The sequence below is a fragment of the Triticum aestivum genome, chromosome 6B (assembly GCF_018294505.1).
Source record: "Triticum aestivum cultivar Chinese Spring chromosome 6B, IWGSC CS RefSeq v2.1, whole genome shotgun sequence".
NCBI lineage: Eukaryota > Viridiplantae > Streptophyta > Magnoliopsida > Poales > Poaceae > Triticum > Triticum aestivum.
The window spans coordinates 438324278-438396366 of NC_057810.1; positions in this window are offsets into that span (position 1 = coordinate 438324278).

A 72089-nucleotide genomic window follows, 5' to 3' on the forward strand; every position below is an offset into this window, starting at 1 on the left:
CGAACTTTGATGCCCAGTGGATGTAATATGCCGTAATTTCTTTATTGTATAGTCTAGGTTTTTTCTTATTCATGATGCTGCAGTTATTTTACTGTATATATATCCTGTCTTCGCAGTAAACCGGCCAAACCGTAAAATTACGGTACATAATCGGGCCGTCATGCAATCACGATGTATGATCCGCATCATGGGCCCCGTCAAACTGGCCCACTAGTAGATTCGGGCCTTTAATAGGCCGAGTAACCCCCGGCCCTCTTTTCGCAAGAAAACTCAATGGGCTTTTAGGAGGCTGAGAAGTAGGCTGGGCCTGAAACGTGCCGAATAGCTCACGGGCCGGCGGCAGCCCGAAATGGACCCCGGCCCATGATTGTGCGAATCAATTCACGGGCTTTTAACAGGCCAAAGTTGTCTCGGTCCTTGTTTGGCCCAATCAGATATCGGCTGCGAGCAGGCCGGATGCAAACCGGGCCGTAGTTAGGCCCAACTATATGACGGGCTTTTAACATGCCGAAATTAATATAGGGCCGAAATGTTAAATGGGCCCTTAACAGGCCGAAACTAATACCAGGCCGAATTACTAAATGGGCCTTTAGCAAGTGGGCCCAAAAGCATAGCGTCCAGTCAACGGGCCGAATCTGATATGGGCCATAATTGAGCCCAAAGCCTCTTAAAGGGCCGGACCTGATTTGGGCCGTGATTTGGCCCAGAAAGTGGGAGGCTTTTAACGGGCCGGTTCTTATATGGGCCATTATTAGGCCCGGAACGTGGCAGGCCATTAATGGACCGGATCAATTATGGGCCGGCATTTGGCCCAAAACATGACAGCCAGTTAATGGGCCGGCCTACTAGGGTCCTCAAAATCTTGTGGGCCTACAGCTGGGCCGGCCCATTAATGTCGACGAAATCTCATGGGCCTTTAGCTGGGCCGGCCCATTATGATCCGCAAGAATTTTGTGGCCCTTTACCTGGGCCGGCTCATTATGGCACACAAAAATCTTGTTGGCCTTTACCTGGGCCGGCCTATTATGGCCCGCGAAATCTTGTGGGCGTTTAGCTGGGCCAGCCCATTATAGTCCACAAAATCTCATGGGCCGTTAACTGGGCTAGCCCATTATGGGCCACAAAATCTTGTGGGCCTTTAGTTGGTCGGCCCATTTAAACTTGATTGGTCGTGCCACGTGTCGACGTACCATAGGCGCCTTCTGTCCAATGAGTGGATGACATCTGTGCCAACGATGAGCCGACACGTGTTTCCTCCAGCCAATGATGATTTTACACATGGAAAATCCCCATTGGTCGGGGCTGTTAACGGGTTATCGGATCTAAAACCCGACCCGATAGCTTAACAGTGTTCCATTACGGTGGATGCCACATGTCGGTCACCCTTGACGAAAGCACTTCTGTGACGCGTGATTTATCATCATGGAAGTGGACACTTCCGTGATGATAATTTTGGTAATGTCATCGAACACTTCTACGACAGCACATGTATGACTATCTTGATTCTGTCATAAATTTGTCATGGATGTACATGCATGACAAAAAACGCGACCTACTATGACAAACATGTATCATCACGGAAGTGTATTTTTTTGTAGTGTTGATCTCAGTGGAACTGCACAAGAGGAGATCTTACTTCCTATCTGTGTTGGCGAATTTGGTTCAGATGTTCCTCTTGTGAGTTGTTTGAATTCCGCATCATGAGAGGTCAGTACTAGACTTCTTTCACACGATTCTGCAGTGTGCTTTCATATGTTGTGCTACTTGTACGGTAATGTTGCTTGATTTTAATGAACTGCACAAATGGAGACAAGACTTCCAATCCGTATGTCCACCGCAATATCCCATTGAGGTAAGATAAGGATATTCCACAACTGTTGGCCTGTATTTTGCCACTTTCATCAAAAAATTAATGTCATTGTTTAGTGCTATACTTGTGCAACCTAATTGACATGCCAAATCTTACATTGAAGGCGAAGCTTGTCTGTTATTGAACCAAGTTATGAAGGGGAAGAACAAGCGGAAGAAAAACAAAAATCAACTCCTGGTGCTATAATGAAGTATTAGAACTGTGATGACACAAGTAATGATATAGTTTTGCACCTTAATTTATTGCTATGGTTGGAACAATCAATTGTTTTGCCACTGATTTGATGCCACTCTTAGTGTAATACGTAATTATCTCTACTTGTGCAAACAGGGATCTTCTTTGACGATACCATATATTTTAGTGGAACTGCACAAGAAGATGTTGGAAACATTAATCTAATCAAGGAGTATATAGTAAGCATGGCCACCACAGTAGATAGCAACACATGGTTCCGGAGAAGTGCTTCATCTGTATGCTCTAGACAATAAGCCTCCTGACAAAGGTTGGTACTCGCCCACTAATTTAATCCATATGATTGAGCTTTGTCATCTCTATTGGTGTTGTGCTACTATTTAGATACTGTCATAAAAAATTGGTATTGTCCTTGAGAAGTGCTTCATCTGTGTTGTTTTAAATATTTCCTTTCCTTTTTTTAGAGCAAACAGGGATGCTAGCATTTAGTTATCCTCTTGTCTTTGCACAGCAGGATCATCCTCATCTGAACAAGAATATGGAGTACGTGAAGTGACTAGTTCCGATTATGCCAGGATGAAGAAGCCCTGTCTATCTTCTCATCAGAAGGAGCAGTTGAAGGATGGTTACATTACCCCCACAAGACCAAACTAACTTCAGCTCAGAAGGACTGACAAATCTCCATTTTCTTGCTGTGATGCGCGAGTACAATGTTGTTCTATGATGCTTTCCGGTGACTTCCATTTTTCGAAAAGTGTGCTCTACATGGACCATGTCGGTGCCTGTTTAAACTTTCAATTCATAGTACAATTTGCTTTATACTAATCACTTTTTTGTATTTGTGCAAACAGGGTGCTCAGCTCGATTTCAATGGGAACTGCACAAAATGTTCATGAATACATCGAATCATTCATTTCCACCACAAGAAAGGAGGTGCCGATAAGTTCAAGGTGTTGCAACATATAAGGGCGAAATCATACAAGCTACGCGCGAATTTGGTTGATTTTGGTGGAACTGCACAAAAATAACAGCTAGTTTATTTAGCACGAAGTGCCATGTCAATATCCGAACTAATGGCAAACCCTGCCCATTCCACAATCGTAGGCATTTGATATTCTGGAATGGGAAAACCTTGTCAAATTTTCCTCATTGATTTTAGCAAGAAGACATGCGTTTGATATTTTCGAATGGGACACCCTTTGCTGTCAGCAGCGTCGATCCATTTTTTCTTTATTCTTTAGTTGTAAAGTAAATATTGGCTCTGACATGTGAATCGCCGAGATGCATAATCATCGATTGTTTTGAATGTTCTCTATGAATTGCCAGGCCTGTGTGTTTGATTGCAATGTACAGGAACGCTAAAAAGCTGCTCAAACTCTTTGTACTCCTTCTGTTCCTTTTTACTTCGCACATTGTGAAAGTGCATACTTTTTTCTATAAGATTGGTCAAAGTAGAGATACTTTGACTGTGGACAAAACTTGTATGCAGACTAGAAAGGGCCGGAGGGAGTACATGTGAAACTGCTGTAAACGAGGTGATCACCCTGGGAATAATGCTAGTATGTATTGTTTTGCATGTTCATCCAATGCTAGTGATACAAGAATTCGAACTAATCGAAATAAATTCATTCGTACATGGTCAGATTTCATATAAATATGCCGGATTTCATTACATTTCATACGTTCTTCAACTAAAAAGGGGTGCTCTAGAGGTATAATTAATTAACCGAAGCTACCCACCTGTGTCCTGCTGAGCCGAACAGAAGCTTCAATGACTTAAGTGCAGGTGCAGTTGCGTAACTGACATGTGGCCCAGATACCTGTTGGGCCCACGTGTCAGTCAGCCAACTGCACTAGCTGTTAAGTAGAAGCAGCGTCCTTCTCCAACATATCTCTCCGACTCCACGTCACTGCCAAGAAGCTAACCGGTCGTCAATGGTCAACCCACCTAGCTTGGCTTCAACCGAGGGTAGCAGAAGTGGCCTTATTAGAACCAAGCTGCGGCGACCTACCGTGTTCTACTCTTCCTCGTTTTCTGTGTGGTGTGGCTTAGCTGGTAGCGGGGCGGGGCCTCGGTGGAGCCAGCGATGTCCTCTGTCTCGTTGCCGGCGGGTGGCGCCTCGGCGGAGCGGGGGAAATCCTCCCCCTCATTGCTGGCAAGGTGGGGCCCCGGCGGAGCCGACGGTGTCCTCTGCCTTGTTCTTGGCTCCGCGGGGCCTCGGCGGAGCAGGGCCTCGTCGACGCCAGCAGAGCGGGGACTCATCGGAGCCGGCATTGTCCTCTGCCTCATCCTCGGTCTCGCCAAACAGCACCTCACCCGCTTCTTTGCCCTCTTTGTAGGCGGCCGCAGCCTCCGCCACCCGCATGCGGTACCGCCAGCACTCAAGGCGGCCCTCGCGGGCGGAGCGGTACAAGTCGAGCAATGCCTCCTGCTCCGCCTACTCCGCGGCGATCTGCTCCTCCGCCTGCAGGTGCTCCCGGAACTGCTCCTCATGCTTCCCAGAACTGCTCCTCATGCTTCTGCCTCACCGTGTCAATATATTGGGCACGGGCCTCGCCGATGGTCATGGTGCAATGCATGGGCGAAGATGGCATGGAGGAGGGGGTTGGCGCCGGATCATCGACTACCATGTTCTCCATTGGGATGTCGTCGTCCTCCGGCTGCCTGCCGGCCAGCCAGTTGGCAGCAATGGCTGCCATGTCCTTGTGGTCCATCGTCCGCCCGTCCCGAAGAGCGATGGAGTGCGAGGAAGCCATGGTGGGCAGTAGTGGTGTGGACAGGAGAATAGGAACGGATGCGGATGACTGCGGCTATGGCCGGTGCAGCAGTTTATATAGCAGTGGTGGGCGGCAAAGGGACGGACGTGTGGTGCCGGAGTAGCCGTCTCGGCAACCGCGTATCATTAATGTGGGCGGCAGAAGGACGGACGGACGACACTTGTGTCGTTTGAAGGCGGAGCAATCGCATGCACCGGGAAGCGGGGCGGGCGGTGCTGACTGTTTCGGGCGGAAAGCGCGCGTCCGAGGGAGGTGGTCTGGGTGGGCCAGGGCAGCCTGGCTCGTGCTTGGCAGCGGGTCGGTCCAGCAGCTGGACATGCTAGCTCGCTAGCTACCTCACCGAGTTGAGCGACGAAAATCAGACAATGGACGTAGCTTCCGACCAGGAGCCGGCGCCACTGTCCAACCCGGTTCATGCCATGTTCACCATAGAGCAGGTGCGGCCGCACTTCAACGCCCTAATGGCGGAAGAGCTACCAACGCAGGAGGACCTGTGCTGCAACCTCCATCTCCTCAACGAGCACCAGTGAATAAGAGAACGACAATGCCGCCGCGGACATGTGGCCCTATGATCCTGGCTTCCCGAATGAGCAGCGGGCGCTGTATCAGACCATTCGTAGGGCCCGCGAGGCCCTCTCCGTCGTCCTTCGAGTTGTTGCGCTCGCCGTGGCGCCGCCGTCCCGCGTTGTTGACATGGTCATCGGACATGAGGATGAGGAGATGACTTTACTTGGAGTGGATGATAGTGGGGACCCACCAAGGCCATAGTTGCACGTACGCAAGTGCCTCCTTATTAGTATATAAAACAATAATTTTTTTGCTACCTCCTGGTTTCCCAACATCAGGGTCCCACACCATTGTCAACCTATGTAGTCAATAAACGAGAGAATTGCATAAGAAGCAGCCGACCACTGGGACCAAGCAGCTCGAGCAGTATTTGTGTTTTTGACGTCTGAGCACTACATAGTTTTTGTTGAGCGATGTTTAGCCTAGATATTAATTTTTCTCCTCTAAACAACAGCGAAAACATCGCTGCAGCTATTAACTGGGCGGCATGTGGCCCGTCTAGCCCAGGTGAGATATCCAGCCCAGATGTTAATTTTTTTCAAGCTGAACATGTAATTACTTTATAAAATATTATTTTTGGATATTGAAAATTTTAATTTCATTAATTGTTGCAAGCGGAATGTTTTGTTGGATTTTTACGTAATATAAATTTATATTGAAGTTGTATTTAATCTGACTAGAAATTTCGGGATAAAAATATTTCGGATCCCATATAAATGTGGGAAAGTTTATTGAATTCTGTTTTGAACGGTTGGTTGAAATGGGCTGTACATTTAACAAACTGTAAATGGGCTATAGTAAATTCCATTAGAATTCAAAAATTGGCTGCACATTCTTACAAATCTCAAATGGGCTATAAGTTCCCTGCCACACACTTTTGGCCTTATTAAGTTGACGCGTCCCCTAAAAAAAGAGAGTTGACGCGTATGCAAGGCTTTGTCAACTTATAGTCAACACACGCTTCTCGCACCAGTGGCCATTGGATGTCCATCCAAAGGATGTCGTGCTTCTTTTTCAATCTCGGATATTCTAGCTTCACCCGACCAAAAAATGATTCCTCCCCCTGACATCTGGGGTGCATCGTTTCAGAAGCTGACCTATGGGCCTACTAAGTTTACGCGTACCAAGGGATTTGTCAACTTAGTCAATATAAACGATTCTAGATGCAGTGAACGTACGATGTCCATCCAATGGCCGTCATGCTTCTTCAACCTTTGGTCCTCTTGCTCCAGCCGCCCAAAGCAGCGCGGTCGTGCCGCCTGCTCCTGCCTCCCGTGGCCGGCTATGCTGCCGCACAGGCCTCACCACCCCCTCCTACTCCCACCGTTGACCAGGGCATCCCTCCACTCACCCACACCCCCTGTTATTCTCAGGCAACGGCAGCCTCACACCGCAGCCGAACCAGTGAACCCTCGTACTCCTCTACGCGTGGGCATCCACTGTCGCGTCTTCCCCGGCTCCATGTCGTCCCCTTCCTAGGCCTCGCCGTTGTCCACTGCCCTGGTGCTCTCGACACGGCGTGGTCAACGCGGTAAAGGAACAACTTCCATCGGAAGAGTACTATACGTGGAGAGGATGACAGCTGGGTCCACGGCAGCCGCAAGGAAGTGCCTCCTTATTATGCGGAAAATAATTATTCATCTACCTGACAGCGGGGACCCACCTGAGGGGCCACCATATTTGGCGAAAAAAACATTTCCCCCTGACTGCTGGGACCCATCAGACGGGCCAACGTATTTCTCAAAAAAAAACGTCCCCCCGCTGTCAGCTTGGACCCACCGGAGGTGCCTCCTTATTACGCACAAAAAATGAATACTCCCCCTACTAGTTGGGACCCACCTTGGTGGGAGGCTGACTTGTCGGCCTACTAAGTTGACGGGGACAGAGTGCTTTGTCAACTTGGTTAATATGAACGATTCTAGCTCTAGTTACCGTACGGTGTCCATCCAACGGTCGTAGTGCTTATTCAACCTCTGGTCTTGTTGCTCCAGCCACCCAAAGCAGCATCGGTCGTGTCGCATGCTTCTGCCTCCCATGGCCGGCTGTGCTGCCCCGGAGGCCTCACCGCTCCCTACTATTCCCACCGCTGGCCAGGCCATCCCTCTACTCACCCACACCCCCTGTTATTCTGCGGCGACGGCAGCCTCACACTGCAGCGAACCAGTGAACCCTCATACTCCTCTACGCATGGGCATCCACTATTGCATCTTCCCCGACTCCGCGTCATCCCCTTCCTAGGCCTCGCCGTCGTCCACCACCCTGGTGCTCTTGGCGCGGCGTGGTCAACGTGGTCAAGGAACGGCTTCCATCGGATGTGGACTATACGTGGAGAGGCTGATAGCTGGGTCCATGGCGGCAGCAAGGAAGTGCCTCCTTATTATGCGCAAAATAATTATTCCTCCACCTGACAGCGGGGACCCACCTGATGGGCCACTGTATTTCACGAAAAAAATGTTTCCACCTGACTGCTGGGACCCACCAGCTACATCTTCGCACGCAAGGAAGTACGTTCGTGCAAAAAAAACAATTCGCCCCCCTGACTGTTGGGACCCACCAGCTACATCTTCGCACGCAAGGAAGTGCCTGACAGTCGGGACCCACCTGGTCGAAGCGTACGTAGCATTGTCATTCTGGTCGCGAACGTGTACGTACATACTGGTCGATGTAGAGGCATGCACGTGTCGTAGTAGAGGCGCTCATGTAGCATGTACATGTACGTACAGCTGCCAGTGTGCAAGAAAGAAAATACGTCCACGTACATACATACGGGCAGGGTCTCGAACACCTACTCGCGCATACGTACGGCCAGGGCTCGTGTACATGGCTGGTTCAGAACGGAGAAACAACATCGTCGTCATGTTCATGGGGAGCCAAACGGCTGGGTCGGAATGGAATGCGTCGTCGTGTTCATCGGGAGGGCTTGGACGGAACAACTGTTGGAAACGAGGCCTACCGCAGAACGGAGGAAACGGCCTTGTGTTCGACCGGCCACGTTCGAAACGGGATCCTGTACATCGGGAGGGGTCTGGCGTACCGCAAAACGGAGGAAACGGACCTCCTACGGTCGAAACAGGGGTCCTGTTGATCGGGAGGGGTGTGGCGTACCACAAAACGGGGGAAACGGACTTGTGTTGGAGCGCTACGGTCAAAACGGGGGTCCTGTTCGTCGGGAGGGGTGTGGCGTACCGCAAAACGGGACTCCACGGGATACTGTTCATCTCCACCGTCGACCCCCTCCAGCCTCCACGGGCTACTGTTCATCCACCATCAACCTCCTCCAGCCTCCACCTGCGACTGTTCATCCACGGGCTCCTGTTCATCCAGCCTCCACCGCGCGCTACTCCACCGGCTACTGTTCAACCAGCCCTCTCCACGGGCTCCTGTTCAACCACCCCTCCACGGGCTACTGTTCATCCTGCCCTCCACCGTCTACTGTTCATCCTGCCCTCCACGGGGTGGTCCTGTTCATCCAGCCCTCCACGGGGTCCTGTTCATCCAGCCCCAACCGGCTCGATCGATCGGGGTACTGTTCATCCAGAGGCAACACCACGAGGTCCTGTTCATCCACTGCCACCGGAACTGTTCATCCAACCCCCCCTGCAACACTCACTCTTCATCCAGAGGCAACATCGATCGGCTTCATTTAGCAGCAGTAGCGAAGGAATTGCTCGATCGGGTTCAGTTAACAGCCATCGATCGATCGCTCGGGTTCAGTAACGCGTAGCCTGCAATGCAATCGCTCGGGTTCAGTTAGATCCCAACGCCTTGCTCGGGTTCAGTTAGAGCCCAACTCCTCGCACCCACACGCGTGCGTCTATGAGAGAAACGCGCATCGCTCGGCCCCGACCACCCACCATAACCGGGAACACCCCGATATTTTCCTCGCCCTCGCTTCTACCACGGTTTTTTCCATCATGGACGGCCCAAAGAATGTCATGCAGCTGCGTCTCCGGCCGCCCAGGACGAAAAGCCCATTTTCTGTCATGATTTTTTGTCATAGAAGTAGGACCCCACCGCATCTATGATGATACCGGGTTTTGTCACAATTGTCCTCATAAAAGTGTCATAAGTATGACAGGAAAAAAATTCGTTCAGCCCAAAATGTCACGGATGTGTCTTTTTTTTGTAGTGATAACCAAACAGAATAGCAGGACATAATTTCACATATATGATGGGTAATGAAATTGGATAGCATGACACAATTTCACATGTATGATGGCTAACTAAACAGGATAGAATGACATACTTTAAAATATGATGACTATGTAAATAGGATGACATGATATAACTATACAATGTGTCTATTAAAGTGGTTGGCATGCCATAAATCACAAACATGCCGTCAATGGAAACATGGTTGCATGATATAATTCATGGATAGAGTGACATAATTCAAAATATGATGGCTATGTAAATAGGATGAGATGATATAACTATATTATGTCTTTGGAAAATGGGTTGGCATGCCATAATTCTGATACATGCTGTCTATGTAAACATCTTGGCATGATATAATTCAAACGTATGATTTATATACTAAGCAAGTGAGCAGTGGGAAATCACATATATGATGTGTCAACTAAGGAGATGGCATTCAATATTGTGTATATGATGTAAAAACTAAGCATTGCAACGCAACATATGCATGATATGAGTAATATAACCCAGCCAAGTTTGAGCATACACCTCAGGGGGATAATAGGACTGGTCATCTGCCTCTGAATCCTCCTCTGAAGAGCTATCTGTAACCAGCAAGATATCTGCTTCAGCAGGTAGCATTGTCTGCTCTTAAGACCTTGTTTTCACTCCAGATTTCCCCATCACCAATTCAAATGCCTGATGCACAGGAAGAGCAGTTGAATATACAAACATTGTCGACAAATGCAACGAGAAATACAAAAAAAGGGCAACATGATATAATTCAAATATATGACGCTTGGCTAAACAGCATGGCATTGCATAATTCACATATATAATGCCTTGCAACAAGATAGGATTGCATAGTTCACATATAATGTCTCGCAATAAGATAGCATCACATAATTCAAATATATGGTAATTAGACACTAAACAGGTGGCATTCACATAAAGCATGTCTAAACTAAGCAAATGACATAGCCATGCAAGATACCATACGCACGATATAAGCAACATAACCCTGCCAAGTTAGAGAATGCACCTCGTGGGGGGGGGAATAGGACTAGTCATCCGTCTCTGAATCCTCCTCTGAGGAGCTATCTGTAACCAGCAAGACATGCGCTTCGTCAGATAGCATTGTCTGCTATGAAGACCTTGTTTCCACTTCAGATTTTTCCATGATCGTGCCGAATGGCTGATGCACAGGAAGAGTAATTGAATGTACTAAAATTGTTGACAAATTTAACATGTAATAAAAAATGATGGCATGATATAATTCACATATAAGATGACTGGCTAACCAGGGTGGCATTGCAAAATTCACATATATGATGCCTGACTAAACAAGATGGCATTGCATGATTCACATATACGATAAAGAAACTAAACAGATGGCATTGACACAAAGCATGTCTAAACTAAGCATATGACATATTTGATGTATACAGTAAGCAATGCAAACGCACCATATGCATGATATTACCAACATCAGCATGCCAAGTTAGAGCAAAGACCTCAGGGGGTAAATAGGACTGGTCTTCTCCTTCTGAATCCCCCTCAGAACAGTTATTTTCCTCTTGATTACGATCCGAAATGGGTGGAGGGGGCTTGCCTTTGCGCCCACCAGGGAGCGATGTCTGCATGAAATTTTATTGCCACGCAAGGCTCGTCTCTTTTGCTCTACATGTTAAGTTCCACTCTGTACAATAACTGACATGCATAGGAATAAAACATAGTGAAATTATGTAGGGAGTGCATGCACAAATCCATAGTGATGGTAGCAAATTGTGGATAGACCCAAAACGAAAGATAGCAGGCAGATAATAGCTTTAGTTTAAAAATACAGATAATGGCTCCTTTAATGTTTGTTTGCACCCAACATGAAACTCATAGTAGACACCCGAGATTAACCAGATAGTAGACAGATAGTACTGATTGCTGCCCCAATATGTACCCCAAAACAATTTAAAAACTCAAGTTTCAGCATTAGTTTGGACCTTACTCAGAGTCTAATAGGTGAACACGATGATAAAGTAGCATGTCATCATATTAAGCGATGCATAACGTAAGCAAACACGAAAGAGTGCGACCTCTCTTGCGGACCCATGTAGTCCTCAAGGCCATCTGCTCAGTTGATGATGGTAATTCAGTTGTCGTGCCTGCTGGCAGCGGGGAAGAAGATCTAAGGCTGCGAAAGACAGTCTGGAGAGCGGATCCTTGCTATGGTGAACCCTTCTGTCGTTGGAGCAGCTGAGCTGGGGTGGAACACAGCGCAGCAGGAGCAGGACAAACCACGCAAGGTTTTCTTTGACACATATCTGTAATAGAAGTAACTGTGTAAGGGCTTGTTTGAATTTGAGGATTCTAACAATGTAGAGATAGGAAATAGACACGAATAGGATAGGAATGCACGTGTAAAATAGAGAATTTAAAAACACAGGATTTCTGCCAATCTGGGTGTTTGATTCACAAGAATTGGAAGATCACAGGATGCAAAGAAAAGCATGGTGAGATTAAGTCAAACCACAAGTGTACAACCTCTTTGGCAAAGCCATGTCGTTCTCAGCGTGATTGGGTTGCTCGGTGAGGATGCTCCGGCTGACTTGGCTGTCGGAGGAGGGGAAGAAGATCTTAGGCGTCTGGAGATGGAGCCCAGGGTACTGCTCTGCTGTGATGGAGGGTTTCATCATTGGAGCAGCTCCGGTGAGTTATACGACGCCGAGGCTGAAGCAGGACAAGAGAGACAATGTTAACCTGAGTGGAATTCTAGTAGCATCTCCAATATATGACGTAAAATACATAACCACAAAGTGCTAGATGTAAAATACATAAGCCGCTCACTCTGAACTTAACTGTCGAAACTGAATTTAACTGTCGCAACTAAACTTAATTGTCGAAACTGAACGCACTAGTAGCGGAAAAGCAGTAGCAGCAGCAGCAGCGCGTGCGAGAGCCAGCTGGTCGTGTAGCAGCATCAGGTGAGGCTACCCCGAGCCTCGAGCCACCACCGGCCAAACAGCCCCCCCCCCCCGCCGCCCGCGGCCGGCGGTGCGCCGCCCTGCCCGTGCCGAAACCACTCCCCACCGCCAGTCCGCTGCCGTCCCGGCCATCCCTCTTGGCCCCCCGTGCCGAGCTTTTTCTTGGGGGATCCCCACGCCACCGCCGGCAACCACCGCCCACACCCTAAACCCTAAGATACATACTAGGGTACCTCTCCGTCGATCCCCCCTCCCCACTGCGACTGACGTGTATCTAAATCAGAGCAGCATCGCAAGCAAGAGCAAGAGCGAGAGCAGCAGCGCGAGCAAGAGCGAGAGCAGCAGCGCGAGCAAGAGCAAGGGCAAGAGCAAGAGCAAGAGCACACCAAGAAGGAGACCAAGAGCAAGAGCAGAGCAGCAGCGCAAGCGAGAGCAAAAGCAGCAGCAGCTCCTACTGATGTGGATGTCACTGTTGTCGGCATTCTGGGAACGGGGGTCCCCAGACTTGCCTGCCTGCGGCCTGCGGCGTGGCTCAAATGGGGCCCAGCACAGCCCATCTTCATCAACACAAGCTCAAGACCCTTGCGAGGGGCCAAGCCTCACGGGGCGGACGACAGGGAGCTTCCTCAAGCACGGCCTCATCAGGCGGGCTCACGAGGAGGCGGAGAGATCAAGGCAGGGTACCTCGCGAGGTGCCCATGACACAAGCCATGATGACCAAGGGCGCCAGTCGGGCGCCAGCCCGCGCAGTGTCCTGCTTTCCTCTTTGGTGCAAAGGGAGCAAGCGCAGGCGAGAGCATCAAGCAAAGGCATCCGTTTCGGTGCAACAAGACCAAGACCAGCCCAACGGCGGGGAGGAAGTCATTGTGGAGCCCAAGCAGGCGTCGCCACCAGAGCCTTTGGCAGGCGAGGACCAACTTTAGTCAGGATAGGTGTACCCGTTGTTCCCCTTCAAAATGGCCAATTGTTGGCGCCCTTCCCGCTCAATATTTGGGGAGAGGCCTTGGGCCTTTGCCTATAAATAGGACTAGCCACCCCCAGGGTAGAGGCATCTGGATCCTCACCAAGAAACCAGTATATAGAGTGACTGAACTCCTCCTAGCAGTTCATCGCACCAGCCAAGAACAGACCCTCGCGAGGCTGTTCCTCCTAGTATTGTTCATCATCAGCCCAAGAGGCAATCCACCACACCACACACTGGAGTAGGGTATTACACCACAATGGTGGCCTGAACCAGTATAAACCCCGTGTCTCTTGTTGTTTCTCTCGTAGTTTAGATACTAGCGATTCAGCGAGGAGCAGGTAGATAGAGGGCGAAATCTCCGCATGCACCCCAGTGTTCGAATCTCAAGGGTCTGCCGGAACCCCAAATCCGACATTTGGTGCGCCGGGTAGGGGGTGCGCCGGGATGCACCTTCTGCCATTTCGCGTCCCGTCGCATCATCATCACCATGTCCGGCGACCAGGCAGGCAACCCCGATCCCTGGGCGGCTTGGCCCGCCCGCGCGGAGCCGCTCGCCCCGGGCGACCCCATGCCCCAGGCAGCTCGCGGTCCCCAGGGCGCTGCGGGCCGTGGGCGGCACAGACAAGCCCCGACAGCTCTCACACCGCGGCAGACGCGGTCGGCAGCAAGGGCCTCCAACCACGCCGCGGCCACGACGCCGTACACCCGCCAGGAACAGGAGAACTCAAGGGCCGCGCTCACGGTGGCCCGAGAGTTGCTGCAGTGTAGGCTGATGGAAGGCGGCCGCGACATGCTGCTAGAGCGGGTAGCAGAGCTCCTGGGCTTCACCGCCTCGGGGGCTCACCCCTTCTGCACTCAGCTCCTGCCTCAGGCCCAGGGCGGCCCGCGCGGGGGCACCACGTGCACCCGCGGGCTCCAAGGCTACTCCAACACCAGTGAAGCTGTCAGCACCGGGCTGGCGGCAGCACTGACTCCGCTCCCCGCCAGCGAAGAAGGACTCATCACGACCCACGGCCCCAGCGGGCCGCCGCGCTACCACCCCCAGGTAGGCACATCAAGCAGAGCTGCATGGCACGCGGAGCCCTATGGCATGGCCTTCGGGATGACAGCCCCAGAAGAGTACGTGCCCCACATGATGGATCAAGGGCACCCACGTGAAGGCGAACAAGGCTCACTCCTCAGCCCAAGCTGGGGGGACGAGGCGCCAGAAGCTAAGCTCTTGCAGGAACCCAGGGACGGCCCCACCGGCCACGCTAGAAGCGACGATTATCGGGTACCACTAATCCCTCAGGAGCAGGCATACACTAATCATGGGTCGCAGGAGGTGCAGGCCGCCACGGCGAGCAGCTGCCCCGCTCCTGCGGCCTCTTACCCCTCAGGAGGAGGGCGTCGGGGGCTGCATGAGAGGGGCCGAGATCCGACATCACCACCGCGGTGTTCGGAGCAAGGCGTTCCCAGGAGGTAGGCCCTCCGCTGGGGAGGTGCCTTAGGGCCTGCCCCTGGCAGAGGACCCGTGGTCGTCGGGGGAACCGCTGGCGACCGCTCTACCCCATTGGCGGCGTCCTGGTTTCCGGTCGTTGTTGATGGCACTAGAGTGTGGCGCAAGGCGGGGCCCTCGTCAGGCGATATGAAGCAAGGCCGGTACCTGTGAAGAAGGCCCAGTGCCTGTGAAGCTCGCCGCCCCGTGACACTCTCACGTAATAATGAGTGGGGTTGTACACGCCCCGGAGTCTCAGGGGTGCCGGCCTCAGGCCCTAGGGCTCCCTCCCACGCCCAGTGGCAGCACTTAGCTCCGCACTGGTGAGAAGACGTCCAAGATCAGACTAGGTGCCGGACGCGGCCTTTTGTTTGCTTTCATTGATTTTCCCTTGGTTGTTGCTTTTCCCCACTGGATTTAAGTTGGACTCGAATTTGAGATTTGCGTGTGTTTGGGGAAGGGGTGCTTAGTCTCGTTCGAGCAATCTCTCGTGTTTCGGTTACAACCTCTCCTCAGCTGCCTCCCCTCGTGAGCCCCTTGCGAGCCGGGTCTGGCCTAGCTGGCGTGCAGCCCAGACTGCCGCCGTCATGTCCTCTCAAGAGGTTTTTCACTGCAGATCCTACGGATTTGATCAGGAGGCATTCGAGGCACCACAGCCTCCCACAAGTTATCTCAGGACCCGTGCGGTACAAAGGTAAACTAGCCAGCCAGCTCGTCACCTCGCCGACCACTTGGCATGGGCATATGAGTGATGTAGCATTGACTAGTACGCTGAACATTGGTTTTACACGAGGGGCACCCCCTCCCAAAAATGCTCTTACAACCATCAGGACAAAAGCCTGAGTTCTATTCATGCAGGGTAAGGAAATAGGAGCAATGCGCTGTCAGTCGGATAAATCCCCCAATGCATCCTCAGGAACGCTGCCCGAACTGTCGCTGGTGTCGCTGGCCTCGCCATCGCCCTCTGCGTTGTCGTTGGCGGCGTCAGGGCCGTTCACCACGCCGCCCTCGTTGGTGGCCACGATTGCGTCATCATCATCTGAAGCGAAGGCCCTGACAAGAGCGTCCACGTTGTCTTCCACCCAGTACGTCAGGTCGTCCCGAACGGCCTGGGGGACTGGGGCGATGGCGGCGTCGAAGTCGAAGTGAGGATCCATGTTCCGGAGATGGCTGAAGACGCGGAAAAAGGCCCGCCCGAGAAGGGCTCGGCTCCTATCCTCCACCAACCTGTTGGCCCTGACCGACCACGCCTCCAGCTGCGTCACGATGTCGGTGAAGAACTGAAGGATGCCGGCGTAGTTAACAGCGTGCGGCTCGCCAACGGCCGCCTCGCAGATGTTATCCAAGGCCGTGTTGGCTCTCTCCCAAAGCATGCTGAGCATGGGGGCGTGCTCATGTTCCAGGAGCCGCCGCTGACGTATCTTGTCCGCATTCTGGCGCGCGACGGCCTCAGCCTCATCCACCCGTTGGCGAAGAAGAAGCGCCTCGGCATGGGAAGTAGTTGACTCCCCTTGCGCCACCTCAAGTGTGGCCGGCAAAGCATCAACCCGCCGCGTCGCTTCCTCCAGCTTGGTCCTCAGGACGGTGGTCCTACCTTCGGCCTCAGTCCGGATCAACTCCAGCCTCTCCTCGAACTCGCGCTTGAGGTTCAGGCGCGCCGTCGCCACCCGATGCCCGACCTCCTCCGAGACACGGGTTTCCCGCGCAGCGACATTGTCCTCCGCCTGTGTGACCAAGCGCTCCCTCATCTCCAGGCGCTCGTACTCGCGTGCGCGTTCGGCGGCTTCCAGCGTCAGCGCCTCCTCACGCTTCTGGAGCTCCGCTGGGTCACCGGAGACCACCTTCATCGATGCAAGGGCCGCCTCATGCAGCTCCACCTGCTCCTCCAATGAGCGGCACCGGGCCAGGAGTTCTCGTGCCCGCTCCTCCATGGCCTCTCACCGCCGGTTAGCTTCCCGGGCTTCTTCGATGGCCCGGGAACGGACCTCCCGAGAGGCCGCCAGCAACGCCTTGGCCTCCTCATCGTCGAGACCGCGCTGACGACGCGCGAGGGCGACAGCCGCCTCCAGCTCGCGCCTCTCTGCAACGAGGCACAAGCCCTCGGCCTCAAGGCGCGCGTCCTCATCAGCGAGCTCTTCACCAAGCAGGCTCACCGCGTCAGCCGCCATCCGGAGAAACCCTTGGCGAAGAGCGTGACGCTCCCGGGCGCGCTTGAGTACGTCTTCCACACCATCATCCGCCCCAAGCGAGCGCCATGGGGCACGGATCAGCACTCCCCTTCCGGGCAGGGGGCTGGGGGCTGGCGCCCTGGAGGCGACCGGGCACGCACTGCCAGAAGCCCGACCTGGAGACGGTCCATCTCCAAGTGAAGAGCGCAGGGAGTACCCCAGCAGATCACGGTCCACCACCAGACGAGAAGCCCACGGCAGGCTGGCTATGCCACGAGAGGGCTCGCGAAGGAAGGCCGCGGGGAGCGCAGGGCCGCGTTGCGCCTTGGGATGGTTCGTCTCACCAACCGGCCTCACCATAAGGGCCCTGCTGCTCGGAACGATCGAAGACGGTGGAGAGGGCGAAGGCGAGGGGGATGGCTCCTCAGCCATCTCCATGAGCTCGGAAGGAAGGGCCCTGCGGAGCAAGGATCAGGAAAGGCAACAGAAGAATCAGGAGCTGGGAAGGGAGAAGGCTTACTCATCGATGGCGAAGTACTTCCTACGCTTCAGCAGGCGACAAGGGTAATCATTGCCCAGGGCCTCCCTTCTCTTCCGGAGGGCCTCAAAGTCCATGCGGAAGTGACCCAAGAGTTGAGCGCAGGGGTCAGCTTGTGACGAGGAGGAAGCACCAAGGGGACCTGCGTCAGGGGCATCTACCTGATGCGCGCCGCCGGTCGCCCCACCAAGAAGAGCAGCTAGGGCCTCGGGGGCCTCAGCTGCAGGCACTGCAGGCGGCTGCTCGCCACCTTCAGCCATGGCAGCACGGGCCTCAGGGGCTGCTCCCTCATGAGTGCCGCCCAGCGTTGTCGCCTCGACAGGGGCACCCTCGGCCTTCGGAAGCCCATGCCTCCCTGCTCCGCCGCTTGAGGAAGAGTTGCCCTGGCCGGTTGCGAGGGAGACCACCACCACTGGGTTCTCGCGAGGCCCCTGGAGGCCAGCAGGGCGTGGCCCCCATTCGTCGAAGATGGGCATCTGACTCACGAAGTCACCTCTATTCGAGCAGAGGTACAACAAGGCCCCCCTTGCCGGATGCTGCCGGGGGAAGGATCCCCAGTCAAGACCAAGAGCACCTTCCTCAGTGCTTCAGGCGTCAGGTCCTCTTCCTGGAGCCGCATACGATCCCCACGACCGCTGAAGGCCCACATCCGATGAGAATGGCATTGGAGAGGGGCAACACGGCGTAGCAAGAACTCTTTCACCACCTTGGGCGACGTCACGCCGAGCTCCCTCAAGAACTCAAAGCGGCGCCAGACAAAGGCGAGCCGGGGGCTCGTGAGCATCTCCTGGTCCCAGCCTGAGTTGGGGATAGCATGTGAAGATGGCTCCGTCAGCAGGGGGCTGGGCACCCCTACATCCACATACAGCCACCGCTCGCGAAACCCAGGCGCGGGCGGAGGAAGACTGAAGTCATTCCCTGAAGCCGCTGTCTCATGTGCAGCGACGAAGCTCACGCACCCCGAACATTGGGTGGGGTCGACAAGGCGCAGAGAGAAGAAGTGGTGCAGCAAGGTAACCGAAGGAAGGATGCCCATCATTGCCTCACAAACGAAAGTGAATACCGCGAGAAGAGTGATGGATTCAGGACCCAGATGCATCATATGGATCTGATAATGGGAAAACACGGCGTTGAAGAAATCAGAAAAGGGGGGAACCAGTCCCGCCCACAAGGCGTCGGCGAAGTATCGGACCTCAGTGGCAATCCTGTCAATGGAGAAGTGGGACGCGGGCCAGGCCATCGTCCTCCCGCATTCATTGAAGATGGTGGCCAGGGCCGAGCTAACCTTGCCCAAGCCCTCTTGATTGATTATGATTGGCTGATCGACGGCGGGGGCCGTCGACGATGATGAGCGAGGTGGCGGCATGGGCTTCTTCCCTCTTCCCTTCCTCGGCGGAGCCATGATGGCAAAGAAGGGGGGGAAGGTTTGAGATTGGATTGGATGCGAAAACTGCAGTTCGAGAGGAGAAAGGACAGAGAGCGCTCAACCAGCGAAAAGGGGAGCGGCTGTGTGCGGCTATGAGTCCGCCTAGCATTGCATAAAATAAGGAAGCGTGGGGGAACAGTGTCGCCCGCGTCCAATCAACCGCCACACGGCGCCCAAGGCCGCAGGCTGTTAGGGACCGCGACGCTTCGCACTTGCCCTTTCGCCTCTCTGCTCGGCCAAGTCCGGGCGCGCCGTGGGCCTGGGGCCTACTGTCGGCATTTTGGGAATGGGGGTCCCCAGACTTGCCTGCCTGCGGCCTGCGGCGTGGCTCAAAGGGGCCCCAGCACAACCCATCTTCATCAACACAAGCTCAAGACCCTCGCGAGGGGCCAAGCCTCGCGGGGCGGACGAAAGGGAGCTTCCTCGGGCACAGCCTCATCAGGCGGGCTCACGAGGAGGCGGAGAGTTCAAGGCAGGGTACCTCGCGAGGTGCCCATGACGCAAGCCATGACGACCAAGGGCGCCAGTCGAGCGCCAGCCCACGCAGTGTCCTCCTTTCCTCTTTGGTGCAAAGGGAGCAAGCGCAGGCGAGAGCATCAAGCAAAGGCATCCGTTTCGGTACAACAAGACCAAGACCAGCCCAACGGCAGGGAGGAAGTCATTGTGGAGCCCAAGCAGGCGTCACCACCAGAGCCTTTGGCAGGCGAGGACCAACTTTAGTCAGGATAGAGGTACCCGCTGTTCCCCTTCAAAATGGCCAATTGTTGGCGCCCTTCCCGCTCAATATTTGGGGAGAGGCCCAGGGCCTTTGCCTATAAATAGGACTAGCCACCCCTAGGGTAGAGGCATCTGGATCCTCACCAAGAAACCAGTAGATAGAGCGACTGAACTCCTCCTAGCAGTTCGTCGCACCAGCCAAGAACAGACCCTCGCGAGGTTGTTCCTCCTTGTATTGTTCATCATCAGCCCAAGAGGCAATCCACCACACCACACACTGGAGTAGGGTATTACACCACACTGGTGGCCTGAACCAGTATAAACCCCGTGTCTCTTGTGTTGTTTCTCTCGTAGTTTAGATCCTAGCGATTCAGCGAGGAGCAGGTAGATAGAGGGCGAAATCTCCGCGCGCACCCCTGTGTTCGAATCTCAAGGGTCTGCCGGAACCCCAAATTTGACAGCCGCCGAGGGAGCGACACCATGGAGGAAGTGGCCGGCGATGCCGCTATGGATGGAGTCGCGCGCGTCGGCTCGGGACTGAGCGCCGACAACACCGTGAGATCGAATCAAGAAGATAATACGACAAGTAGTGTACAACCTCTTTGGTGGCGTCGATTAGGCCTCAGCTTCATCCGAGGAAATGGTGATGATGATTCTCTTCAGGTGGTGCAGGTGAAGACGGTTGTGTGGGAATGGAGGTGGCGCGAAAGATGAGGGAACATCGGGGAAGCTCCTTGGAGGTGGAGGACGGGATGGCTGAACCGGCAGGACGACGAGATCGACGACGGATCCTCATCCGGTATGGTGGATGAGGGACATCAAGGTGTTGCTGTGGGCGACATCGTCGGGGAAGAGGCTCCGGCTGGGTGGCGAACGGAGGAGGGTGTGGGGCTTCGCTGGTTTTCGCGGCCTCGGTGTACGAATGGGTGGGCGGATGGGATGGGAGTGGGAACCATGGCTTAGGGGTGCGTTTGTCTGAAATGTGGGGTAAGTTACGAAAGTACCCCCATCGATTTGAGCTAGGCGGTTCTTTCAGTTCAGGGGTATCACGGGCATTTCGCATGTCGGGGTTTCACAGGAGGTGGGAGATTTCGCACGCGTTGTAATTTTGGAATAGCAAGGCACGGGTTGACATGGATGGAGTTGTCGGAGCACAATGAGACAAAGATATATTTTAAATATTTCGTGAAAACAAGACGCAGGTTGAAATTTCCGGACAAGCCTAACGTGTATTGTACCAAATCAATTCGCACTTCCGTCGATAAAAAAACAAAAAGAAATCAGTTCGCAACACACAAGAGAATCTAGTCCCATGTACTGTACCAAATCAATCCGCACTACAAATGTCATTCATAACTTTGAATTCATGTTATGTTCAATTAAAATATTTCCCTATGTGTATAATGCATGAACGTTTTAGTGAATTCCAAATATATATACTACCGCTTCAATATGAACTAAATTTGAATTTGTTTCTCTATTTGAATAAGATCTACAATAATGATTGTTGTGAAGTCAAACCATTTGAATTCGTTTCTCTATTTTAATAAGATCTACAATCATCATTATTGTCAAGTTAAACCATCGTTTGTGTATTATCTTCACAGCACACCACATGATTACTCTCGAGTTAGATATGAACTATTTGTACTATATGAACTCGAACTCGATTTTTTTAATCCACTTTATGTTGTTTTCAAATCATAGTACATTTCAAGCTCTAGCTAGATCTTCATAATCTAAACCATGTCTCATATGTATAATGTGTTTATCACATAATGTATGGTGCCCTGCCCCCTACGCCTAAGTATTTAGATGTGAGTTGCAAACACCACACATTACCACAAATTCAAATAAAATGTGAGATTGTTCGATATATAATATTGTTTAGATTGTTCGATATTTAGTTTTAAGTTGCAAACGCCACACATTATCACAAATTCAATTAAAATGTGAGATTGTTCGATGTATAGTATGGTTTAGATTGTTTGACATTTAGCTGTGAGTTGCAAACGCCATGCATTATCACAGTATGATATAACATGTGCAAAACCACAGCACACATATCACCGCTATATAAATGCATGCATATATGTTTATAACACTATGATCTCCTATTCAAATATATGAATCCACTTTTATATCAAATTATGATCTTTGTTAGTCTCTTACACCCACACAATTGTCTAACCTTTGTAGTTAGCACTAACTTTCTCTCATGCACGCGCACGCCATCCTCGCCCTCCCCCTCCCTCAGCATTATATCCGTCGCGCACATTCATTTTTTTCCTTTAGGTCGTTCTCCCACAGTCTCCACAACTCCTTTCTGAAACACACTGATCGATAAACCTCTCTAGCGTTGTCTGCCTACAACATACACACACACCTTCCATCTCCTCCTTTCTGTGTCCATGCCTCGTGTCTCTCATATGGTCCCACACACATGTAAACTCTCGCCCTTCTTTTCGTCGATCTCACAACCACACACTCCTCCCCCTATCTAGATAGTAGCTCGGCCTCTCGCACCACCTCCTATAGCTCCATTCTCTCTGTCTATCCGTCCCGCTGGGCCTTATTTGCCTCTAACAAATGGATGTACACCGACCGATCTCCCGCTATACATATAGATAGCTAGGTCCTTATAACTCGTTTTTTCCCATGCTCGATCGATCTACCTCATTAGTTATGTATCTCCCTTCCTCCGACAAACAACAATTGATCTACCGATCTAGTTAGGTTTGCTTACCAAACACATGGTTCCCCTTCATCATCCATGCATGCGTCCCGATAGATCTATCACGCATAGTCACACACAGAAACACATTGCCACTCTTATTGATAATATTGCAATTCTACCCTCAGTTTGTCTAGTTGGCCTCTCCCACCATCTTCGAGAAGCAACTCCATCACCCATCTAGAACTCTACCTCTCTCCCTCTCTCTCTATCTATCTATCTATCTATCTCTCTCTCTCTATCTATCTATCTATCTATCTATCTATCTCTCTATCTCTATCTCTATCTCTCTCTCTCTCTCTCTCTCTCTCTCCCTCTCTCTCTCTCTCTCTCTCTCTCTCTCTGTAACGCCCCGGATGCAACTTTCCATATCCGTAACTCCAACTCTTGCCTTTTCCGGAGATGTGATATGTTATTTCCTTCGTGGTTGGGTTTTTGACTTTTGTTTTGCATTTTGTTCATGGCGTGCATCTCATCTCATAGCATCATGTGCATCGCATCCATATGTTTTCATAAAACCCGTATCCGCTCGTAGTTGCCGCGTCACTCTTTGCTTTCGTTGACTGTTCCGAGACCAACCGTGTTTTCGTTTCCCTCTTGTCCAACCACCTCACCTCTCTTGCCAGCTCGCAGCCCCCTCGCGCGCGTGTCCGAAACTTCCCCTAACCCGGATCGGGCAGTCATGACCGTTGAGTCCGGATCATCCCCAAACATCTATAAAATATCTCCGTTTTCTTATTTGGACTCCCATAGCATTTTATCTTGACCGTCCAATTTCGATCAGATGATCCAACTCCCTTCTTTCCGTATATATAGAGCAGCCCCTGACCTAATCTAGTCCAACCCTAAATTTTAGGCAGGCTGTCCCATCCTTCTCATCGCCGCCGCCACCCCACCAAGCTCCACTCGGCTTTCCGTGCCCGGCCAATCCAGAGCGTAGCTCCTCCCTACCTCGATCTGGATCGAGGAGCCCGAGCCCCTGCAGCCGCCCGAGGCCTCCGCGACCTGCTCCTCCCGCCTCCTCGCCGGACTCCTCCCGCAGCAGTACCACATCAAACCTCGTGTCGCGGCCTCCTCTGTTTCTCCTCGAGCCCACAGCAACAGCAACCCCGAGCACCCCAGCGCCAGCAGTAGTCGACCCCGCGCCGGAGTCCCTCGTGCCCGGGCGTCTCCGTCGACCCTACCGTCGGCCAGCGACCTCGTCAGCCGAAGCTCGCCTTCGCCGGCAGTAGCAGCAGCAGGTCACCGCGCCTCTTTCCCTTCCCTCTCTCTCGCTCTGCGCCTGATGCTCCTGACCCCGCCGTCTCTTGTCCAGGAGGTCGATCCCAGAGCCCGTCCTCGAGGCCGTCGCCCCAGCTGGTGACCAGGCGCCTCCTCCCGAGCCTCCTCACGCCGGCGCCAAGTCCAGCTGCCGTTGCCTCTGCTTCGATCCCTGCCGCCCGCTGCCTCCTCTGTATCGCCGAGCCTCACCCATTCCAGCGCCGCTCCACGTTGACCGGTCCAGCGCCAGCGTGGACGAGCGCCACTTGCCTGCGCGAGGCCACCTCTGCTCCCGCAGCAGCCCAGCTCCCTCTGCCGCCAAGGCCTAGCGGTGCCTCCCCTTGGCCCGTCACCGCGATCCCCAAGGCCCAGTTCCCTGTAGCCCAATGTGAGCAACTCCCCTCAGCCCAGTACAGCCAGATTTGGCCCGTATCATGTTTTTTCCCTGTTCTGCGAATTTGCTATTTATCCAGAGACTGCAGTTTAATAGAAAACCCTTGCACTTCATGCATATAAAAACTCAACAATCATGCATCATATTAATATGACTTAAATATGAAAAATGCTTAAAAATTTATCTAGTTTCATAATATCCATCTCTCATCCATGTTTAAAATGTTTAAATGTGATGTTTGAGATAATTTGCATAAATAGCATGCTAAAATGCTTTATTTCATAACTAATTAACCGTAGCTCCATTTTAAATAAACTTTATATGTAAATGGGGTGGAAAAATGCCTAGTTTAACATGGTGCACTTTAGTTTCCTATTTAACAACAATAAAATATGTTTTAGGGCAGAACAGTAGCAAATTAATAAATTGCATATGAGGATTTTCCGGAATTGTTGTTTGTTGTTCCGGCCTCATTTAAACTTGCCTAGATAGGTAGTTTTCTTATGCTTCACCCCTTGCCATGTTTAACAACATTTAACATTGTTGTGTACATAACCGAGATCAAACTAAATAATTGATGTGGTGTTCCGTCAATATGCAACTTGTTGCATATTGAGCTCCACTTAAATTGTAGTGTTGTTTGCTTTACCTTGCCATGCCATGCCTCATTAATCCGGTCATGCATCATATTTGTTTGTGCATCATGCCATGATTATGCTTGTGTGTTTACTATGTTGTTTGCTTCTTTCCGGGTTGCCTTCGGTTTCGTTCCGGAGTTGTGAGGATTCGTTCGACTACTTCCGTTCGTCTTCTTCATGGACTCGTTCTTCTTCCTAGCGGGATTTCAGGCAAGATGACCGCTACCCTGGATCTCACTACTATCATTGCTGTGCTAGTTGCTTCGTTCTATCGCTTTGCTGCGCTACCTATCATCTGTTTGTCGAGCCATCCCATGTTGCCATGAACCTCTGACCTTTGACACCTTTCCTATGCAAACCGTTGTTTGGCTATGTCACCGCTTTTGCTCAGCCCCTCTTATAGCGTTGCTAGTTGCAGGTGAAGTTGAAGATTTCTCCATGGTGGACAGGATTTTGGTTGTGATATCACAATATCTCTTATTTTATTAATGCATCTATATACTTGGTAAAGGGCAAGTTGGTATCAGAGCCTCGACCGACCATAGGAGCCCCCTTGATTGTTGGCCGTTGTTGAGTCTAGAAGAAAACTATTTTGAGTCTTAGGATTAAGGAATTCTTTTTACTCCTCAGCCCCCTTCATCGCTCTGGTGAGGACTCCTGACGTAGATGTTTTGTCTTTTCTCTCCTCAAATTTCACTAAATTTTTTTTTAGGATCATGCGGGTATCTTGGAATCGTTCCGATATTCTTATGACGAGAACATTGTTCTTGGTGCCTCCTGACATTTAGGGGTTGTGGCAGTGTCCCGGGGAGTTGAGCTCCGAGGTGTTGTCGTCATAATTTTATCATTGCAGTTCTGGAATACCTGAGTTTTGCCGACATCGAAAATCTCTTTTATGCAGTTGTTGGTGAGATAACCCCGATAACCCAGTACTGGGGCGAGCTCGGGAGTATTGCCATAACTCGTATAACGGATGCTTTTCGAAGGTTGAGGTACATGATTTCCGAAGGTTTCTTGGTTATGTGTTGACGGACGGATACAGCTTGGATGTAGGTATTGTTAGTTTGGGTGAGATATATTGCTTCCCCTGTATCCCCAACACCAGATTGCATAACTAGAAAGTTTCGGGAATTTTATAGGTGGGAATTCCAGTAGCTCCTAGAATATCTTTCCGACAGATGCATGATATGGGATTGGGTAAATCTCTATCATATGTATTTGTTCCGGCTTATTCTGCAAGCCAATCCTTTGTTTTGTTTTGAGTTGTGGTATACGAGTTGCTTCTATGTCAAATGTTGAATCCATACCTTTCTTAAACGGTGTTCTCATATTTCTATGGGAGTACTAATCCTTCTTGATCATCGAGATTATCATGTTAATTCTTTTCCAACCGGTGTGCTTCTTTTCAAGTGGATCCGATCATTTCAACATTCGCAAGATCATCTCTCAGTTTCCCAATGTTGTTCGTTTCATCCGTACCCAAGTTGCCTTTGTTTTCCCGCCCTCCCACCCTTTTTCTTCAAGGACTCAGATTTTTAATCAAGTATCCATTTATTCATGTGAAGTCACTTCACTCTTCTCAATCAATGTTCTAATCCGGTGATCCCTCATGAAGATGCTCACGAGCTTCAAGTTCAAAATCCTTCATTCTTTTTCTTCTCTGGTGGATCCAATTCAAGCTTTCGGTGTTGATCATATTCTTTTCCTCGTTTCAAATGTTTCTCCATGTCGGTGCACCTCTTAATTGTTCACCTCCCTCTATTCTTGTCCGGTGTGCTCAAGATATCTCAGAAGAATCATGTTTCCTTTCTTAATCCGTTCGAGTTACTTCAAGTTTTTCTCTCATTCAAGCTATTTAATTCAACCGGTGCAATCTCTCTTCAAAATCGTTCAACGATGTTTTCTTTTCAGTGGGCCCTAACCCATAGGTCTTTTCCCAGTATCTTACCTGACTCTTCTAATTCTCCCGGAGTTATTCTCAAATTCATTGCAAAGTTTGACGTAAGAATGAATTATCATCAGTCAAATGTCTTTCTCCAAGATTGCTTTCAAATTCGTTTTCATTGTTGGCTCAACATCTTTGCTTTTCATTCTCCCGGAGTATCTCAGTAATTTTGGTGGTGTTTCTCGTCGTCAGTTGAAGATCGAAGAAGGATTTCTCCTAAATCTTGGTCCATTCTCTTGAAGATTCATGGTTCTAGCCTCATGCTATCCTCATAATCGTTTTGATTGTGAGATTTATTTTCTTACCATCCGGAGCATTTCATGAGTTGTTTCCATTTCTTTCCTCCGAAGGCCATCATGTCACAATTCTTCATTCTCAGCATGTAGCTATCGTTCTCCAAATCTTACCAGTGCATCGTTCAAATACCCTCTAATCAGTTCATGATTTCTTTGTTCTCATGTATTTAAATTCCCTCAAGTATCTTCATTCGTTCTCTAATTCTTACCGGTGATTCACCCCTTTACTTCGTTCGTTTTCAATTCTTACGGTGGTTCGTTCAAGATTTCACTTCCTTCGTTATCATATCAATTCATTCATTGTTAACAAATCCAACCGGTGGTTCCATCAATACCTTCTCAAGTTGACGCTATATCCCTCTTAATCCTTTCTATGAGAATAAGTAGTATGCCAAATCCATTGCTTGTCATCAATTTAATTTGGTGAAGGATACGCATGACATAATTCTTATTCTTGTTTCATCCAAGTGATTAATTCCTCCTTCCGGAGATTGTTCATGATGAAGTAATTTCTCGGTTCGAGGTGCTTCATCTTTTCTTTCCGGAGTTCCAAGTTTTCTCGGTTATATCGTCGCTCCATTTAAATCATTGCAAGGCTTCACCTTGTGTTTTCAACTTCTCTTTCGTTTGATCATTCTTTTATTACCGGAGTTCTTCATGGAGTCTCTACATGGTGGTTCGTCAAGGATTCTTTCATTCTTCAATTGTTCCTCAAGTTTTCTCTCGAAGCTATGATCCGTTAAGCTATACTCAAAAATAAACATGGTGCTCAACACATGTTTTTGTTTTGAGGCGTTCAAGCATTCTTCATCTTGCAATCCAAAGTGCAATTCCTTCGGCAATATCTCTTGAGGTGGTGTTATGTCACTCTTGACAATTTCCTTCATGTTTCATGATCCATATGTTGTCAAGAAGGAGGTATTTTAAATCCATCATTTTCTCTTTGTTCAAGAGATCTTTTCGACCAATCAACTTCTTCTTTGGAGTTATCTTGGTATAGATTTCACCTAAAGCCTTCCCTAAGGAATGTTGCTATTGTGGTGCTTATCAATGATCCAAGCTTTCTCCATATCCTTCTCGGTGAAAGAGGTTTTTCATCTCTTCATTGTTCTCAAGCAAGCAATTGTTTCCATTAGTGGCGGGTTGTCACCTCATAGTCTCGAGATGTTTTCCATAAGCCCACAACAAGCTTGTGCTTCTCGTTGTTGATTTTCCAACAACTCCGTTCAATCCTTCTTTGCAAGGATGCTTTCCAAATTCAATTGTGGTAGGAGTTGTCATTTCCTCCTCCGTCCCTTTATCCCAACAATCTAACTTCTATTCTTTCGTTCCGGAGGCATTGTGATGTTCTGCTCTTCACTCATCATCTCGAATTGTGAGGATCATGTTATTTTCGTGATTATCCATTTAACCGGAGAGTTCTGTTCTCATTCAAGTTCTTTCATCTTATCAAGTTTTGCCTCTCTTTTCAACCCGAGTGCTGTCTAAAATCCTTCTCACCCATTATGCCATTCTTTCAATAGTTCCGGAGGCGGTGTGTTGTTGATTTCATCAAGTATCTTCCCATCTTCTCAAGTTCATGTTATATTCCTTCCATGTTCAACCGGAGTGCTGCCCAAATTATATCAATCTTATTCCTTCTCCATCTAGTTTTAACCAGAGTGGTTCCAATTCCTTCTTGTCCATTGTACTCGTCATTCATAGAATTGCAACCTCCAAGGTTCACATGGTGTTCCTTCTTTCTATTCTCGACCACAGTGCTCTCAATGGTGTTCAACTCCGTTGTGTTCTCTCTTTCAACTTTTCAACCTCTCAAAGTTCTTTGGTTTCACTTATTTGTCTAAGAAGCAACTTAGTTTTACCGCTTATCTTCCTCTTCCTTTTCCCTACGGTGCCATCCTAGATCTCGGGACGAGATCCTCTCGTAGTGGTGGAGTGTTGTAACGCCCCGGATGCAACTTTCCATATCCGTAACTCCAACTCTTGCCTTTTCCGAAGATGTGATATGTTATTTCCTTCGTGGTTGGGTTTTTGACTTTTGTTTTGCATTTTGTTCATGGCGTGCATCTCATCTCATAGCATCATGTGCATCGCATCCATATGTTTTCATAAAACCCGTATCCGCTCGTAGTTGCCGCATCACTCTTTGCTTTCATTGACTGTTCCGAGACCAACCGTGTTTTCATTTCCCTCTTGTCCAACCACCTCACCTCTCTTGCCAGCTCGCAGCCCCTCGCGCGCGTGTCCGAAACTTCCCCTAACCCGGCTCGGGCAGTCATGACCGTTGAGTCCGGATCATCCCCAAACATCTATAAAATATCTCCGTTTTCTTATTCGGACTCCCATAGCATTTTATCTTGACCGTCCAATTTCGATCAGATGATCCAACTCCCTTCTTTTCGTATATATAGAGAGCCCCTGACCTAATCTAGTCCAACCCTAAATTTTAGGCAGGCTGTCCCATCCTTCTCATCGCCGCCGCCACCCCACCAAACTCCACTCGGCATTCCGTGCCCGGCCAATCCAGAGCATAGCTCCTCCCTGCCTCGATCTGTATCGAGGAGCCCGAGCCCCTGCAGCCGCCCGAGGCCTCCGCGACCTGCTCCTCCCGCCTCCTCGCCGGACTCCTCCCGCAGCAGTACCACACCAAACCTCGTGTCGCGGCCTCCTCTATTTCTCCTCGAGCCCACAGCAACAGCAACCCCGAGCACCCCAGCGCCAGCAGTAGTCGACCCCACGCTGGAGTCCCTCGTGCCCGGGCGTCTCCGTCGACCCTGCCGTCGGCCAGCGACCTCGTCAGCCGGAGCTCGCCTTCGCCGGCAGTAGCAGCAGCAGGTCACCGCGCCTCTTTCCCTTCCCTCTCTCTCGCTCTGCGCCTGATGCTCCTGACCCCGCCGTCTCTTGTCCAGGAGGTCGATCCCAGAGCCCGTCCTCGAGGCCGTCGCCCCAGCTGGTGACCAGGCGCCTCCTCCCGAGCCTCCTCACGCCGGCGCCAAGTCCCGCTGTCGTTGCCTCTGCTTCGATCCCTGCCGCCCGCTGCCTCCTCTGTATCGCCGAGCCTCGCCCGTTCCAGCGCCGCTCCGCGTTGACCGGTCCAGCGCCAGCATGGACGAGCGCCACTCGCCTGCGCGAGGCCACCTCTGCTCCCGCGGCAACCCAGCTCCCTCTGCCGCCAAGGCCTAGCGGTGCCTCCCATTGGCCCGTCACCGTGATCCCCAAGGCCCTGTTCCCTGTAGCCCAATGTGAGCAACTCCCCTCAGCCCAGTACAGCCAGATTTGGCCCGTATCATGTTTTTTCCCTGTTCTGTGAATTTGCTATTTATCCAGAGACTGCAGTTTAATAGAAAACCCTTGCACTTCATGCATATAAAAACTCAACAATCGTGCATCATATTAAGATGACTTAAATATGAAAAATGCTTAAAAATTCATCTAGTTTCATAATATCCATCTCTCATCCATGTTTAAAATGTTTAAATGTGATGTTTGAGATAATTTGCATAAATAGCATGCTAAAATGCTTTATTTCATAACTAATTAACCGTAGCTCCATTTTAAATAAACTTTATATGTAAATGGGGGTGGATAAATGCCTAGTATAACATGGTGCACTTTATTTTCCTGTTTAACAACAATAAAATATGTTTTAGGGCAGAACAGTAGCAAATTCATAAATTGCATATGAGGATTTTCCGGAATTGTTGTTTGTTGTTCCGATCTCATTTAAACTTGCCTAGATAGGTAGTTTTCTTATGCTTCACCCCTTGCCATGTTTAACAACATTTAACATTGTTGTGTACATAACCGAGATCAAACTAAATAACTGATGTGGTGTTCCGTCAATATGCAACTTGTTGCATATTGAGATCCACTTAAATTGTAGTGTTGTTTGCTTTACCTTGCCATGCCATGCCTCATTAATCTGGTCATGCATCATATTTGTTTGTGCATCATGCCATGATTATGCTTGTGTGTTTACTATGTTGTTTGCTTCTTTCCGGGTTGCCTTCAGTTTTGTTCCGGAGTTGTGAGGATTCGTTCGACTACTTCCGTTCGTCTTCTTCATGGACTCGTTCTTCGTCCTAGCAGGATTTCAGGCAAGATGACCGCTACCCTGGATCTCACTACTATCATTGCTATGCTAGTTGCTTCGTTCTATCGCTTTGCCGCGCTACCTATCATCTGTTTGTCGAGCCATCCCATGTTGCCATGAACCTCTGACCTTTGACACCTTTCCTATGCAAACCGTTGTTTGGCTATGTCACCGCTTTTGCTCAGCCCCTCTTATAGCGTTGCTAGTTGCAGGTGAAGTTGAAGATTTCTCCATGGTGGACAGGATTTTGGTTGTGATATCACAATATCCCTTATTTTATTAATGCATCTATATACTTGGTAAAGGGTGGAAGACTCGGCCTTATGCCTGGTGTTTTGTTCCACTCTTGCCGCCCTAGTTTCCGACATACCAGTGTTATGTTTCCGGATTTTGCATTCCTTACGCGGTCGGGTGATTTATGGGACCCCCTTGACAGTTTGCTTTGAATAAAACTCCTCTAGCAAGGCCCAACCTTGGTTTTACCATTTGCCTCACCACCACCTACCCTTTCCCTCGGGTTGGCCAACCCAAGGGTCATCTTTATTATAGCCCCCCCCCCGGGCCAGTGCTTGTCTAAGTGTTGGTCCGAACTAGAGCCCTTTGCAGCGCCCCCTCAGGGAAACTTGAGGTTTGGTTTTAGTTGTACGGATTGCTCATCCGGTGTTGCCCTGAGAACGAGATATGTGCAGCTCCTATCGGGATGTCGGCGCATCGGGCGGTCTTGCTGGTCTTGTTTTACCATTGTTGAAATGTCTTGTAAACCGGGATTCCAAGTCTGATCGGGTCTTCCTGGGAGAAGGTCTATTCCTTCGTTGATCGCGAGAGCTTGTCATGGGCTAAGTTGGGACACCCCTGCAGGGTATAATCTTTCGAAAGCCGTGCCTGTGGTTATTGGCAGATGATAAATTTGTTAATGTGCGGTTGTAGATAACTTGACACCAGATCTGAATTAAAACGCATCAACCTCGTGTGTAGCCGTGATGGTCTCTTTTCGGCGGAGTCCGGGAAGTGAACACGGTTTCTGGGTTATGTTTGACGTAAGTAGGTGTTCAGGATCACCTCTTGATCATTACTAGTTGACGACCGTTCCTTCTTCTCTCTTCTCGCTCTTATTTGCGTATGTTAGCCACCATACTTGCTTTGACGCTGCTGCAACCTCACCATTTTACCCCTTCCTTTCCCATTAAGCTTTGCTAGTCTTGATACCCATGGTAATGGGATTGCTGAGTCCTCGTGGCTCACAGATTACTACAACAACAGTTGCAGGTACAGGTTTATCCGATGATCATTACGCGAGAGCGATGCTTGCTTGTGTTGAGTTCCTTTTCTGCTTCTTCGATCAGGGGATAGGTTCCAGGTCGGCAGCCTGGGCTAGCAGGGTGGATATTGTTTGAGTTTCTGTTTATGTTTCATCCGTAGTCGGATGTTGTTCTTGTATGTTGTATTGTTATATTCATGTGACATTGTATGTATCGGATGTATCCCCATCTATTATGTAATGTTGATGTAATGATATCCACCTTGTAAAAGCGTTTCAATATGCGGTTCTATCCTTGGCGGGACCTTCGAGTCTCTTTAGGATAGTATCGCATATTGGGCGTGACACTCTCTCTCTCCCTCCCTCTCTCTCTCTCTGTGTGTGTGTGTGTGTGTGTGTGTCTCGTTTCTCTCTCTCTCTGTCCCAACCTATTTCTCGTCCGTCAGTTATGCATGGATGTCGACCGATATTCCTCAAGACATAGCTGGGTCTCTCCTTCTCAACACATATACGAGTCTTTCTACCTCTCTAGTTAGGCATGTTCCTCCCCCCTCCCCCCCCCCACACATCGATACATCGAGTGCTCTAGTCATGTCTCCCTGCCACACACAAACTTGCCTTGTGCCCTCTGACATTCCGGTAGGCCAGTCGCCCTATATCTTTGACTTGCACACACACAATTTCTATGGCTCTCTTCATCGATCTTCGCACCCACCCATTTGATCCTCTCTTCGACTCTATCGAGATATATGACCTCTCCCTCTCTTCTCATGGATCGCCCCCTCTATATATGATATGGATAGGCCTCTATTTCACACACATTGCATGCAAAATTTTGTTTGAGATGTCATCGACACATATTCCCATAGATACATTCACGAAATCACCCCCCCCCAAAACAAAAAACACTCATGAACGCACACGCCATCTTTCTAGGTTTGTATCTCTCACACACACGCACGTAGGTGCTGGACGTGCACGAAGAGAAGAGGTGCATGCACGGCGCACGTACTCCCATCTATTTCCCAACCACACCCACACGGGTACACGGTGGAGCTCATTTCTGTACGAAAAGGCAGCCCATGTGGTAATTTGACACGTGTACTGGTTGTACAGTTGATGGAGGATCGTCTACCACTGGTGGACAAACAAATTGCGACTTGAAGCGTTATGTTAAAAAAGAGGAAAACCATGTGGGGCCTACCTTAGAGGCAAGGTTCTATACACTCGAGATGCTCTATACGTATTACTTTTGATGTTTCCCGTCAACTCGCAGAACGAGGAGAAGCTTGCTTTACTACGCCGTCTCCCCCGCCCACGGGCGGGGTGGCTCGCAGGATGAGGTGAAGCTTGCTTACTACTACTCATTGTGTATTGGTTTATTGGTCCCCATTGTATATTGTGTCAAGTTTTGACTATATATTTAACTAACAAAACGTTCGTGCATGTTACCAAAAATTATATCATTGAAAACTATGTTGAACTAATCCAATGATATAATTTTGGTTGACATGCATTAACATTTTGTTAGCTAAACATTTGGTAAAAATTTGGCATGAACTACAAAGGTGACCTATAAACCAGGACGGAGGTAGTAGTACTACGCCTTATGCCCGCTCCCTCGCCCACGCGCGCGGTAGCTCGCAGGATGAGGAGAAAATTTTACTACTCCCTCCGTTTACTCCTCGTCCCTACCTTGGTTAGAAAGATAATCATATTTTTTGGAATATATGTCCTTAGATTTCAATATGAACTACTAGTACATACTCCAAACACTGATGTATATAGACGTATTTTAGAGTGTAGATTCACTCATTTTGTTCCGTATGTAGTCCATATTGAAACAGGCATAATAGTACGCACTCTCCCTCGCCCCTCGACCCTCGCCCACATGGTGGACGTGCAACAATTCATTCGGTATCATATAGCCAGAACGATATTTACCGCAATACTATTATTGCTCGACTTCCCGAAGAAGCGAAGAGCCAATCGCAAGGTTAATGTTTTGGAGATGCCAAGCGCAAGGTTTATAGGAGAACGAGTAGTAGGTGTCGCGTCATTTATAAATAAAGTTTTTTTTCTTCAGTGGCACGTATGCAATATAAATAGGTTCATATGGAGAGAAAAGGAAACCACTCTCCTATATACATAGGCAGGACGAGCCTACACGGTTGCTTGCTGGGCTTGCTCTCTTCACACTCTCTTGCACGAAACGACTGTGGCCACATCTATAACATCCCGGCAGGCATGGTGGATGCTTAGTGTAGATGCGGTCGCCATCACCGATGGTGAAAACCCACTATCGGCATGTCCCAATCAGGGGTCCCCACCGTTCTCTCTCACAAAGCCGGTGAGGTTTTCTTCGTCCCTTGCTCACTGCCACGACGTTGGCAATTGCCGCCTCCCACCGCCCTCCTCTAGGTTGAGCTACGTCCCGACATCTGTCAGGTACAACTCCCTTTACAGTCGGCTTGCACCAGTGCTCCAGCTACCCACATAACTCCATCTGGATATTTCTCTACTTCTTTGCCCCGCACATACCTCTACTGGCTTCTACATACTGTATTTGTGATGAGTTTATGTCTCATCAACTAGCCCGAGTAATCTTATTATAATCACGCTTCTTCAATTTCTTTGCCATAGGGATGCTCATCTCGATTTTGATGAAACTGTACAAAATGATCCGATGGTCAAAGGGTTGCAAACTTCATTTCTTCGGAAGCTCGAACGTTGCCAGCAAATTAAAGCCTAGTTAGGGTTTACGATTCAAGGGATAGGGACTGCATGGATCATTTTTTTTCTTTAGTTGTCTCTGTACCAGAATAAGTGTCAACTTTAGTAGTAGTACAACTTTGTACTAAAGTTTCCATAAAGTTGAGACACTTATTTTGGAACGGAGGGAGTACATATTGGCTATGATCTGTCAATCATTGAGATGCAATAGCATGCATGTTAGTCTCCTTTGTATTTGATGAAATGTTGCAACGGGCAACCTTCGACGCAAGATACATGAAACAGAAGCTGGAAGCTACATAGCATTGTACAAATTAGTCTCACTGATAAATTACAATACGTACTATACTAGTAGTACTATGTAAAGAGTTAGGTGTCGCACGGGGTCCAGAAAATATGGGAATAATGTGAGGTGGGCTATGTAATCACCGAGCCTGCGTGTTTTCACTGCTCTCGCACTCCTCCGCTGTAAGAATGGAGACAATTGTAATCTAGTAGTACCTCCTTTCGCTGAAAGCGTGGGACATCCACCAGTCCTACCACCATAGTAATAATGACCAATGAGCCGTCGAATCACATAGACCTAGCAGTAAGTTGGACGGACGAAACAACCATCACTCTTGAATCCGCTTCTCTCTTCAACGCATGCGCCAGTGAGAGGTCGCGTCCGCTCTTCCCGGGCATGAATGAGGCACCGATTCTTGTGAGAGGCGCTGACCATTTCGGGCGGGAAGCACGTGCGGGCGATGGAGGGGCTTTGGGTCGGCCAGGCTGGTCAGAAGAGGGCGTGGCAGCGGTCCGCTTGTCCCGACCAGACGCCTGGAAGAGGAAGCACTAACTCTCGCGGCTAAATCATACACTACACACCATCTCTCTGTAGTAGGTCGACGTGTCACTGTCTCTAACACACACATGCTGTTAATCACACACGCACACGCACACACAGGTTCATAGAATAGGAATATCGTGCATGTTACTAGTCCAAGTTACTCACCACTATGACCAGCCTAAGTAATGTAACCAAACGCTCCTTACTCTGCCTTGTTATCTCCCCCAGAAACCCAATGCATGGAGCGCAACTACGCGTTAATCAGTCAAGAAATCAAAGTCGGCTTGCATGCGAGTTAATACGTGGCCTTGCATGGTAGCTAAAACGGCATCTCTTAGTTGTTGGGATTAATTGTTGCGTTTAGAGACAGAAATAGGGTCTTTGATTGGAGGAAGGACCGGTCAAGTTTCTCCTTCTCCTCCAATCTGCTTGCACCTTGGTCCCGCTGCACCTTCTAACGTGACTTATTACACCTAGATGGAGGGAGTAGTCCGAGATACGGTGGCACACTGACTTAGGTCGAATACAAGTGCCCAAAATTGTGTGCATGTCATAATAAGGAATCACTTAACATAGTACATGAGCGAACAAAGGGATCAATTGGACAGTGTTCACGAGCAGTAGTGAGATGTTGAGGTAAGATACACCGCTGGCGCTTTTAGTTTTTCTTATTAACTACAAAGAGGCCCATGTGTTGCACGGGACATCAAGATGCATTTATACGATCTGTTCATCTCGTGGGAGACAAAGATGAACGAGGGAATGCCTTATCTGCAAATATGGAGAGGGGTGCGGGTATCTTTTTACAAAATTGCCATAGTTTGCTTTCTGTCCATCAGATATATATCTGACGGTCTATATTGCAGGATGGCAAGCACACCATCATCACCAACTCGGTTTTTTATAACTTTTCTTATTAATTTCTTTGTTTCACCCTCTGACTGGTGTGACCCAACGTACAACGTGGAGAGAGGTAAAGTGACTAAGGATGCATTATTTCTGTACTACCAACACTGATTTAAATCCCAAAAGACCTTACCACCAAAGCCACATGACACGATTATGATTTAAATCCCAATGACTCGCACGCAAAAAAGACACGCCATGCTTGTCACACGAATGCAGGAATGTATAAAAGGTTATTTTCCTCTCGTTGAACATAACGGGAGGGTGGTGTAGCTGGTTAGCCTATTTGCTCATCAAACTTGAGGGCTCGGGTTGGATAACTACACTTGAGCATAATTTTGTTTTTGTTCGACTTCCTTCTTCCACCCAATGACAGGTAGGCCCCGCATGACAGAGAGAGAAAGTGATCTGGGGCGGTGCCAGGAGGATTCTTTGACTGGTCAAAATGGATGGATACGGAGCTATATGGTCTCGTAGTAACCATATAATCACCTCATCATGTATACGCTGCAACCTCGGCGCTTGTTTTCTAGAGTTTGCACTCTTCACACTCTCTCTAGTATATATATACACATTGGAGCCTCAACGCTTGTAGTTGCTCTGTTCACACTCTCTCACCCTCTCCAGCTCTAAACAAGACTTCATTGGCCTCTCTCTCTCCCCTCATTGCTGGTCAAAGAGCCGGCAGGATCCGTCCGCCGGGAAGGGAAGGAGGCTTAACATTGTCGCCGTCGGCAAGGGAGGGAATCCACCACTGGCGCAGCTGTTCTCATTCACCCAGCGGTGGCGCGGGAGGGCCTCCGACCCCTTCTTCCTCGCTGCCATACGTAGTGTGGGCCGAAAAGCCTCCGGTCACACACCGAACCACACCCCAAGAACCTCAAGGCATAATTTACTTATTCCACATGCATTGCTCTAGCTGCATGTGGGCTTTTTCCGCTTCTACACTCGAATCTAGGTGTTGGATCAAACAGGAAAGTAGTGGGGAAAGTTGTATAGCATGAATCTAGGACGTTGTTCAAAGAGGAAAGGAATGGGGGAATGTAGTGGGGAAAGTTGTATAGCATGAATCTTGGACGTGGTTCAAAAAGGAAAGGAAGGGGGGAAAGTTGTATAGCATGAATCTAAGACGTGGTTCAAAGAGGAAAGGAATGGGGGAACATAGTGGGGAAAGTTGTATATCATGAATCTAGGACGTGGTTCAAAGAGGAAAGGAAGGGGGAAAGTACTAGTACGGACTGGCTATCCAGCACCTATGTTGGTCGAAAAGGGAAAACAATGACAAACACAGTACGCACATCTGTAACGAACTAATATTTTTGTTTCAGGGGACAAGGCTATAGAGTTTGAGCATGACTAGATTTGCTGCGCTCACATAGGGAAAGGAGTATAAAGAAAACAAAACTGGGACCAACACAAATATGCTCCTTGGTTGTTTGTTATTTGTTGCAACAAAATGTGCATCACCCCTTGATACATCGGTAGATGCACATGGTGCTGGTGCGTCCACTGTCCCGTGCAACTCTTTAGCTATTGTTAATCTAAGGCCATGTTTGGTTAAAAATTCCTAGTCCCTACCTGCTTGGTTCTAGGGACTAAACATGGACTAGAGGTTATTAAATAACATGCTAAAAGACCATGTTACCGCTAGTAATAAACTAATAGAGACAAGGTGCGATGCGGGGAAGGGGAAACTATTGGAAAAAGTCCCCAAAATACTCTCCCTCGGGGTCTTCTTTCTTTAGTCCCAAATGCCCACTTTTAGTCCCTAAAAGTCCCTCATGTTTAGTTTAGATGGGACTGACACGGAATTTTTTTACTCCCTACACCAAAAAGTCCCTGTAAACAGACACCCTCTAATAATGCCGCTGGAAAATTGATGCAATGCCACAGTTAAAAGCAAATTACTCAATAATCTCCCTGGTTGTCTCCCCAACAACCATTGTAAAGACTTTGTGATCCACTATTTTAATGAAAAAGATCTACAGTAAGGCTTTTGCCTTACTGTTTTATGGTAAAAAAAATACATTTTAACGAATTTTATTGTTAATATAATCTCTGTGTTAATATTAATCAATGCCGCCGTTTGAGAAATGCTACTGTCTTCCTTTCTTTCCATTTAGATAAGTTAGATGCTTCTTTTTGTTGGCTTGTGTGTCATCCATCGTTATTGACCACTAGTTGTTTCCTTTGCACCTAAACAGGGTTATTACTTCACCTCGTTGCTATTCTGACCTTTTGTTGCACTGCAAAAAACACTTTTGTTTTAAGAGTTTTTTGTGCAGTTCAACCAAAATTTCACACCGACTATGTTGCTTGATTGCTTGAACTTAGTGGAGCTGCAGAAGAGGAGATCTTACTTCCTATCCATGTTGGCAAATTTGGTTCAGATCTTCTTCTTGTGAGTTGTTTGAATTCCGCGTCATGAGAGGTCAGTACTAGCTTTCTTTCACATGATTGTGCGGTGTGCTTTCATATGTTGTGCTACTTGTACGGTAATGTTGCTTTGTTTGAGTGAACTGCACAAATGGAGAAAAGACTTCCAATCTGTATGTGCACCGTAATATCCCATTGAGGTAAGATACGGATATCTCACAATTGTTGGCCTGTATTTTGCCACTTTCATCAGAAAATTAATGTCGTTGTATGGTGTTATACGTGTGCTCCCTAATTAACATGCCAAATCTTTCATTGAAGGCGAAGCTTCTCTGTTATTGAACCAAGTGATGAAGGGGAAGAACAAGCGGAAGAAAAACAAAAATCAACTCCCGGTGCTGTAATGAAGCACTTGAACTGTGATGACACAAGTAATGATATAGTTTTGCATCTTAATTTATTGCTATGGCTAGAACGAGCAATTGTTTTGCCACTGATTTGATGCCACTCTTAATGTAATATGTAATTATCTCTACTTGTGCAAACAGGGATATTATTTGAAGGTACCATATATTTTAGTGGAACTTCACAGGAAGATGTTGGAAACATTAAACTAATCGAGGAGTATATAGTAAGCATGGCAAACACAGTAGATAACAATAGATGGTTCTGGAGAAGTGCTTTATCTGTATGCTCTACACAATAAGCCTCCTGACAAAGGTTGGTACTCGCCAACGGATTTCATCCATATGATTGAGATTTGTCATCCCTATTGCTGTTGTGCTACTGTTTAGATATTGTCATGAGAAAGTGGTATTGTCCTTGAGAAGTGCTTCATATGTGCTATTTTAAATATCTCCTTTCCTTTTTTTCCGAGCAAACAGAGATGCTAGCATTTAGTTGTCCTCTTGCCTTTGCACAACAGGATCATCTTCCTCTGAAGAAGAATACAGAGTACGTGAAGTGACTAGTTCCGATTATGCCAGGATGAAGAAGCCCTGTTTATCTTCTCATCAGAAGGAGCAGTTGAAGGATGGTTACAGTACTCCCCACAAGACCAAACTAACTTCAGCTCAGAAGGACTGACATATCTCCATCTTTTTGCTGTGATGCACAAGTACAATGTTGTTCTTAGATTCTCTTTGGTGAGTTCCATTTTTTGAAAAGTGTGCTCTACATGGACCATGTAGGTGCCTGTTTAAACAGTGAATTCATAGTATAGTTTGCTTTATACTAATCACTTTTTTGTATTTGCGCAAACAAGGGTGCTCAGCTTGATTTCAATGGGAACTACACAAAATGTTTATGAATACATCGAATCATTCATTTCCACCACAAGAAAGGATGTGCCGGTATGTTCAAGCCATTGCAACATATAAGGGCGAAATCATACAAGCTACGTGCGAATTTGGTTGATTTTGGTGGAACTGCACAAAAAGAACACTTGGTTTATAGCACGAGGTGCCATGTCAATGTCCGAACTGATGGCAAACCCTGCCCATTCCACAAACGGAGGCATTTGATATTTTGGAATGGGAAAACCTTGTCAAAGTTTGCTCATTGATGCACAAAAACAACAAGCATTTGGCATTTTGGAATGGGACAACCTTGTCAAATTTTGCTCCTTGATGTTAGCAAGAAGACATGCGTTTGATATTTTCTAATGGGACGCCCTTTGCTGTCAGCAGCGTCGATATATTTTTCTTTATTCTTTAGTTGTGAAGTAAATATTGGCTCTGACATGTGAATTGCTGAGATGCATAATCATCGATTGTTTTGAATATTCTCTATGAATTTCCAGGCATGTGTGTTTGATTGCAATGTACAGGAACGCTAAAAAGCAGCTCAAACTCTTTGTACTCCCTCTGTTCCTTTTTACTTCGCATATTAGATTTATTTCAAGTCAGTTGATTTTACATTGTGAATGTTCATACTTTTTTCTAAAAGATTGGTCAAAGTAGAGATACTTTGACTGGAGACAAAACTTGTATGCAGACTAAAAAGGACTGGATGGAGTACATGTGAAACTGCTGCAAACGAGGTGATCACCGTGGAAATAATCCTAGTACATATTGTTTTGCATGTTCATCCAATGCCACTGATACAAGAATTCAAACTAATCGAACTAAATTCATTCATACAGGGTCAGATTTCATATAAACTTCCCGGATTTCATTACATTTCATACATTCTTTAACTAAAAAGGGGTGCGCTGGAGGTATTATTAATTAACCGAATCTACCCACCTGTGTCCGGCTGAGCCGAACAGAAGCTTATTCTCTAGCAGACTAAGCTTCAGTGACTTAACTGCAGGTGCAGTTGCCTAACTGACATGTGGCCCAGATGCCTGTTGGCCCCACGTGTCAGTGACCCAACTACACCAGCAGCTAAGTAACTGAAGCAGCATCCTTCTCCAACATAGCTCTCCGACTCCATGTCATCGCCAAGAAGCTAATCGGCCATCAATGGTCAACCCGCCTAGCTTGGCTTCAACCGGAGGGTAGAAGCGGTGGCCTTACTTGGACCCGAGCGGCGGCGACCTACCGTGTTCTACTCTTCCTCATTTCCTGTGTGGCGCGGCCTCGTTGGCAGCTGGGCGGGGCCTCAACGGGCCCAGCAATGTCCTCTGTCTCGTTGTCAGCGGGGCGGCGCCTCGACGGAGCGAGGGGAATCCTCCCCCTCGTTGCCCGCAGGGTGGGGCCTCGGCTGAGCTAGCTATGTCCTCTGCCTCATTGTTGGCGCCGCGGGCCTTCGGCGGAGCAGGGCCTTGTCCACGCCAGCAGAGCGGGAACTCGTCAGAACCGGCATTTTCCTCTGCCTCATTGTTGGCGGGGCAGGGTCTCGGCGGAGTAGGGCCTTGGCGGAGCCTGCGATGTCCTCTGCCTCGTTGTTGGCAGGGTGGGGCCTCGGCGGAGCCAACGATGTCCTCCGCCTCATTGTTGGCATCGCGGGGCCTCGGCGCACCAGGGCCTCGTCAACACGCGCGGAGCGGGGATTCGTCAGACCCGGCATTGTCCTATGCCTCATCCTCGGTCTCGCCAAATAGCGCCTTGCTCACTTCATCGCCCTCCTTGTAGTCGGCTGCAGCCTCTGCCACCCGCATGCGGTACCACTAGTGCTCGAGGCGGCCCTCGTGGGCGGAGCAGTATGAGTCGAGCAGCGCCTCCTGCTCCACCCGCTCCGCGGTGATGTGCTCCTCCGCCAGCAGGTGCTCCTGGAGGAGATGGTGGTTGTAGGCTGCATCGGCCTGCGCCTCCCAGAACTGCTCCTGAGGCTTCTGCCTCATCGTGTCCATGTATTGGGCATGGGCCTCTCCGATGGTCATGGTGCAATGCACCGGTGAGGATGGCGCGGAGGAGGGGGTTGGCGCCGGATCGTCGACTACCATGTTCTCCATTGGGACGTCGTCGTCCTTCGGCTGCCTGCCGTCCAGGCAGTCGGCAGCAATGGGTGCCATCCCCTTTTGGTCCGTCGTCCGCCCGTCCCGAAGACTGCTGGAGCGCGAGGAAGCCATGGTGGGCAGTAGTGGTGTGGACAGGAGAAAGGGAACAGAGGCGGATGACTGCGGCTATGGCCGGCGTAGCAGTTTATATAGCAATGGTGGGCGGCCGTGGAACGGACCTGTTGCGCCGGAGTAGCCGTCTCGGCAATCGTGTATCATTAATGTGGGCGGCAGACGCATGGACAGACGGCATTTTTATCGTTGGAAGGCGGAGCAATCACCTGCACCGGGAAGCGGGTCCGGTGGTGCTGATTGTTTCGGGCGGAAAGCGCACGAGGTCGAGGGAGGCGGTCTGGATTGGCCAGGGTAGTCAGACTTGTGCTTAGAAGTGGGTTGGTCCAGCAGCCGGACATGCTGGCTCGCCAGCGAGCTCGCCGAGCTGAGCAACGACAATCAGACAATGGACATAGCTTCCGACCATGAGCCGACGCCACTTTCCAAGCCGGTTCATGCCGTGTTCACCATAGAGCAGGTGCGGCCGCACTTCGATGCCCTAATGGCGGAAGAGCTACCAGTGCAGGAGGACCTATGTTGCAACCTCCGTCTCGTCAACAAGCACTAGTGAACAAGCGAACGCCAATGCCATCGTGGACATGTGGCCCTATGATCCTGGCTTCCCGAATGAGCAGCGGGCGCTGTATCAGACCATCCGTAGGGCCCGCGAGGCCCTCTTCGTCGTCCGTTGAGTTGTTGCGCTCGTCGTGGCGCCACCATCTCGTGTTGTCAACATGGTCAACATACATGAGGAATGAGGAGATGACTTTACTTGGAGAGGATGACAGTGAGGACCCACCAGGGCCATAGCCGCACGTCCGCAAGTGCCTCCTTATTTTATACTACAACTGTAAAAAAAATTGCTTCCTCCTGGTTTCCTGACATCATAGTCCCACACCATTGTCAACCTATGTAGTCAATAAATGAGATAATTGCGCAGGGAGCGGCCAACAGCTGGGACCAAGCAGCTTGAGCAGTTTTTGTGTTTTTTAGGTGTGAGCACTGCAGAGTTTTTCTTGAGCAATGTTTCTGTTTTTTAGACAAGAGCGATGCTTTAGTTGTTGTTCAGATGAGAGCAGGGTATTAACTGGGCGGGCTGTGGCCTGTCTAGCCCAGGCCAGATATCCAACCCAAATATTAATTCTTTTTCAAGCTGAAAATGGCTAGCCCAGCTATACTTTTTTTTGAGGAATACCGAGGCAAGGTCAACTTGTTATTCTCCGCCCCGCTGGGCTGCAAATCTTTCCTCGAGAGATGCATTAGGCTTAACAAGAAAATGGGCTTTAAAAATAATAAATGGGATGAATTATAAAAACTGGGTTGTAACTATAAAAAATGCACCAAACAATTAATTATTTTATAAAATATTATTTTTGGATTTTGAAAATTTTAACTTCATTAATTGTTGTGCGCGCAATGTTTCGTTGGATTTTTACGTAAGACAAATTTATATTGAAATTGTATTTAATCTGACTAGAAATTTAGGGATAAAAATATTTCGGATCCCATCAAAATGTGGGAAGGTTGGTTGAAATTATTAATCATTGTCCTAGCTAGAAAATGGGTTGTACTATTAACAAATTGTAAATGGGATGTAGTAAAATGCATTAGAATTCAAAAATGGGATGCTCATTGTTACAAATCTAAAATGGGTTATAAGTTCTCTGCCACACACTTGTGGGCCTACTAATTTGAGCGTCCCCTAAAAAAATAATTTGACGCATATGCAAGGCTTTATCAACTTATAGTCAACACACAGTTCTAGCAATAGTGGCCGTTGGGTGTCCATCCAACGGATGTCGTGCTTCTTCTTCAATCTCAGATATTCTAGCTTCACCCGCCCAAAAAATGATTCCTCCCCTGACATCTAGGCCGCACCATTTCGGAGGCTGATCTGTGGGCCTACTAAGTTGAGCGTACCAAGGGCTTTGTCAACTTAGTCAATATAAATGATTCTAGCTGCAGTGACCGTACGATGTCCATCCAACGACCATCATGCTTCTTCAACCTCTGGTGTTCTTGCTCCAGCCACCCAAAGCAGCGCTAATCGTGCCGCCTGCTCCTGCCTCCCGTGACCGGTTGTGCTGCCGCAGAGGCCTCATAGCCCCCTACTACATCCACCACTGGCCAGGCCCTATGGCGATGGCAGCCTCACACCGCAACCGAACCCGTGAACCCTTGTACTCCTCTCCGCATGAGCATCCACTACCGCGTCTTCCCTGGCTCCGCGTCGTTCCCTTCCTAGGCCTCGTCGTCGTCCATCGCCTTGGTGCTCTCAGCGCGGCGTGGCCAATGTGGTCAATGAATGACTTCCATCGGAAGAGTACGGTACGTGGAGAGGCTGACAGCTGGGTCCATGACCGCAGCAAGGAAGTGCCTCCTTATTACATGGAAAATAATGATTCCTCCACCTGACAGCAGGGACCCACCCGACGGGCCACCGTATTTCGCGAAAAAAGGTTTCCCCCTAACTCCTGGGAACCACCGGCTATATCTTCGCACGCAAGGAAGTGCGTCCATATTACGGGCAAAAAACATTTATTGGCCCCCTGACTGCTGGGACCCACCTGCTACATCTTCGCATGGAAGGAAGTGCGTGATAGTTAGGACCCACCTGGTCGAAGCGTACGTAGCATTGTCATTCTGGTCGCGAACATGTATGTACATACGATCGGTCTGTCTGCAGGCTGAAGCGATGAACCGTGACCGTGTAAGGAAGGGCACGTGTCGTAGTAGAGGCGCACACGTAGCATGTACACGTACGTACAACGACCAGGGTGCAAGAAAGAAAATACGGCCACGTACGTACATACGGGAGGGGTCTCAAATGCCTACTCGCGCATACATATTGCCAGGGCTCATGTACATGGCTGAGTCGGAACAGAGAAGTTGCACCGTCGTCGTGTTCATGGGGAGGCAACCGGCTGGGTCGGAACGGAATGCGTCATCGTGTTCATCAGGAGCCAAGCGGCTTGGACGGAACAACCGATGGAAATGAGGCCTAGCGTACCGCAGAACGGAGAAACGGCCTTGTGTTCGACCGGCCATGGTCGAAACGGGATCCTGTTCATCGAGAGGGGTCTGGCGTACTGCAAAACGGAGGGAACGGACCTCGTACGGTCGAAACGGGGTCCTATTGATCAGTTTGGGTGTGGCGTACTGCAAAACATGGTAAACGGACTTGTGTTGGAGTGCTATGGTCAAAACAGGGGTCTTGTTCATCGGAAGGGGTGTGGCGTACCGCAAAACGGGACCGACGGGATACTGTTCATCTCCACCGTCGACCTCCTCCAGCCTCCACCTGCGACTATTCATCCACGGGCTCCTGTTCATCCAACCTCCACCGCGCGCTCCTCCACCGGCTACTGTACAACCAGCCCTCTCCACGGGGTCCTGTTCAACCACCCCTCCACGGGCTACAGTTCATCCAGCCCTCCACTGGCTACTGTTCATCCAGCCCTCCACGGGGTCATCCTGTTCATCCAGCCCTCCACGGGGTCGTCTTGTTCATCCAGCCCTCCACAGGGTCATATTCATCCAGCCCTCCACGGGGTCATGTTCATCCACCGGCTCGATCGATTGGGCTACTGTTCATCCAGCGGCAACGGCCTCTACTATCACGGGATCCTATTCATCCAACCGCCCCCCGGGAACTGTTCATCCAAAGCCCCTCAACAACGCTCACTGTTCATGTAGGGAAGGAGGCAGAAGTGTTCGATCGGCTTCAGTTAGTAGCAGCAGTGAAGGAATCACTCGGGTTCAATTAACAGCAAGGGATCGATCGATCGCTTGGGTTCAGTAATGCGTAGCCTGCAGTGCAATCGCTCGAGTTCAGTAACGCGTAGCCTGCAGTGCAATCGCTCAGGTACAGTTAGAGCCCAATGCCTCGCTCGGGGTCAGTTAGAGCCCAATGCATCACACACACGCATATACGTACGAGAGAAACGCGCATCGCTCGGCCCCCGACCAACCACCGTAACCGGGAACTCCCTGATATTTTCCTCGCCCTCGCTTCTACCACAATTTTTTCCGTCATGGATGGCCCAAAGAATGTCATGCAGCTGCAACTCTATCCCGCCCAGGATGAAAAGCCCATTTTCTGTCATGATTTTTTGTCATAGAAGTAGGAGCCCACCACATCTATGATGATACTGGGTTTTGTCACAATTATCGCCATAGAAGTGTCATAAGTTTGACAGAAAAAAAATTGTTCGGTCCAAAATGTCACGGATATGTCTTTTTTGTAGTGAGGATATGCATAAGGTGCTTTTAGCGTCCACAATTTCACTTCAACAAGCTTTGATTATGATAAGCGTAAATGGGAATCTAACTCAAAACAAGAAAAAAAATCTCCCATGCATGTTCCTCTACAACTTATACAACAATTTTTTAGAAGCTTCAAGAGGGCAGCAAAACCCGGTTTGATTTGGCATATCAACCCATATAGACACATATCATGTTGAATAAGTAAATCATGTATCATACACTAATCCTAATCAATGTGCAGTAGCACATTCTCATAATAATGGAACAAAAAGATAGAATTCTGCTAAGACCCACAAAAAATTGCAAGGAAGTGGCTTTGTGTACCCCCATCACAAATGCAGGCTAACCCATGCATAGGCAGACCATCATAAACAAGACTAGCATGTCGTAGTAGCATGATTCCCTGTTGTAACTCACCCTCATTAGAATTTAGACTACTTTACCAATTAGTACAAGATTTACATATGAAGTCTGTCAAGTGAATTAGTACAAGATTTACAGGACCAACATGCACTCTTAACAATAGTAGTCAATACATAAAGAAGCACACGCTCTTAACAACAATTGAAATCATGCATAGCCAGGACCCCATGAACCCCATGAAACCCTAACACCATGAATCCCATGAAACTCTAACCCCATGAAACCCTAACAAGAGGGAGATCATCCCCATGAATCCACATTGATCCTTCTCCATGAACAAGAAAACTAGGAGATCCATCAATCCTAACCCTAACCATCTCCATGAACAAGAAAAACTTGTACCCCATGAACCCTAACCCTAACCATCTCAATCCCCATCGATCCATCCCGATGAACCCTAGAAGAACCCATGAGGGTGATCTACCGAACCCTAGAAGATCTACACACGAATATCGAAGGGAGATGGATCGAGGGGAGAAGTACCTAGGGGCAGATGATGTTGATGATGTAGCGGTGGTCGTCGTCGTTGTTGATGATGTAGCCACCATTGTCGATGTAGCCGCCGTCATCGTTGATGTAGTCGATGTAGTCGGTCGTAGTCAATGTAGCCATCGAGGGGAGGTGATTCGTCATCGGAGAGGGTGGTGTGACGCAGCGGGGCAGAGCGGCTTAGTGGCGCGGCAGGGCAGAGCAGGGGAGGGAGAGAAGGGGAGGGGTGGCGGGGCAGCGCGGAGCGGGGTGGCGTGGAGCAGGAGAGGGGCGGTGCAGAGCAAGGTTCGTCGGGGCGGGGAGGTGGGGAATGGAGGGGCGGAGCAGAGCAGGGGCGGCTGGGCGACGCGGAGCAGGGGAGGGAGTGGTTGTCGGCGGGGCGGCGCGGGGAGGGAGAAGCTAGGGTTCGTCAGGGAGAGGGGAGGGGAATGGGGATATTTTGGGGAGAGGGGAATGGATCCCATGTGCTTAGTGGGAGAGGCATGGTGATTCCCGCATGGTAGTGGGAGAGGAGTGGTGGGAAATTTTGGTGGGGTGGGAGGGAAATTTTGGTGCTAAGAGGGAAATTTTGGTGGGGTGGGAGGGAAAGTTTCACCAGTTTTTAGAGATTTGGAGGCAGAAAAATTTAGGAGTTTATTTCAACTTCGTAGAAATCATGGTTAAAATCATAGTAAATAGCTCAAGCAAACATCGGTATTCCAAGTTTAGTATTTTTGCTAGTTGGTAGGCCACATTTGATGATGTGTCGCAGAGGTCTCCCATTTTTTGAATTTTTTACGGTGTTTTCAAAAACCGGCCGATTTCGTCATGGTGGCCGTCCGTGGATAGGGTTTGAATCATGCAAATCTGTTGTTGATTCTTTGATGAAATGCCTACCTGTGAAGCTAAAATGTTTTTTAGCAAAAATAACGGGCAAGCTATGGAGGACCTGCAGTTCAAATTCCAGCCGGTTCCAGCTGAATCGGCCGAAGGTAGTTTGAATGGCCGGGAGTAGCTACGAGGGTCAGAAATGCATGATTTTTGGGGAACGTCCATAAAATAGGGTCTACTTTGAGATAGACATGGAATGGCGCCGTTTGGGATGACCCTCCCTGTAGGAGCTTCACGAGAAACACATGTTTTTAGCATTCAAAAAATGAAAAACGGTTTTTTTGTGAAACAAGTTGGAACCTCGCTTTGGCAACATTGTCTGCGATCACAAGATGGAGGCATGTGCCAAATTTGGGCATATTATCACTAACAATTCAACGAATGCGGCCATATCGTTGCTCGTTTGGCTTGAAAGCCATGAATCTTCGTTCATGGTAGGTCTTTTTTTTATAACACATTTTCAAGAAAACATCGGTATTCCAAGTTTAGTATTTTTTTTCTACTTGGTAGGCCACACTTGATGATGTGACACAGAGGTCTCCCATTATTTTGAATTATTTTGAATTTTTACGGTGTTTTAAAAACCGACCGATTTCATCGCGGTGGCCGTCCGTGGCTAGGGTTTGAATCCTGCAAATTTGTTGTTGATTCTTTGATGAAATGCCTACATGTGAAGCAAAAGATGATTTTTAGCAAAAATAACGGGCAAGCTATGGAGGACCCGTAGTTCAAATTCCAACCAGTTCCAGCTGAATCGGATGAAGGTTGTCAGAATGGACAGGAGTAGCTACGAGGGTCGAAAATGCATGATTATTGGCAACCGTCCGTAAAGTAGGGTCTACTTTGAGTTAGACATGGAATGGCGCCGTTTGGGATGACCCTCCTTGTAGTCGCTTCACGAAAAAACATGTTTTTAGCATTCAAAAAATGAAAAATAGTTTTTTTGTGAAACAAGTTGAACATCGCTTTGGCAACATTATTTGCCATCACAAGACGGAGGCATGCGCCAAATTTCGGCATATTATCACAAACTATTCAACAAATGGGCCCATATCATTGCTCGTTTGGCTTGAGAGCCATGAATCTTCATTCATGGTAGGTCATTTTTGAGAACACCTTTTCAAGAAAACATCGGTACTCCAAGTTTAGAATTTTTGCTAGTTGGTAGGCCACATTTGATGATGTGACGCGGAGGTCTCCCATTTTCTTATTTTTTTATTTTTTTATGGTGTTTTCAAAAACAGGCAGATTTCGTCGCGGCGACCATCCGTGGCTAGGGTTTGAATCATGCAAATTTGTTGTTGATTCTTTGATGAAATGCCTACCTGTGAAGCTAAAAATGACTTTTAGCAAAAATGACGGGCAAGATATGGAGGACCCGCAGTTCAAATTCTAGCCGATTCCTGCTGAATCGGCCGAAGGTTGTCTGAATGGCCGGGAGTAGCTATGAGGGTCGGAAATGCATGATTTTTGGAGATAGTCCATAAAATAGGTTCTACTTTGAGATAGAAATGGAATGGCGCCATTTGGGATGAACCTCCTTGTAGCCGCTTCATGAAAAACACATGTTTTTGCTCATTGTCTGACAGAGCCGCGTGTGAGATCAGACGGCTGTCTGATGGAGGGCGCCCGTAGTGCAAAATCCAGTTAAAGAAACTTCAGGATCTTTGAAAATAGTATGAGAAACAGCTCTGAAAACAACTTCTGAAAAATATTTTGCAATCTTCATGAACAATATTTTGCAATCTTCAAGCATTACAAGACAACATTTTGCTCCTATAATCTTTATCACATCACAACCAAAAACAACAGTTCTGACGAAAACTAAGAAAACGCCACCAAAACTACATCATATCTGCATTGTATCTTCATCACATCATTTTGCACCAAAACATCATTTGGCATTGTATCTTCACCATCTGCTACAACCATAAGTCTCATGCATTTTGTCAACAGATGTCAGGACCCCGATTCTATGCCACACCGATCTAGCATGTAACACCTCATATCACTTTGCGGCCTCACACACGGTATTCCCATGGGTGTCGCCTTACCATGCCCGGGACCGTTTGCGCCTTTTGGCACACGTATATGATAGTGTCGCTAGCATCCATATGACAAAGAACCCAGGCTGACATGGCTAGTCGTGAACCCAAAGTGGCACTAACTTATAGGGACAGGCATACATGACCCAGCATCGAACGTGTCGGTCATCAGCGAGTGAATCCGGGCTGTAGCAACTGGGCTAGCAGGACTCCGATAAACCGGGCTGTAGCAGGCTAATAGGACTCCGGTAGACACCGCGTGACATTTCCCCGAAGGGACAGACACAGGAACGAAGGACGCATGCCGGCCAGCCTAAGTGTTCCGGAGCAGTAGCAAGCTACCAGGGCTCGGTGGAAGCACTAGGAGACATTTCCCGGTAAGAGAGGCTACTAAGGATAAACAACTAGATAGTCAGATCCCACACATAGCAATACACATTACACGTACACATAACATGCAAGTATGTGCTGTACAACATGGCATCACAACATAACTCAACAACTCATATAAATAAGGCTCAAAGAGCCAACATAGCATTTATTGCAAACAGGGGTCACAGGACCCATCATACAGAGCATACAAGCAACAAGCGGAAGCATTACATGTCTGGGTACAGACATCTACAAATGAAAAAGGCTGAAGAGCCTGACTAACTACAATATCCGATCAAGATCGTAGCTGAGGTACAAGCTACTTATCGAAGTCCACGAGAACACTAGTAAGACCGAAGTCCCCGCTGCAAAAACATAAATAAAGCAACATGAGTACAAAGGTACTCAGCAAGACTTACATCAGATCCTATCATACATGCATTTGTATCAAGATGGTAATGTGGGGTTTAGTTGCAGCAAGCCAGCTTTGACTCTGTGGCTATCCTGTTCTACGACTACCAGAACTTCTTTGAGGTGATATGGCGCACACGAGTCCACTAGTCACCACACAATACACTACTATGGATTCATTCCCGTTGCCCTACGAGAAGGCCATCCATAGCACTCACACTTGTCTTGAGCATTTTAGAGTATCCACTTCAAGTTGTCTATGTACCATGTAAGCATCCAAGAAGTCCATAACCGCGGACCCGGCTATTCGAATAGATCATGTTAACCCTGCAGGGGTGTACTTCTTCACACATGCTCTCGCCACTTACCACCATGTACACGTCATGTATCTCGGCAACCTTCAAGCGGAAGCCTGGCGAGGGTGTCGGCCATGACCTGACTAACCACACGAGACTCTAGTCCAGGTTTATCGCCTATTCGGGTTCCATCCGCAAGGAGATCCGACCGGGGTGTCGCTCACGGCCCCAAACGATGTGAGCAGGGTTCCCAAGCCCACCATCCGGGTGCCACTTGGTACACCGTGCCACTGTGCCTAGTCTGTCCCAAGCCCACCTGGTCGGGTGCCACTTGGTAGACTACTAACACTACCTACAAACACCAGAAACTAGTTGCGACTCCTGGACAGAGACCAAGTTGGTTAATAAGTCAAGAGGGGCACTTAAGCATTCCAATGTGTGGTAGTAGCTGGTCATTGGACAACATACACAGAACTCAGTGCTTAAGGACGGTTCCAGTGAGACAACCCACCATGTACTCCTACATGGCCTCTCACCGCTACCTTTACCAAATCGTGTTCACACACTTCACTCTCAGCATCAGAACATATCGTAACCCTCCAATACATTCCCAATGAATCAGACCTGACACAACTCTAAGCAATAGCAGGCATAGCATGGTAGGAACACAACATGGCTTAATCAACTCCTACACATGCTAGTGGGTTTCAACTACTTACTGTGGCAATGACAGGTCATGCAGAGGAATGGGTTCAACTACCGCAACACAAAGTAGCAATTGAATCGTTGTTTTCCTAATGCACTAACTGAGAGCAGAAGCGAGAGAGTAGGATTGTATCGGAATGAACAAGGGGGTTTGCTTGCCTGGTAGATCAACAAGGAAGGCACTGCTCCTCGGACAGGTACTCTGGAACACTCTCCGGAGCAGGACCTATCGAGAAGGAACGATGTCGACAATCAAAACACAAGCATATGCAACAATATGATGCATGATCATGGCATGTAGATGTGATGCTGTTTGAGCTAATGCAGCTAGCAATCATTTGGGTGAAATCCATTTGAACCAAAGATTCAAATGCATCTCCAAAATAAGCTCTTTATATAAGCCATTTTTAGTGTTTCACTTATACCATCGGTATAAGTTGGTTTGTCATGCATGAAACTAGTACAGATGGAAAGATTGCATTTTTGTCATAATTTTCATATATAAATTATTTCAATCTGAGCTACGGTTGAATTTCTATGAATTTTTGAAGTTTTACCAATTTTCTGGAATTACTGAATTAAAATAATTCCAGAAATCATTATTGCGTCAGCATTGAGTAAGCATGACGTTAGCAGGTCAACTGCGGATGACTAGGGTCAAACCTGACGTGTGGGGGCCACACGTCAGTGACACGGGTTAGACAAGGGGGTTAGTTTAGCTTAATTAAAGATTAGGGGGCACTGGGGCCCACATGTCAGCGTCAGGGGTTAGGTTAGTTGGTGATTAGGCTAATCACCTGACAGCGGGGTCCACCTGTCAGGCCGGCGAGGTCAAAGCGGTCAAACCCGCCGGCGTTTAGCCGCCGGCGAGGTCCGAAACGGCGGACCGCCGCGGAAACGGGCTACGGTGCCCCGTTCGCAGCGTGGCTGGGCTCGTTCAAGAGCCCAGACCAGCGCGCGTCAGGCGGTGGTGCCAGTTGGGCCTGGGGTGGCCGGATGCGACAGCGAGGAGCTCGGCCGCGGCGGCCGGAGTTCGGCCGAGGGAGGGCACAGCGTTGCGGTGCACGGGGGCGGCGGCTAAGAGCACCGGGGCATAGCCCAGGCTCTCGCGCATCTGGTGGGGCAGGTGGGAGGAGCTGGGGGGGCGGAGCTCGCCGGAGCAAAGCTCACGGCGGTGGCCGGAGCACGGGCTCCGAGCGGGAGCGGGCTGTGGGGCACGGGGAGGCCACTCGAGGGGCTCTGCGGCACCCTCGTGGCACCAGGAGCACGGTGACGAGCTCGGTTGCGGGCTGCGGTGGCCAGGGCGACGGCAGCGACATGGACGGCTGCGAGAGGCTTCGGCCATGGTGGGGAAAAGGGGCTACGGCATGCGGGCGGCTAAACAGAGAGAGGGGAACGGGGTAGGACCTCACTGTGGTTCCGGTGGCGTCTTCAGCGGGCTCGGGGGAGGTCGGACGGCAGCGTGGCGGCGAGGACGATCTCCGGCGGCCGAAGATGAAGACGACGGCGCCGAGGAAGAAGCAGAGCTCTCCCGGGTTGCTTGGCTCGGTGAGGAGGGAGAGGGGGTCGCGGCGGAGCTGTCGAGCGCGTCGGGGAGGTGCGGCTGTGGTCGAGGGCGCGGCAGCAGTGGCCGGTGGCGGCGGTGGCGCTCGGCCGTGAGAGAGAGAGAGCGAGGGAGAGGAGAGGAGAGGACCGGGGGAGAGTGAGAGGGTCCGGGGGCGCGTGGCGACGTGTGGGTCATCCAGAGCGATAGGGGGGAGGACAGGCAGGCAGGGAGGGGGTGGTGGCGCGGCTACGGCATGCCGGCCACGCAGCTGCTCCTACTAGCAGGAGCTTGAAGAAGCTCCTGTCAGTTGGGCTGGGCCGCTGCTGGGCTGGCCACTTGGGCCGCCAGGTGGCTGCACAGGGAAGTAAGCCCAGGTAAGCTCCCTTTTTCCTATTTTCTTTTTCTTTTCTATTTTTCTGACATATGTTTGGATTTAAAAAAATACTAAATCATTTTATTTCTTATGCCAATTTCTGCAGGTGCTAGTGGTATTATTCCAGAGCTCCTCATTAACTAACATAATTTTTGGACAATATTGTATATATATATAACAATATATATCCAAAGCAAATATTTACTGCATTAATTCCAAATGCCCAAAATAAATACTTATGAGCTCCTAAAAATATTGGTTTGATTTTTATCTCTGTCCAATATTTTCAGAGAGCAACATGAACATTTTCTTGGACCTTTTTGGAGCAACTTTTATCTAGGTCATTTCCAGAGATCATGCTGAGGGTTTCACAAATCCTCATTTCAAAATTAAATGAAATTTAAACATGATGCACACATGACTAGCTAGCCTTGAGCATACCAGAACTAGGGATGTGATAACATACCTAATTCAGTGAAGAAATTTTTGTCATTTTTGCCCAGATATCATAACAATAAGCATCCAAAATGCACCAGCATCATAAGAATCACAACAAGTGTTTTGCATCCAAAATGTTGATGCTTACAAAATACTACAACCATCAGGATCACATCAAATTCTTACAAAAGGAAATCAAATGTTTTGCAGTTGGAAACAAATACTACAACCAACATTTTGTCACAGGATCACACCACTATAGCCATCAGGATCTTTAGGCATTTTGCTACCAGGAGATAATTGTAGTACATTAGGATCACCATGCATATGCACAAGAAGGAAAACTACAGAGAATTGCAAGGAAAACTACAGAGAGTTAGAAGGATCACCAAGGAGACACAATTTACCTTCATGTCCATTTGCTACTCATCATCGTCGATACCAAAACAAGGAACTCTATGCCCACTCATGTTTTCCTCATCATCACTACAATATTGCAGCATAATACGATTAGTCCTGTTTTCCACATCCTCGCTCTCATGTCCAGCCGCTACCACCTTTCTTATTTTCTTGATGCCTTCAACTATTGCAGCATCAGTCAGCACACATTCCCGGTCCCTTCGCACTCTGCTTTGCAACGGAACTTCCATAGAGTCATCATCAGCTTGCAATGGAACTTCCGTAGAGTCATCATCCTAGTATGTTAGTCCACTACCACCGGGGCCCTTTTCCACTTCAGTTTCAGTCACACTCCACAAGTGTTTGTGCTCAAAGTTTTGCACAACTCGTCATTTTCCGTGCAAAAGAGTGTCTGGCAGATAAAACACCACTATTGCTTGTGTTGTTAGAATAAAGGGATCACTCTTATACCGGCACCTAGCAGTGTTGATGCTTTTGAAGTGGCCATCATATTTGCAAAAGAGTCTCTCTTTTTCTTACTACCAAGCTCAAACCAGTCACAGTGGAATAAGACAACCGAGCGATGGATGCCTCCACTAGAGTTGTACTACAACTCTACGATGCTTCTCAGCTGACCATAGAAGTCAATGTTCTAACGATCATGTGACCCCTCAGTGACTATTCCACTATTCTATGTCATCCTTTTTTCCTCACAGTCAACAGTGTGGTACCGGACACCGTTAGCAATGCATGCTGAATACACTCTCACTCGCTTATTCGGTAAGCATGCCAAAGCAAATAGATCACCACTGACCTTCTTCTCCTCATGCAACTTTCCAATCTGCACAAATAAACCATGTGGCAACAATGGTATTTAGCAGTTGGTGAATAACACAGAAAAGATAAAACATGTGGCTAAAGATCTCACATGATTCATAAACCATTTAGCAAATCCCTTGGCAACCCATTTTTATCAACACGGATGTCGGTGTACAAAAGTAGGGGCTGTCCTTTTAACCCCTTTACTTGTGCACGGGCAGTCAGAGCCGCGCCCGCGACCACACTTAACAAGGCAGAGGAGGGAAACCGGAGGAAAACCGAAGCACAAGACAAACAAGGCGACGCCGAGACCAAAAGCATATAAGAGCAAAGGGGCGAGGTGGACTCCCCTGGCAAGACCCTTGCCTCTGCGGCCCCGGCAAGAGCCTTGTTGGGGCAGCTTTCCCAACACCAGCAGAGTGAGCCACCCTTGAGCCCAAGGGTTCCAAACACCATTGGACCCAGGGCTCAGGAGGCACCTCTGTGGTGGCATGAAGATCTTTGTCAAGATCATGAATACATGAGATCAGATGAGAACCAGAGGACGACGACCCTCGGTGGGATCCTAGCCGAGGAAATCCACAAGACCCCCGGCAAGGTCCTTGCCGGGGACGACCACGGGGCCCCGGCAAGAACCTTGCCGAGGACACTAGCAGGCCCGCAGCCAGGCCCACATCTTCTAAGATGCCACCACTGTCCCCATGCAGCTGCTAGCTCAACCAGCTGGGCAGGCACCTGCGTGGCTACGAGCGGCCTCTACACCGACCCAGCAAGCACATGCGTGGTGGCATGCAGATCTTGGTTAAGACTCCACCACCGCGCCTACCCAGCAGCCAGCCAACGTGGCACCATGATGCCTCGTCAGCTTGGACGCATGTCAAAGCCAGGCAGGGCGGCGACAGCTGGGACATGCTTCCTTGCCGTCCCCGATAAAGTGAGAGGGGCACGTCGGCAGTGCATTAAATACGTTTGTCCGACGGTGCCAGAGGATAGACTCATCCACTGTAGACCTTTCCACCTCCTATGTGCCACTATGGCAATCCCTTTTCCTATAAAAGGAGGCCCGAGGTGACCAGGAGAAGGATTCGGATGTTTTGGGCAAGTTACACCCCGTAGCTAGTTCGAGAACACAAGAACACTCAAATACATCCACCAAGCAGGACTAGGGTATTACGCATCTAAGCGGCCCGAACATGGGTAAACGATCTTTGTGCTAGCTCCTAAACCTGCTCTTCTCACAACCCCGCGCCCGCCAACCGTAGAAGGGATTCAAGTGATCCCATAGGTGTCGTTTGCCTGACATCTTTGCCACGCCAGGTAGGGGGTGCAGTTGTGATAATGTGGTTTAGTGGCTGGCTTAGCAATTCCTCGTGGCCATGGCTTCTAAACAAGAAGATGGCCAAGAGAACGATGCTGCCTGCAAGCGCGAAGGGCGCCAGTACGGCGACAGGAAAGCTAAGTCATGCCGAACTTTAAATATTTACTTTTTATATAAGGTTATTCCCTTAGAGATCTCTTTCTTTGTATGGAAAACCTGCACGCAATGGGGCCATTCCACTATTTGCAACGCCCTTACTCTGTTTCGAGTCTGCTCAACAGCTTAAGCGGCCGCGTCGAGAACGACATGGTAGCCTTCCGCAATTGTTAACGTTCTCGATTCTGACTCGAGTCAAGCTCGATAGTTCGAGCGGTCGCGTTGAGAGTGGTAAGGTGGTTTGCCTGGCAGCAAGCACACCCGGCAGGCTATCGAGGATCCGTCCTCAAGGCGCCGCGGCTTGGATTTATGCGCCGGCCAGCCTACCCAAAGAAACGTAGGGTGGAATACAGAGAGAGAGATTGAACAGGAAAATAATATGTGTCAATTTAAAAGTACCGCAGAGTTATATTACATCACTTGTTGTCGCAGTTCTAACTAGAGATAAAAATTTGTCTTGGTAGTGAACTTGCAGCAGCGATAAGAAACGGGGTGCCTAGTCCCGGCGCTGGCCCTCTACCCTCTGGACTCCATCGATGCGGCTGATGACCGCCTCGATACGCTCCTTGAGCGGCGCGAGGTCCACATCCTCCGGAAGGCTCTCTAGCGCAGCATTGAAGTCGAGGTTGGGATTCCAGTATGCCACCTTGGTGAGAACCTTGGTCATGGCACCCCGGCAAAGCCTTCGGCCCTCATTGGCCAGGAAAGTCGCCCTGGTGGAGCGGAAATGCAAGGGCTCCGAGAACACCCTCGAAGAACAGGGTCAGCTTGGCATTGGGGCTCGCGTTGTGCTCCGGGGTGTACTTCACATTTGGCATCCCCATGGTGGCCAGATGCATGGTGATCCTGCCGGTGACGTCTTCGAGGCGGCCGATCCAGCGGTTCTCGCCCTCCACAAAATCCTTGTGGTTGGTGGCTTCGTTCTTCCACAGCTGCTTCTCGGCCTCCAGATCCTTGGCCAGGGTCCCCTCCCAGGCCTTGGCCTCCGAGAGCATCCTCTCAAGGCCCTCCATCTTCAGCTTTAGATCTTTGATGGAGTCGTTGGCCTTGGAGAGCTGCTCAGCCTTGCCAAGGACTGCGCCCTGCGCCTTCACCAGGGCACCGTTGAGCGTGTCCTTCTCTTTGGCCAGCTTCACGGCCTGATCCTTCAGCCCGTCCCGCTCCACCTCCAGCTCTTTTACCTTATCGGTGTGAGCCAGAGCTTGGGCATCGAGTGCCTCCTTGTGCCTCTGCTCTAGCTCCTAGGTCCGCTACATGACAAGCTTCTCCACCTCCTCATCCTTGCCAGGGAGCATTGCGGTGAGCCTCTCCTTGCGCGCGGCAAGGTCCTCCTCCTGGGAGTTTAGCGCAGCCTGCTGCTGGTGCCGAGCGGCCTCGGCCTGAGCGGCCTCCTGCTTCGCCAGTTCCTGGGCCTTCTCGATGTCGTCTTGCTTCATGACGAGCGCCGGGTCATGCTCAGCCAGCGTGTCCTGGGCGGCCTTCAGGTCCTTGTGGACCTGACGGTACCAAGCTTGCGCCTTGGCGACACGCCCCTCGAGGTCCGCCTCTGCCTTGTCCACCACCGCCATCCTGGACTTGGCCTTGTCCAGGCAGGCACGGTGAAGCGCGTGGAGCTTCTGGAAGTTGGCACTCATGGCCCAGAGGAGCCGCTCTTCCTGGGAACCGCCGCCACTAGTGCTCGGCTCGTCAACAACCTCAAGCCTGGCTGCGGCAAGCACTTCGTCGTCAAACACCTCCCCCTCAACAGGCGCCCTGGTGCTCGCCGTCCCAGGGAGGTGGACGAACAGGTCATTGCTCACCTTTAGATACCTGCCGGAGCCAGAGGCAGCAGAGGAGGAGGGTTGGTCGTTAACCACCTCCTCCTCAGCAACAGCCTTGCCGGCCTCCTCGGCGGCAGCCTTGCCGAGTTCCTCGGTAGACCCCTTGGCGGCGCCCTCAGCAGCATCCTTGGTGGCCTCCTCGGTGGCAATCTTCTCGGCCTTCGCTGCTGTATCTTTGGCAACGTCCTTGATGACTGTGTCTATGCCTTCCCGGTCCATCGAGGGAGGATATTAATACCGAGAAGGGGATGAGGCGAAGCCAAGACCAAGATTCAGAAAGAACATAAAAAGAACAGGGACGGAAAGCAAGTGACTTACCCGTGCCGGGCTAGGAAAAAGAGGCCCCTTCCCCGCCAACATCTGGCGCTGAGGTGAAGCCACCAGCGCCTGAGTTTGCCTCCTCCGCCTCTGTGTGCATGGGCTTGGTGCCTGGCGCCCTTGCCAGGGACGCCCCTCGGGGCGGCGTGGTCGATGGGGGCAGCGTGTTGGGGTAGCCCTCGGTGGCTCCTCCTTCTACTACCCTCCTCCTACAACCATGGCAGGGTGAGCGCTAAAGGATCGTACCCCCAACACACGTCGACGAGGGGTGAGTGATGAGCTTACGCTGGGGGCTACGCCGGGGGCTGCTGTCCGGGCTGCTCAACACCACCAGCGGTGTACCAGAAGTACCTGCAAGGGGCTGGCCGCTTGCCGAAGCCCTGGCCCTCTTCACCCTCTGGGCCAGTGTCTCCGTGTCCCTGCAATGAAAGAAACAAATCAAGATAAGCGGCACGGTTTGAGGAGGCAGAGATGGCAAGAAAAAAGGGAACAAGATACTTACTCGTCCTCCACCTCCTCCTCTGTTGCCTTCCTCTTCCTCCTCGGGCTGAGCGACCCAAAACCAAAGACAACTTCCGCGTCATCATCTGCTGGAGGAGGGGAAGCAGATGGGGTCCCTGGACGCTTGGACGAAGCAGAGGCAGTTGCCTTCTTCTTCGCCACAGCGGCTTTCACCACTTTCCTCGCTGCTGCGGCCCTCGTCTAGCGCATGGACGCCCCATGGGTTTGCTGCGGCTGCACGGCCATGCCAGGCCAGACCGGCTCGCCAGAGCTGGCCCACCACAGGACTCGCCCTCTCCCTGTTGTCGGGGGGTCGACAGTCTCGACCTCCTCCTTCGACAGCTCGTCGACCACATCTTCGATGAGAGGGGCCCCAGTGCTGGCACTGCTGGGCACCCCACTGGGCGAGCTCCTTTTCCTCCACCTCCACTGTTGCCTTGTCCTCCATGCCGCCGGCGCTCCCGACCTCCCTGGCGAGCTCCGCCTCCACCGCCCTGGCGGCGATGTAGTCCAGCTCCGCCTGGGTGGTGTCCTAGACGAGCCGCGGCTCGGCACTGACATACTTCTCCTCCAAGGTGTCAAAAAACTCTTGCACTTGATCTTCCGGCGGCTTGGCCCAAGTTGAGACGAGGCCGTGTGCGTTGAACTCCGGCATCATGGCCATGGTGCCGTTTCGGCGTGAGTTCTTCCTCAGCAGGACCACCCCCACCAGCAACCCGAACAAGGGCCCCTTGGCAACCTTGCCAGTTTTGGCAGCGTTGCTGGACCGCTCGACCTTGCCCTCGCGGTTCACGTCAAGCTGGAAGAGCCGTAGGTAGAAGTGGGCGTGCCCCATCACCATGAAGTTGTGGTCGAGGCCGGAGCGAAGCCTCATGATGTTGGCCGCATTCGTAAAGAGCCAGGCCGGCCTCCCCTTGTTATGCAGCAGAGCGATTCAGCGACGGATGAAATCCGCCCTGATCATCTCAAGGGTGAGCCCGGCCTCGGTGAGGCGGAGAATCCTGGTGGTGGAAACTGTGAGCTTCGCGTCATCGGCGTCGACATTGCTCCAGTCATTTCAACGAACCGGCGGCGCCTGGCGAACCCGGCAGAAATCTTGTGGATCATCTTCCTCAATCCAGCACCACCGGCCCCGCCACTCCTCCCACCTCTCCTTCTGAGCACCTTCCGGGTATGTCCCCTTGGACCTTGTGATCCAGGCTACGCAACCGTAAATGGCGACCCCCTTTTGGATCCGAGGGAATAAGTAGTGGCGGAAGAGCGCCGTGTTGGGATGCACCCCGGTGAAACCCTGGCAGAGGTGTGCAAAGAGAGCCAAGCATGCCACGGCATTTGGAGTAAAATCCAGAAGGAGGAAGCCGTAGGTGTGCATGATGTCATTGAAGAAATCAGAGAAGGGGGCAGAGGCCGCAGGAGAAGTAATCAACGAAGAATGGGTCCCGATTTGGGCCGGCTTCGGCGAAAGTGGCGGGGACGACATGCATGGCCGGATGCCCTATCGTCTCGCCCCCTGTCTTGCACCCCCACAGGTGTTTGAAGTAGTCCCAGAGTTCGATCGGGTCGACCATCGATGGAAAGTAGGTGTGTTGCGTCCGCCGCACCACCAACTCGCTCTCCGGCGGCTACTTCTCCCTGGCATCCTTGGTCGCCCCCTTGCCTCTGTTGGTTTTGGGCGCCATGGCGGTTGAAGAAGACAAAGGCGCGACGGAGGTGAGAGGAGGCAAAAGCTCGAGAGGGAGGAAGAAGGGGACGGCGGTTCTAAGATTGGAGAAGGCGCAGGGGGTAAATGAGCAGCGCACCTGCGGTTATTCCTTTTTACGGGGAAGGCGCGGGCCGCCTCTTTTCCCATTAACTGCGATGTGATGCATGCATGCGGGGACCGCCCCACGCATGACCCCCACGTCACGCACGACCCTCCATGTCGCGTGTTTAACGCGGGTCATGGGGAAGCGCAGCAAACAAAAAGTTACTGCGGTAAAATCCGCCCACCTGCCCGCGCACCGTTCTGGGCCTAGCCCAACAACGCGTCGCGCTTATGTGTGGCCCAAGCCTGGGGGCTCCTGTCAGTGTACAAAATTAGGGGCTCCCCTTTTAACCCCTTTACTTGTGGACGGGTAGTCAGAGCTGCGCCCGCGGCCACACTTAACAAGGAAGAGGATGGAAGCCGGAAGGAAATAGAAGCACAAGACAAACAAGGCGACGCCAAGACCAGAAGCATAAAAGAGCAAAGGGGCAAGTGGACTCCCTCGGCAAGACTTGTCGAGGCAGCTTGCCCAACACCAGCAGAGCGAGCCACCCTTGATCCCAAGGGTTCCAAACGCCGCCAACAACTACATTGGACCCAAGGTTCGGGAGGCACCTCTGTGGTGGCATGCAGATCTTTGTCAAGATCATGAATACATGAGATCAGATGAGAACCAGAAGACGACCCCTCGGCGGGATACTTAGCCAAGGAAATCCAGAAGGCCCCCGGCAAGATCCTTGCCGGGGACGACCACAGCGCCACGGCAAGACCCATGTCGGGTGATACGTCTCCAATGTATCTATAATTTTTTATTGTTCCATGCTATTATATTACCCCTTTTGGATGTTTATGGGCTTTATTTTACACATTTATATCATTTTTGGGACTAACCTACTAATCGGAGGCCCAGCTCATATTGCAGTTTTTTTTGCCTATTCCAGTATTTTGAAGAAAAGGAATATCAAACAGAGTCCAAACGGAATGAAACCTTTGGGAGCGTTATTTTTGGAACAAATCTGATTCTGAGTGCAAGTCAAGAAGCCTCCGAGGGCCCCACAAGATAGGAGGGCGCCCCCCTTGTAGGGCGCGCCCCCTGTCTCGTGGGCCCCTCGGGCGGCCACCGACGTACTTCTTCCTGCTATATATACCTACATACCCCGAAAACATCCAGGAGCACCACGAAACACAATTTCCACCACCGTAACCTTCTGTATCCGCGAGATCCCATCTTGGAGCCCTTGCCAGCACTCTGCCGGAGGGCGAAGCAACCACGGAGGGCCTCTACATCAACATCCTTGCCCCTCCGATGAGTTGTGAGTAGTTTACCACAGACCTACGGGTCCATAGTTCTTAGCTAGATGGCTTCTTCTCTCTTTTTGGATCTCAATACAATGTTCTCCCCGTCTCTTGTGGAGATCTATTCGATGTAATCTCATTTCGCGGTGTGTTTGTCGAGATCCGATGAATTGTGGGTTTATGATCAAGTTTATCTATGAATAATATTTGAATCTTCTCTGAATTATTTTATGTATGATTGAGTTATCTTTGCAAGTCTCTCCGAATTATCAGTTTGGTTTGGCCTACTAGATTGGTCTTTCTTGCCATGGGAGAAGTGCTTAGCTTTGGGTTCAATCTTGCGGTGTTCTTACCCAGTGACAGAAAGGGTTGCAAGACACGTATTGTATTGTTGCCATCGAGGATAACAAGATGCGGTTTATATCATATTGCATGTGTTTATCCCTCTACATCATGTCATCTTGCTTAATGCGTTACTCTGTTCTTATGAACTTAATACTCTAGATGCATGCTGGATAGCGGTCGATGTGTGGAGTAATAGTAGTAGATGCAGGCAGGAGTTGGTCTACTTGTTATGGACGTGATGCCTATACATGATCATGCCTAGATAATCTCATAACTATGCACTTTTCTATCAATTTCTCGACAATAATTTGTTCACCGACCGTTATACTTATGCTATCTTGAGAGAAGCCTCTAGTGAAACCTATGGCCCCCAGGTCTATCTCTTATCATATTTGCTTTTGATCTACCTTTATTTTGCATCTTTAGTTTTTGCATCTATATTACAAAATACCAAAAATATATTTATATTATCATACTATCTTTATTAGATCTCACTTTCGCAAGTGGCCGTGAAGGGATTGACAACCCCTTTATTGTGTTGGTTGCGAATTCTCGAATTGTTTGTGTAGGTGCGTGGGACTTTTGAGGAGCCTCCTACTGGATTGATACCTTGGTTCTCAAAACTGAGGGAAATACTTACGCTACACTTTGCTGCATCACCCTCTCCTCTTCGAGGAAAACCAACGTAAGCTCAAGACGTAGCACCGGGGCCCCAGCAAGACCCTTGCCGAGGACACCAGCAGGGCCGCAGCCATGCCCATGTCTTCCAAGATGCCACCGCTGTCCCCATACAGCTGCTAGCTCAACCAGCTGGGCAGGCACCTGCGTGGCGACGAGCGGCCTCTACACCGACCCAGCAAGCACCTGCGTGATGTCATGCAGATCTTTGTGAAGACTCCACCACCGCGCTAGCCCAGTAGATAGCCAACGTGGCGCCACGATGCCTCGTCAGCTCGGATGCGTGTCGAAGCCAGGCAGGGCGGCGACAGCTGGGACGTGCTTCCTTGCCGTCACCGATAAAGAGAGAGGGGCACGTCGGCAGCGCATTAAATACATTTGTCCGATGGTGCGAGAGGATAGACTCATCCACTGTAGACCTTTCCACCTCCTGTGTGCCACTGTGGCAACCCCTTTTTCCTATAAAAGGAGGCCTGAGGCGACCAGGAGAAGGATTCAGATCTTTTGGGCAAGTTACACCCCGTAGCTAGTTCGAGAACACAAGAACACTCAAATACATGAACCAAAGTAGGACTAGGGTATTACGCATCTTCGCGGCCTGAACCTTGGTAAATGATCTTTGTGCTAGCTCCTAAACCTGCTCTTCTCACAACTCCGCGCCCGCCAACCGTAGAAGGGATTCCAATGATCCCATAAGTGTCGTTTCCCTGACAACGGATCTGGCTTTCTTCCTAATTTAACTCTTCCTTGCATTTCCTGCAATGCCAACAAAACATGTGAATTAAAACATTAGGGTGGTGCCAACCCAAGCAAAAATATATATAATGAGTGCACAAGATATAACATACTCGATATATGGTAGAACCTCGGCGCAATTGCTATGCACATACCAAACCATCTTGCCATACTCATCACCAGCCTCCAAGTATTGTGAGGCTCCAAGAAAGTTCACACCATGGTTGAAAACAGAGACATCACCACTTTGCGAATCAGACTGCTCTCTATTTCTGCCCGGCCAGTTCCATCTTGTTTCCACATCGCCAAAGTATCTAGAGCAAAAACTCAACACTCGTCAATGACATATGCTTCAGCAATCGAACCTTCAGGTCTTGCCGAGTTTCGCACATAACGCTTACAAGTAAGCAGCCTTCTTTCGATTGGGTACATCCAACCGTATTGCACAGGGCCTCTAAACATTGCCTCTTTTGGTAAGTGCACCGTCAAATGGACCATCACGATGAATAAAGCTGGAGGGAAAATCTTCTCGAGCTTGCAAAGAATAATTGGGATTTCTTTTTCAAGTCTTTCCACAACAGTTAACTTGAGTGTTTTGCAGCACATTTCTCTAAAGAAATTTCCCAGCTCAACAACCGCTTCATATATATCCTTGCCCATGATTCCTCGGAGGCCCGCTGGTAAAATCCTTTGGAGGAGGATGTGGCAATCATGGGTTTTCAGTACTGAAAGCTTGAATCCATTAGAAGTAACACACTTTGCTAGGTTAGTAGCTTCACCATCTGGAAATCTCACCGCTCTTTGGAATTCATAGAATGCTAGCTTTTGTTCTTTACTCATTGTATACCATGCTCGTGGAATTTCAAATGAATCTTCATCTTCATTGTGCTATAGATGAAAATCTTCTCTTATGCCCATGTCCTCCAAATCAAGCCTAGAACTAACCGTGTCCTTTGTCTTCCCTTCAATATTCAGAAACATCCCTAGCAGATTCTCGCATATGTTTTTCTCAATGTGCATTACATCAAGATTATGCCTTAATTTCAGATCAGTCCAGTATGGCAGGTCCCACAAACAAGACCTCCCGTCCCAACGTTGACCTTACTCACACTTTCTTTTCTTCGCAAGCTTTCCTGGTCTCACATCTTTCACCTTTTCAAGTTGCTGTTCTAGCTCTTCTTTAGTGAATTCAGCTGGCTTATCACGGGTTTCATTCTCACCATTAAAATCTTTGCTTCTTCGCCAGCGATGGTTTCGGGGAAGAAAGCGGCGGTGCCCAATATAACAGATCTTGCTCCTTATTCTCTTTGAGCAAGGGTCTTTGTCACAATGGACACATGCATGATAACCCACTGTGATCCTCCCAGACAGAGTATGCAGCGCCAGGAAATCATGGATGGACCATATGATTTCAGCATGTAGATTGAACTTTTCTTTCGGGCTCAAGGCCTCGTATGTAGGTACACCAGTCCAGAGCTGGAGCAGTTCTTCTACGAGGGGATCCATAAAGACATCAAAATCCTTTCCTGGAGACTCTGGACCCAGGATAAGCAATGACATCATGAAGTTGGACTGATCCATGCATGCCCATGGTGGCAAGTTGTACGACACCACAAAAACTGACCACGTGCTATAAGACGTGCTCATGTTCCCAAAAGGATTAAGGCCATCTATGGCAATGCTGAGTTTTATGTTCCTTGGATCTGCAGCAAAATCTACATGTTTACCGTCAAACTCTTTCCATGCCTCTCCGTCCACTGGATGCTCAGCTCATTATCCACAGAATGCCGCTTCAACTTGTGCCATTGTACCTCCAGCGATGATTTCTTCGAGGTAAACATCCGCTGCAGCCTTGGTATCAACGGAAAGTGCCTCAATACCTTCTCCGGTATTGACTTCTTCCCATCAGCATCTTTCCACCTAGAGGCATTACATTTTGGACAGTTGTCATGCTTTGCTAAATCCTTCTGAAACAAGACACAATTATTTGGGCACACATGTATTGAAACATAACCTAGCCCCAGCCTGCGAATTATGCTTAATGCTTCATCATAAGACCTGGGAACATAGCTATCAGGGAATTGCAAGCTCAAAAGGCGGAGTATTGCGTTGAATGCAACATTGATAATCCAATAGAAAGACTTGATGTGGAGTAACTTGATGATGAAGGTAAATCTTGAAATTTTACCCCCTTCATGAGTTGCGCGCTTCGCCTCCTCTAACACCTCAGCAAACATCGACTTCTGTCCAGCAGCACGATGTTCAGCATCATACAGATCCTTCAATAGGTGCCCATCCTCATCCTCCAAACCAGCATTATCTCGCAAAACCTTTTCCATGAAATCAATGCCAGCATCGCCACCACCCATAATATGAGGGGCCTGTGTATCAGCTTAAAAATGTTGAGGTTGTCTGTCTAAAGGTTCTCCATGATATATCCATCAATCATATGTGCTGGACATCCCATTAATAAGCAGATGATCTTCCACTCTTCCTTGAGCCATTCTTGAATGGTTGAGGCATTCTCAGCATGGGCAAAGAATGTGAGCATCGTTGGCAAAATTTTCCCGAACAAATGCCATGAAATCATCAACTCCTTTCATATGTTATTTTCAAAACTTTCTAAATCCTTTTCTAATCCATCTTCTGTCCATCTGCCAAAGACAACATATTGTTGCAACTTAGGAAATCAATCTAAGTGCATCAACATTAATTAATGAAAATGGATGGTAGTAATGGCAGCTACAAATCCAAAATATAAGGTAGGCACCCAACTTTATATGCTAACTGCCTAACTTTATATGCTAACTGCCAGAAAATAAGATAGGCACCCAACATTGAGCTATTTCCAATTTCTCACTACTTTAGTCTAGTTTACATGATTTACTAATTTCACATGTGAGCAATAAAAAGCAGTTCATAGGAAATACAGATATCACATGGGATAAAAGAAAAGCTAACAAAAACTTGTAAAACCTAACATAGATCGGGCAGAGCTGCACTAAGAAACTTATGTGGTTCCTGTAAAGAGGATATCCACAAAGAGATTATTCTCCAACTACATCCATCTTATGAAGCAAGCTGATGGATTCATCCATCCATCAGATTGAGCTCCAGTTGCAGCTGATGGATTCTCACTCAAATTAAGCTACACTAGACAACATTTCGAATTAAGCTCCTCAACATATTGAATCTCCTCCTTCCCTTTCCTTTCAATTTCAAAATGATATAAAAATAATAGCTAGTGTTCATCCCCTGCCCCTCGGCTAGGAAGACAAAAAAACTCAAATTATCTCTTTCTTTCTCCCTTGCCCCTCAGCTAGTGTTGGCAAACTAGCTAGTGTTCATCAGCAAGCGCAACACAGGCAAATCCGAGGCAAATCCGAGGAGAGGAGGTAGAGGGGTGCATATCGGGAGGTGTGCTTGCAGTGGAGATGGGGGAGAGGAGTCCCCCATGCTCGGCGAGCCGCTCCTATCATGGACAAGGCGAGCGGCGAGGCCGTGGGCAAGGTCACCGTCAGCGAGGTTGTCGTTCCTGTCGTGGGCATGGCGAGCGGCCCCTGCTGGTCGCTTCGGCCGTCGGCCACACCCTCGTCCGCTGGCACCGCCGGTTGCTTCCGCCTGCCGCCCGACGGCCCCGCCCTCGTCCGCCGGCCCCTGCTTGTTGCTTCCACCTGTCGCCCGCCGCCACCTGGTCGGAAGGTCCCACTTGTCATTGATACGAGAAAGCCGTGGTTTTATGTAATGTATAGATAAATTCCCATATATGAGAAATAGTCCCTCTCTAGCCTAGTGGTAGCGAGCGAGCGAAGCCAGCGCCAGGTCGTGGGTTCGAGTCCCAGCCCACGCATCTTTTTTGGGCTAATTAAGCGCTCGTCCCCGCATGGCAAATGGGTCCCGCCTATCAGTGTGTGCCCACCTGCTATCAAATGGTCCCCGACAGTTTGTTAAATATAAACATTTAAGCAAAAATGACACCTAGACAATGACACATAAGAGAGGTTGTTGAGGTGGCTCCCTAATCATCCTAATGCATTCGAACTCAAGTGTAGTGACCATTTATATTGGTCATTATCAGCTGGGCGTGAGGCAGTGGACAGTGCTGCCAGCTTTACGACCATTTCCTCTAAAGAAATTATGACCTTTTTGACCAAAATGGTCGTTATGGTTTAGGATTTGGAGCCCCCCAAATAGCTTTTGACCAATTGGTCTAAAATGGTCATAAATTTATGACAAATTCTTCCAGGGTCAAGGTCAGAAGTTGACATATTTCTTGTAGTGCCCGGACCTGATGAACCAGTAGAAACTCGGGCAGATCGTATCAGCGATCTCCCGGGCGGCATCCTTGGGGAGATCATCTCCCTTCTCCCCACCAAGGATGGCTGCCGCACACTGATACGTCTCCAACGTATCAATAATTTTTTATTGTTCCATGCTATTATATTACCCCTTTTGGATGTTTATGGGCTTTATTTTACACATTTATATCATTTTTGGGACTAACCTACTAACCGGAGGCTCAGCCCGTATTGTTGTTTTTTTGCCTATTTCAGTATTTCGAAGAAAAGGAATATCAAATGGAGTCCAAATGGAATGAAACCTTTGGGAGCGTGATTTTTGGAACGACCGTGATCCACAGGACTTGGAGTGCAAGTCAAGAAGCAATCGAGGCGGCCAGGACATAGGAGGGTGCGCCCACCCCCTCTGGGCGCGCCCCCTGTCTCCTGGGCCCCTCGGGAGGCCACCGCCGTACTTCTTCCTCCTATATATACACGTGTACCCCGAAAACATCCAGGGAGCCAATGAAAAACAATTTCCACCGCCGTAACCTTTTGTATCCGCGAGATCCCATCTTGGAGCCTTTGCCGGTGGTTCGCCGGAGGGGGAATCAACCATGGAGGGCTTCTACATCAACACCATAGCCCCTCCGATGAGTTGTGAGTAGTTTACCACAGACCTGCGGGTCCATAGTTATTATCTAGATGGCTTCTTCTCTCTTTTTGGATCTCAATACCATGTTCTCCCCTCTCTTGTGGAGATCTATTCGATGTAAACTCTTTTTGCGGTGTGTTTGTCGAGATTCGATGAATTGTGCGTTTATGATCAAGTTTATCTATGAGAAATATTTGAATCTCCTCTGAATTCTTTTTTGTATGATTGAGTTATCTTTGCAAGTCTCTTTGAATTATCAGTTTGGTTTGGCCTACTAGATTGATCTTTCTTGCCATGGGAGAAGTGCTTAGCTTTGGGTTCAATCTTGCGGTGTCCTTACCCAGTGACAGAAAGGATTGCAAGGCACGTATTCTATTGTTGCCATCGAGGATAATAAGATGGGGTTTATATCATATTGCTTGAGTTTATCCCTTTACATCATGTCATCTTTCTTAATGCGTTACTCTGTTCTTATGAACTTAATACTCTAGATGCATGCTGGATAGCGGTCGATGTGTGGAGTAATAGTAGTAGATGCAGGCAGGAGTGGGTCTACTTGTCACGGACGTGATGCCTATACATGATCATGCCTAGATAATCTCATAATTATTCGCTTTTCTATCAATTGCTCGACAATAATTTGTTCACCCACCGTAATACTTATGCTATCTTGAGAGAAGCCACTAGTGAAACCTATGGCCCCCGGGTCTATCTTTTATCATATAAGCTTTCAATCTACTTTTATTTGCATCTTTACTTTTTTCATCTATATTATAAAATACCAAAAATATATTTATCTTATCATATTATCTGTATCAGATCTCACTTTCGCAAGTGGCCGTGAAGGGATTGACAACCCCTTTATTGCGTTGGTTGCGAGTTATTTGTTTGTTTGTGTAGGTGCGTGGGACTTTTGAGGAGCCTCCTACTGGATTGATACCTTGGTTCTCAAAAACTGAGGGAAATACTTGCGCTTGTATTATTGCATCACCCTTTCCTCTTCAAGGAAAACAAACGCAAGCTCAAGACGTAGCAAGAAGGATTTCTGGCGCCGTTGCCGAGGAGGTCTTCGCTCAAGTCAAGACATACCAAGTACCCATCACAAACTCATCTCCCTCACATTTACATTATTTTCCATTTGCCTCTCATTTTCCTCTCCCCCACTTCACCCTTGCAGTTTTATTTGCCCTCTCTTTCCCAATCTTCTCCTCTCTTTTTCGCTTGCCTTTTTCTGTTTGCTTGTGTGTTGGATTACTTGTTGCCATGGCGCAAGATAATACCAAACTGTGTGATTTCTCCAATACCAATAATAATGATTTCCTTAGTACTCCGATTGCTCCTCTTAATGATGTTGAGTCTTGTGAAATCAATACTGCTTTGCTGAATCTTGTTATGAAAGATCAATTCGCCGGCCTTCCTAGTGAAGATGCCGCTACTCATCTAAACAACTTTGTTGATTTGTGTGATATGCAAAAGAAGAAAGATACGGATAATGATATTGTTAAATTGAAGTTATTTCTATTTTCACTTAGAGATCGTGCTAAAGTTTGGTTTTCATCTTTGCCTAAAAATAGTATTGATTCTTGGAACAAGTGCAAAGATGCTTTTATCTCTAAGTATTTTCCTCCCGCTAAGATTATCACTCTTAGGAATGATATTATGAATTTTAAACAACTTGTTCATGAGCATGTTGCCCAATCTTGGGAAAGAATGAAATTGATGATTCACAATTGCCCTACTCATGGTTTGAATTTATGGATGATCATACAAAACTTTTATGCCGGTTTGAACTTTGCTTCTAGAATCTTTTAGATTCGGCCGCGGGAGGCACGTTTATGGAAATCACGTTAGGAGATGCTACAAAACTTCTTGATAATATTATGGCTAATTATTCTCAATGGTACACCGAAAGATCTTCTAGTAAAAAAGTGCATGCTAAAGAAGAAATCAATGTTTTGAGTGGAAAGATGGATGAACTTATGAAGTTGTTTGCTACTAACAATACTCCTCTTGATCCCAATGAT